This window comes from Gallinula chloropus (assembly GCF_964237585.1).
Source record: "Gallinula chloropus genome assembly, chromosome: Z".
In the NCBI taxonomy this organism is placed as follows: domain Eukaryota; kingdom Metazoa; phylum Chordata; class Aves; order Gruiformes; family Rallidae; genus Gallinula; species Gallinula chloropus.
In genome coordinates this window covers 77426650-77498738 of record NC_140089.1, presented here as the reverse complement: position 1 = coordinate 77498738, position 72089 = coordinate 77426650, and the positions used below count along the sequence as shown (strand labels likewise).

At 41.9% G+C, this 72089-nt stretch overlaps 1 protein-coding gene across 1 annotated transcript; it reads right to left on the bottom strand.

Moving 5' to 3' along the window:
* Positions 1–29406: 29406 nt before the first annotated feature.
* Positions 29407–69552, bottom strand: NPR3 (natriuretic peptide receptor 3; the record flags this gene model as incomplete). Its single annotated transcript, XM_084278687.1, has 8 exons — positions 29407–29518; positions 32829–32916; positions 34205–34340; positions 38232–38326; positions 41872–42007; positions 59008–59174; positions 63986–64108; positions 68841–69552. 8 exons carry the CDS (start codon positions 69550–69552, stop codon positions 29407–29409), a joined length of 1569 nt encoding a protein of 522 aa, XP_084134813.1.
* Positions 69553–72089: the final 2537 nt, after the last annotated feature.

The following is a 72089-nucleotide window of genomic DNA, read 5'->3' as shown; positions in this document are numbered from 1 at the left end:
AACTTATGTAATAATTCTGATATATTGTTTTGATTTTCTTCTACCCGACTCTGACCTGAGTAGTTGCAATTTCTGATCAGTGATTTGTCGAAACTACAACACAATGAAAGTATAGAAACAATGAAAGCATAACTCTATGGCTAAAAGGGGAATTAAATGTGGGAATTAAATGAAATAACTTTGCTTCACCTAGGTGTCTGTCTAAATGTCTTACAGTTTTTGTAATCAAAGATTCACTTTTATGGGGATTTGGGAGCAGATCATTTAAGTTAAAAAGTAATGTAAGCATCTTTTAAGAAATTATATATCTAAGCTTTATTTTGTTTACTTAACATACATTTTTATAATCCTTCATACTTTACATTAAACCTCACTGAGAACTTTAGAGGAAACTAGGCTGTAGACAAAGCAAATTAGTAACAGCTTGTACCATTACTATCACAACCTTTTTCACCCCCTGTATTTCCTCAATCACCCTATCTTTTCTCTAGCTTACCTTCTGTCAATATATATGAATCAGTGATTTTACTTGTGCACTGGGGAGTTAGTATATTAAGTCAAATCATGTTTAACTGGTAGTTGTGTTCATGACGCTACTGAACACAAGACTTCAACTCTGTATCGGCAGGGGAAACCTCAGAATTAGCTCTCTACTGCCATGCATACAATTTGTTTTGCAGGCACAGTGATACACTGAGGTATTGCCTTTTTCCTACTTCATGATTGAAAATGAGATGTGCCTTTCACCTATGAATTTCTCCCACCACCCTGCCCCATTGCCACCCCCTGAGCCTGCCCCTCAGCTCTCTCTACGTGATCCATTTTCTCTTCAGTGACTGCAGCTCATGAGCTGAACTCAGCTCTCCTTAGGGCATCCAGCCTTCCCACAATGACCTTTGGCAGGAACGCTGCAGTCATTTGCAGCCTCCTTTACTTTCATTCAGAGCTCTTCAAATCACTTTCCATCTCTCTTTGCCTGACATCCCTGAAGTAGCTAACCCAACGTCCTCAGCCAGCTGAATTCCTTCACCAAAATACTTGTTGCTGTCCTGTCAGTAGAGAGGCAAAATGTCTGAGACAGCTGATCTCCTTCACCAGAAACCAGAATGGAACAGGCTTCTTTTTCTTTTCTTTTCTTTTTTAATTCCAAAGATATCTTTGAATTATTTTTTTTCATGATGTTTGGAGCACACCAAAAATAATTCAGAAAAACACCCTTTGTAACACAGCAGCCAACAGCATTTGAAACGACACTGCCCATGACTGCTGACTTCAACAGCCCAAGAGCAGCAGCTAGGCCTCCAACAAACGCGAGAACAGATTAAAAATCACTGCTGATATGATGAATTGATCTAGTTATAGGGCTTTTTCAATTTCCTGCTGGTATATGAGCTTGTGGTGGATGACCTCCAAAGTGCCCACTGACTTCTATGGTTAAAATCTAACCTTGAACACCCCCACAGCACCAGAAAGGACTGCCTTCCTCCATGCTGCTCACAGGGAGAAGGGCTGCCCCCCCAGCCTTGGTGTCCCACCCTCACCCATAACTGCTTACAGCCCTCAACATTTGGCTGCCTTCTTCTCTGTTTTTCTGTGCTTAATATCTGCTTGTTCGTTTCACGTACCGTGAGGGGAAGGGGTGGCCATTTTATTGGTTTCTAAACCATAGGCAGTAAGGGCAGATGGTCGCCATTTCATGTATGAGACTATTCATGTGTTGGAAGCTTTCCCTTAGGTCTCCACAAAAGTTCTTTAAAAATTGCTGGATCCACAGAGGAACAGTAAATGCTGCTAACACTGGTTGTGTTGTGACTTTTCAAAGAATTTCTTCTGGCTGCCAGCTGAGCTAGGTAAGAGACCTGCTCACAGTGACCTGTGGCCAGCACACAGCTGCTGGACCTGTCACCCAGCCAGTCTGTCCTTGCAAAACCTGCTGAGGGTTAGGAGCAGGGATGACAGTGGAATTCCTGTGTTTATATGGGAGCTATTTAATCGAAATAAAGTTTTGCTGTCATACCTTCCTGTTTTCAGAAGTTATCCAGCCGTTAGCTTCCTAATCAAAAGAGATGTGGCAGCATGCCACACAAACTGGGCCTCCCTTCCAGCATCTAGCCCAAAGTATTTCTAAACCCCAGATTGTGCCTCAAAACACATCTTGGGTGAAAAGTTGACTTCTATGCTATGTGCATCAGAACATACATACATTTAAAAGAACTTTACACAGAAATAGCATGCACCAAGAGTGACAGACCACTTTAGAGAAAAACCCAACAAGGAGAGAAGCCAGCCAAAAAATCCCCAGGGGTCCAGGGTTTCATTTGCTGTTCCACAGATAGATACATGTACATGAGGGAAATACCTCCCAAATTTATCCAGTAGGATATTCATTTATTTAATGTCTAAATTCACTGGACAGCACACTGTAAATTCAGAGGCCTCACATTTAGTGTTATAAATGTGTTTTGCTCAATGCAATAGAAATTAACTAAAGAGGTCCTCTGAGCCCTTTGGTTGGTACCATGAGTGATCCTTGTCCTTTCATGCTTCGCCTAGGGGCAATAAGAAGCAAAATACTAAGTATATTGAAAATCTGAATCCCTGGCATTACTTCCTGGGGATTAAAAGGAAATTCTTGTTCCTATAACTTTTGTTTGGGATTATTAATAAATAATAATAAATTATAAATAGCAAAAATAAATAACAATAATCAAGACAAAGGGTCTCTGTCAGCTGTCTAGATATATTTAATGAATTTCAAGGATAGGAGTAGAATATTCCTGACTCAAAGCTGACTGGAGGCTTCTTAGTAGCAGAGACTATACTGCTTTTCTCAGCATTGTGGCTGACCACTCAGTGGTCCTTTTGTTTTAATGAATCTGAGTAATATCACAACCTGTGTTATTCAGGATGTCAAGAGTTGAGGCTCACAGCAATCCTTTCTGGCTTTAACATCTACAAAACTACAATTCAGCTCAATATTTGTAAATGTTGGAGGGGGATAGGGATTGTATTTGGCTTAATCTCAGGGGACGTTTCTAGCTATTATAGACATTTGATGTCTATGTGGGCTTCATCCCCATACATCTGATACTGCAGTTCAAGTGAGGTCATAGCCACAGTGAAGAGTCTGGCAAACACTTTAATCCCTCCTGCCTTGCACTCTGCATGAGTCTTGGATTCCTCCAGTGCACATCCCAAAGGTCAGCTCAGCGTGACTGCTTGTAAGCAAATTTCAGGCCGCAGATTTCCACCTATGTCAGCTACTTACATGTCTTGATTCAAAGCCCTTTGTGAAATGATCTGGTTTGTACAGATGCAAACTGAAACTGAAAGAAATGTTTGTATGAAAGTTTGTACCAAACCACCAATATTTATGTAATTTAAAGCAAGCATGTTCCTTTTCCCAAATGTCAGCATGTTGGTCTTTATTTCATCTCATATCTGCATTAAAAATGTTTCCCTCCCTAATGACGGACAGTACATGCTTTTTCATTTTCTTTCCTAGTGCACCTCTGGACCCTTATGTTTGCCACCCTGGGGAGTTTTGTTTTAACCAAAGGTTAACTGGTTCTTTGGGTGTTGTCTCACTTTCATTGTGTGGTAACAAATGCCCAGGACACCGGTTGTCAGATTCTTCCTGCAAGAGAAATCAGGGATGTGGAACCAGTGTATGTGATAGTGTAAATCATTTTATCTCTGTATATGTTCTTGCCCATGGCCACAGCATTATGGACATACTAATCTAAACATGAAAGAGCAGTTGCTAGAAAAATTTAGACTGCTAAGAAATTTACCTCATTGACCAGATACTAAAGCAAAAAGTACATGCATTTACTGCTTTTCACGTCTCCCCCCAGACAATTTGTGTTAGATATCAACAACAAAATACTTTTCCAAAACTAGAAGTATATTTGTAAATTTAAAAATAGAGATAAACAGAATCTTAACATGATTAACTAAACCTCTCCTCCTTTACACTGTAGATTTCATAGGTATCGTTGAACTATAAAACAACTAAAATATTTTTCTTCTTTCCATGCTAATGAGGATTTTGTATCTGTTTTGTACACTCAAGTGAAATAAAACAGAAAAGACGGCCTAGCCAACTGGAAAATCAATTATTTACATGGGGCAATATGCAAACATCTAGAATCAAATTCTTCACACCCAATTAGTAAGCTTATTTGCATTCATTTTTGACAGGCTATGAACCTGAGCTCTGGTTTGTATGATACTTATACACAGAAATTAGACAGATGGCTTCATATTTAATTCTAAGTGAAATTTTTGCTCAGTCCATGGATGTCTGACACTAATATTTGTATTTATGCCTGCATCAGACTCTTTGTTCGTGTTTACTCTTTCTGCACTACCTGGTGTGGTTTTCTTTGTAAATTTACTTGTCAGTTGATGTGACCTTTCCTGTCTGCATTGAAAAAGATTCAAGTTTCTGCTGTTTTGCTGACTCATCTTTGATGACTAATGTTTGCATGCATGTATCTGTACTTCACAGCAGCCCTCCAATGCTTTCCCATTCTCTGCTACTTTCCTGCTTATTTAACTACATGCATCCCAATGATACTTTGCCAGGCCTGTGGTGCTGTTTCCAGGATTGTGGAAGACCATGATAAAGAGCCAGGTGAGATATGTCCTTGTTATTGCTGAGGAGTCAGAAAGCCAGAATTTCTTGTTGACGCAGTCATTCTCCCAAATTTTGAGGACATCTGTGTAGGAATCTTGAACCTTCTGAACAACCAAAGGGATGTGCTGTTTTGGTGCAGAGGACGGACAGCATGGCAGAACTGTACAGCGGTGAAACACATAAGGAGGCATTTCCCACCCAGGAAGATTTTGGAGGAGTTCACCTGGTTCAGCATTGTGGTATATCTCTTCAGGCTGCGTTATCATCTGAAAATTTTCTTTTAATAACTTAAACCCCAAAGTTTAATATCCAACATTGTAAGGACCACCTGCAGACATGCAGGTGCAACCACTGAGTTGCTTCTATCTAAGGCATTCTCACCTTGCCTCAAAGTCAAGGCCTGTAGCTGCTTCATCGAGTGCTAAACAAGTACTACTGCACTCAATAAAGCCAGATGCTGTTCTCCCCTGCTCCAGACCATGACTTCACGCAACCAGTAGCTGTTCTGTGGTTTGTTGCAGCAAGATTCATAATTTGATGCTGAGAAAACCATTTGTCATGTTGTGCAAACTGAGTAAGGAAAAGTTCACCCTCAGATCTGGGGCTTTATTAAATCCATTTTCTACAACTATTATAAACAAAGTGTCAAAATATTCAAGATGAGGTTTGTTGTTATCTGCTAACTACTGGCCTAATGAGAAGGGGTAAGAAAAAAAAGGGCAGAAGGGAAGATGGTGCAGAAATCTACCAAATTCCCAGAATAAAATAAAAACATGGTATCTTGTTCAGGAGGAAAGTTAACTATCTATCTAATGGACTTGCTTTCACGTTGGGCAGCACCATTGTGATATGAGAGAGCATCTACCTGCCTCACAATAGAGGCAGCTCTGAGAGTTGAAGAGATAAATGATTTTGCACAAGTGCATGTAGCTACTGGTGGGTTCTCAGAGACCACAGTAGCCTCAGGCAATGCAACAATTCAGTAATATCCATGAGTCATGGGGAATACTGGTTGCTCAGAGAAGAGATCTATGCAGCACCTTCCTCTATGTATCTCCAGCATCCTTCATGGTAGACTGAGCTGTTGGTGATGGAAGCGAGGTTTTGATCACACTGCTCAACTCACCGTGAGAGAGTGGTAGAAATCCTGACCCTCCACAGATATTTTTTCCTTCAGTGGTTATAAAACTTACACATCAGATAATGATAAGTGGATTTTATTTGTTTATAAGAACATTTGTTAACAACTGATTTGATTCTTGTAAGGCAAAGTACTCCAAGCTGAGACCACAACGAATGGCTCATAAATGCATTGGTCTTCAGGCACATCAGCAAAATACACTGTATACAGTGGTGTCGCATGTCAAAGATGTAGTGCTGAGAGCCATGGTTTAGTAGTGGGTGGCAGGTTGGGGTGATGGTTGGACTTGATGATCTAAAGGGTCTCTTCCAACCAAGACAATTCTATAATTCTATGAAAGCAATGTAGTTCAGATAGGCCATTCTGTGAAAAATAATTCTCTTTTCCATAAAAGTGTAATTCCCATGCCTCCAAGTCTGGGTTTTTTTGCATGTTCCATGTCCTCTCTGAATTGGTTGTCCTTGCCAGTTGCCATCTGGGAAACTTCTTGTTCTTTGCCTCTGAGAAATGTTTTTCTTTGTTCTCATCAACTAGAATTAACTGAAACTAGGCAAGAAAGCACTCACAAGGGAGGCAGTATTCAAAATCATCCATTTAATCATTCTTTTCCTGCTTAGTCCCTTAAATTCATACTCCACTGCTAAACTGTAGCTTCTTGAGAAAAAATAATGCATCTTACTATGCAAGGCTCTTCCTTAAGGGCTTCAGGGGCAAGGGGAATGGCAGGTAAAACGTTAACAACAATTTAAACAATGTGAGAATCCTCTCTGCTTTTTGGAGCAATGTCCCATTTTTTTCTATGTATACATGAGTTTTTGACTGGTGTTGGAGAAGCTGACATACTCAATAATCAGGCCATCAAAAACAAGAGAAAAGTGGCTCTTTACCCACATTTCTTTAGAACATTTAATCCTGGTATAGCAGGAAAAATATGCTTCATGAGTGCCATTACATTATATTGTAATATATAATGTTACAATATTATATTATATTATATTATATTATATTATATTATATTATATTATATTACATTACATTACATTACATTACATTACATTACATTATAGAGTGTGGACATCTCAGCCTCTTTGTATGAGAGACTCCTGTGGTCATGGTGGACAGAAGAGTTGCCTCCATGCTTGCTGACAGCAACTTGAAAATGCTTTGGTACACCAGGAGGTGTAGAAATGTGTAGTTTGACCACAAGTCCTGCAATTCTGGCTGATTCCAGCTAGCTCTGCTATATCATCACAACACACTGCAAGAGAGAATCCAGAACACAGACAGCTAGCTCACCATCTGGAAAAAGCACCAGAGGATTGCTGCCCAGAATGCTATGTGCTTGCTTTTAAATAGGCCCCTGCTGTATTTGTGCCATTGTTGTAGCAATTAAGTAGGAAACAGCTGGCCATGTGGACACAGTTATTGCAGAATATAATTTCTGCAATAGGGTAGCAAAAAAGGTCACTGAAAATGTCCATGTGAAATGAGCTCTCCATATGCACATGACTTCGTCAGCTTGCAACATCTATTTTGGAGGTGGAGATCAATCGATTTTGCTGTTGTCCTTTGCCTTCCCAAGTTAAACCTCAGCAGCAATGTCAAGAAAAAAATCTTGCATTGATTACAGGGATAATAAAGGAAGATAATGATAATATATTAAGCTTTCTGATGATTGTGTATTCAAATGACATTACTGAGAACTGTTGCTCAGCACAAAATAGTTCTTCATGTCTGAGCTCCCCAAGACATAAAAATTAAAATTGGTCAGCTTGTCAAGTAAGTTATAAAAGAAAACTCTTTTTTTTTTGCCTTAGCTGACATTTTTGAGTAGTTTAGAGAAGAACTTATTTCAACTCTGTGCTTTGAAGGAAAAGTCAAAGTAGAGTGGGAAGGAGAAAACGCAGAACTCCTGAGAGTGACTTAACCACAAAGAATGCTTAAGCATGAAGAAACTGAAGCAGACAAATACATACAGATGGCTTATTTTTTGTTTGGAATTGGGTATCACTTATGCTACCAGAAGTAAAGATTAATAGATTTGGATCTTTTTCAAGGACTGTGTCTGTCTGTTTCCACTGTCCCGTGTCCCTGAAGACATGAACTGGAAGTCAGACTGCTCACAAAAGGGAACTCTGTGAAGGGTTATGCTAAGACACTGGGGAGTCTGTGGCTGCTGTACTACTCACAGTGTCTAAACTCAGGGATATAGCTCTCAGAAAAGGGTGATTAGGCACCAAAATTAGAGAAAAGAACACAATGATCATTTTACTATTCTCAGCAACCTCAGGAATGTCCAAAGGGGGTGGTTTTACCAGTTTCCTGAGGACACACACTTTGAATAAGTCCTGGTTTTAGGTAGAATCAGCCTCTTTAATTTTTTTCTTCAATATTTTTAACGAAATAGAAAGGGTGCTTGCAAATATATAAAAGTATTATCAGATTTGTATTACCTGAGGCAGTGAGTTTCTGGCTGCACACTAAGGCAATTGCTTTTGATCAATACTGGGTAAATCTCTGCCTAAGGAGAAGGAGCCAGATTTTTAAAAATAGACTTAAGTTTGGCTCTACAGCTGATTTAGATCAGTACCCCCACAAACAGACAGGCCTACCCAATTACTATAGAAAGCATTTCAAATACTCATGAATGAATACACAACAGACTTGAGAAACAGCTATATGCTGAAGCCTGTGTAGCATAAGTGGTGACTGGATGATTTGTGTGCACTCCCACTAAATATTAAAGCAACGCATAAGTACTTAGATGCAGGTATTTATATGTGGAAATACTAATAAAAAAAGGCATTTCCTTCATCAACAGATGTACGTATTTATGTTGTACAGGCAATGTGGGTATCACACTTCTAACATTATGAGTGTATAATGCTTGCATTATTCCTCCAGCCTCAGTATTTTAGTCTAGTTTCTAAAGCCTGCCTAATAGCTGTTGGTTGATTTTAAGCACATTTCATAAAGGGATGAAAATCACATTCTTCTTCATTTCCTGAAAATCAATGGATTAATGCTGCCACCACCAAGAGAAAGGTTGCAAGGCGATACCTGTTTGGATTTGAACACATTACAACAGACATTAATTTCTGCATAAGCAGGCATTAGAGAAGGTGGGAAATAAAGAAGTACTAGGAGAAATGAATGAGAGGCTTTAAGGTAAATATGAGAGACCAAAGAGTGATTTTGTGAAAGGGTCAAGGAGTCAGAGTTATTAAAAGGGTAGTATAGCATATTGTATGCATACTGCAAGTAGCATTTATTTATTAGTTCTTCTGTTCAAGAAAGATTTTTTTAATTTCTTTTTTAAAGCTGAAAACAATATAGACGTTTGGATTAACTTCTATACTTTCTGCTATCTGATAGTAAATGTCCTGTGTTGCATTTTATACAAAGCAACTAAAGCTTTTTTTCAATTAAGACAATATACCAGCTCTTTATTGGCGCTGTGGGAATATATCCAGCAGACAGGAAATAATGTCTATGAGAAATGGTTAGCACTTCAGCTTAATTAGGGTAGCACTGCCAGGGTCAACTCGCTATTCCATGGCCTGCTGTCCTGACTATCATTTTCCTTCTACTTATGCTGAAGTGAGAAGTATTTTAACACTGTAAAACTATGTAAAAAAAAATCGCCTCCAAAATTCCTCCTGGAGTGGCTAGACAGATTTCTTATGACACAAGGTGCTGGCAAAAATCAAGATACATTGCTTCATGTCCATTTATTCTTGTGAAAGCTCTAAATCTGGCTTAAAACCAAGTATTTTTATCTGAGTGAGCAAAGCATCCTTTACCAGTCAGACTTTGCATCTTTGTTTTCTGCTCTGTATCTCTCAAATATATTTTGCAGGAGGGGTTCTCATCATGGTGAGATAAAGCAGTATGAGGAAAAACAAATTGTGGGAGATTTTACAGGTCATAATGATATTCCAGCAATGCAAATCCGGTCAGCAGTAGTACTACAGTATTCCAGTCCCCACATAACTGCACAGAGCTGTGCAAAGTCACAAATGAGTTGGAGCAGTTGAAGCTGACACTAACCTGCCCTGGGACAGTGTTGCAGTTGTGGTCATTGCCAGGTTCATACTGCGGTTGTTACAGTGTTGAAGTATCTCTTGCAGGAAAGTTATGGAAGGTACATGCAATTTACAATCTTACTTTTGTTGTTCTTCATGTTAGGTGTGCAATGTACCGTGCAACATTCACCCAGACCTGTTCTACCATAGGAGAAAGTCCAGAGAGACAATTTTTTTTAACTGGGTCATGGCCCATTTTCACAGATTGACTATATAACGGGTTCTAATTTGCATTTCAAAAGTACCCAAGGCACAGGAATATGACAGAACTGTTCTGGGAACCCATCACAGAAAATGCTATTTTTTTACAGACACACAGCTGCGTGAATTCAAGGAGGAATGTGGCATTAATGCAGGCATTGTGGTTTATGTATAAATCCTGTGCTTCGGGATACAAAATAATCACTAATATAGATCAGTGCAGAACACAAGGTAAATGCTATGAACTGAAAAGATCCCATGGAAAAATCTGATTTTTTTTCCTTCCTATTGTTAATGCATACATTTCTCACTAGCAGTGATAAAAATCATAATGTCCCTCACCAAAAAGAGTCAGTGTCCCTGGGTTGTTTTTTTTACCCAGAAATAGCTCTATTAACCCTACATCTGCATCCAGCCTCCAGGATGAAACCTTACTTCAAGTCAGTTGAGTGACCTTACTGACTTTGCTGTAATTACTCTTACTACCTCATACAAGGAAAAACATGAAACTCCAGACAAATTAATGTTCCTTAGTTTTGTCTTTGAAGATGAATACCAGTGGTCAGACAGTATGGCTGGCATGTTCTCCTCACCTTTAAAAATGCTAAATATTGCCTCCTTTAAAAGTTTTCTTCCTGTACTCCCCTCCTCTCAATTTAAAGATTTCTTCAAATTCTGCAAATGGAATTTTCTTTCCATTGCAAAGAGGGAAAAAAATAAATGAGGGTCTTTCTGTCCACTTGTCAGAAAGCATTCAACAGAGGCAAGATCCAGCAACTGTCCAGGGCAGCTGCCAAAAACTGAAGAAGCAACTGAATTTTACAGGCCAGGTTACAGGTATCTATGTCAGCATATAAATCCTAAAAATTGCTTTAGCTGGTGCAATTTACTTAGCAGTTTCATGATCTCTATACCTTCCAGAAGTGCTGAGCCCTTTTAGCATGTACTCCATAGGTTAGGAAAGCCCATGAGGCAAACTCCTCTGGCTGCAGCAGTACTATTTCTGTAACTAAAGGCTGGTGATCAGAAGCTCTTGTATGTGCAGGATACTAGATGTGTCTTGAAAAGTAAATAAAAAAATGTTACTTTTAGTCCCAGTCAGCTCCATCAATTTCATGGAGGGAATGTGGATAAAAGTAGCATTCAGCACTGTGAAAAGAGTTAGCAATATGTGTCATTTTTTCTTAATTAAAGAAATTAATTTTGTTACAATATACAAAATATTTTGCAGCATTAATGTATGTATTTCAATTCAGTTTTAAAAGTCTCTGTTAGAAATATCACCTAAAGCAAGTATTTCTCACTTAGACAAGGCTCTAATTTATCTGCAACTTACTTCATTTAACTTATGTGCTCATAAGAGTAGTCTTACTGGAAAAATCATTGTTGGGCACTTTTCATCTCTTCTCTTACACCTCTGTATCAGGCCAGCTACAATGCAAATGGGGATTTTGTTTGTGAGTCAAAAGAGGTCCTTCTCCCTTTTTTTTTTTTTTTTTGTGTGAGTTTTGGACGTTTTCATCAGAACATCAGAAAATACTTCTTGTAAACAAGAAGTGGTTAAGAATTTGCCTGGAGACAGAGTTCCTATGTCTTTGGGAACAACGTTACTTGAAATGTTTGTTATCACTTCCTCTTTTAAAAAGTTAAGTAAAGAGACCTTAAACTCAAGGTTCACAGTGATATTAGCAAAAGGTTAAGATAATATTTTTAGATTTTTTTTTTTCATCAATGATTTCAAAGGGGAAAAGCAGCATAGTTTAATTTTAATTGCTGGTCCCATTTCCACAGAATGGTGTGTATTGATAAAATAGATGTAATCACGCCCTCTCTGAACACTCTTACATATCATAGTTGTGGACAGGGTAAATGAACCAGAACAGAATAGGAGGAAGCATTGGTTACATAAAAACACTATAAACTGGTGTGCAAATACTTTATCAGAAATGTGCTTTTATACAATGCTGTTTGAATCATTTGGCAGGCAGTCCTCCAGAGGCTAATTTCATAGTCATTCCTGGTCCTTCACAGTCCTTGGACTGCAGGTGTGCTGGAGCTCTGTGAGGAAATGAAGGGATCAGCTGCATCAGTGGATTACCTCCACCTTCTCTTCCCTTGGGCAGGAACGGAGTCACCCTGGAGGATCTTGCAGGGCTTCAAGGTCTAGCTAGTTGCAGCAGCCCCGCACTGGGCTATTTCTTAGGCTGGGATTGTTAGAGTAGAGCACAGCTTTGGTCATCCACCTTCTGTCCTGATGTACATCTAACCCTGTGAGTGCAGTTCCCATCTTCTACTGAAATGGTGTTTTAAATAATTTGCAATATTCTCTTGGCATTCATGAATGAGTCAAGTTTTGGAGTATCTTTCTTAATATAAAGAAAAGGTTATATAAGATGGAAAGATTAAAAGAGTAAGAGAGGTAGACTGAAAGCCACTGCTGTGAAAAAAGATAAAAAATTCATGACAAGTAATCCAGGCAGCCAAGGAAGCTATAATCCTGGATAAAATTGTAAAGCAATTTATTGACCCGCATTTTCATACTACTAGAAGTTCCTGAATAAACTCTAGTCAAAAAAAAAACCCCAAACCTGATTCTTTTCCCCCTGAAAAAATGGGAACATTTTAGATGCTTAATGAAAAAATAGGATTAAATGATATTGGAATACACAGCCCAATTCATGCATCTGCTTTATTAGTGATTGATTAAATGATATTGGAATACACAGCCCAATTCATGCATCTGCTTTATTAGTGATTGATTAAATAAGCTGAAAACTTCTGCAAGGTAAGTAACAGAATCAAAGTGAAATGAAATAAGGTACTTTTCCTAGGAAAAGATAAATAAAAAATAAAATTAAAAAACTCCAAAGTGTTCCAGATTATCTGAACTCTGCTGCTTAACACAAAATCAAATGTTTCATTTGATGATGATTTTGTTCACTTCCTTAATCTTTTCAGCTGCACGTTTTTTTGTCCAGCTGCAGACCTGATACAGGCATTTGACCTAGAGGGTAAGCAGTTGTATTTAAATAAGTCATAGAATCATAGGATCGTAGAATGGTTTGGGTTAGAAGGGACCTCAAAGTTCATCTAGTCCCAAAGCCCTGAAATCCAAATCAAAACCCAGGAACAATGTTTTCTGAAATGTTTTCTGTCCTGTCTATTTGTCTGCATCTCAGAATAAACCCAAAGCTTCACGTATTGCACCTTGGAATACAGAGAGAAAGCTGTCTGGTCCAGGGAGCTAACCTGACACCTTCTCCAATGTTTCAGATCTACAAGAGTGACAAAGAAAAGCAAGTATTTGAAAATGCCTTTTAAAAAAGCCTTATAGTTTAACTGCTCTCATATGTGAATGAATCAGGATATAGAACGGGCCTGAAAAATTCCTTATGGGTTTACAAGTTGCAGCAAGTCTCTGGGGAGTTAGATTCTGAGCTATAAACCTGCCAAAGTACACAGATCTATGCGGTGTAGACAGCGTTTGGTAGCTGAAAACTTTCCACAACAAAGACACCTCTGATACTGAAAAACAGATCTCTCTGGTTTTCTGTCTCCCGTGTTAAATCACACTCAGCATAGGCTTAAATGTAAGATGATAATGATAATGTTGGGAAGGAGGAAAATTCTGGATAATAATAGAAAACCAAAAATAAGTGTAGTTGTTCTCAATGTAACAAACTTAGGAGTGTTTCTTCCTTGTTTTCCTTGATTTGCAAACTCCTGTAGAAATGATTTAATGTTCATTAGTGTTTTAGATGTGTTTTGCAAAAATATTTATCCTTCCCTTTCCTTGTCCTTTTCCTCTGTTTATTTCAATGCCAAATGAAAAAATAATGACTACAACTTACACTACCATTCAAAACTGTTATTGTGAAATGGGCCTGGGACAGCAGACTTAACTGCCCACTCGATGCATAGACTTGTATTACCTAGCATCAGGCCAAAAGAATCATAAAAGCTGAACTCAGTTTTTATTCCTTCCATTGGTAGACTTTCAGTTGTTTCTCTCTCCTGCTCACTCTGACAGCCTCCCTCAACTTAGGCAGCCATTTGCATGGAATCTCTGAACCCAAATTATCTTTCAGAACCATCCACGCCTCAGTCAAATGTAGCTGGACTTTGCTGGCTATTTTAAAACCTGCCAACAATTGAAAAATTACTGGAGTGCATAATCCCATGCCTTCAGTAAACCAGGCAAGCACAGGGGAAGGCATGAGGCCCTTAATTAAAGAAAACCTTTAAGTTTTACCTTGCTAAGGAACTCTTGCTTGAACCTTTGAGTGTTTTTCAGTGAAGATAATATTACTTATTACATCTACCTTACCTTTAAGTAATTTCTTTGTGTTACATGCTTGGATACAGTACCGTTTAAAGGAAAAAGGAAAAGGACAGTTTCCCTTGCAGAAAATATGGATTCTTAAATTTTTTTTTTTTAAAGACTGACAGAAAAGAATTTTTTCAGTTCAGGAGGATATAAAAATCTTTCAAAGCCTTTAAAGGGCGTAATGAGCAGGACTCCATGGTCCTTCCTTTTGCACTGTGTAAATGAATAGTTTTCAATCAACTTCAGATATAAATCTTTTCACATATGATCATAAAATTGGGGGTAAGAATGGCAAGAAATAGAAAATATATCAAGAATTTTCATTATCTGCAATGGGCATTGAAAAGTCCTTCACCCTTGAATGTATTTTCATTTGATAGTATTGGATACAAGTGTATGTGAGAAATCTTGCACTCATATGTTTTAAGGGATTAAATTAGTAGTGGGACAGTGGAAATGATTCTACTAAATTTATTTCGGTAAGAGCTGTGTTTTCTTTTTCTGAATACAATAAACCCTAAAGAGGGTTTTGTGAAGCGGGATGGTCAGGGAAGATAAAAGAGCCCTTGCTTCCACTAAAATTTGTTTCTTCTCAACTATTAATTTTCTCTCCAAACATTGGAGGGTAATGTGTGTATCTACAAGGAGGCTTGATTGTTATGGCACACAAAGCATTATGCCCTGACTCTTCGAATGTAATACAGAGATACACAAACTGTTTCCACTATGTCGTTAATGCAGGATTTTAGTATTTCTAGCATATACATGATCTAGCAGAAGACAATGTGTAGAGCATGATAATGCACTGATATAATTTAGTTAGATTTATTAACTTGCAAGTAATGCAGTATTTAGGTGGTATAACATTACCTCCTTGATTTCGGAAATGTAGCCACAATAGGGAACAATTTGCTATCTTAGCAGAACAAGATGGGTAGTTGACAAAACTTCCCAGGTTCCTCTGCCTCCTACCTTACTTCTTGGGAATTGTGATTTAATCCAGTTAGCTCTGCAAGTTAAGCAACATATGAAACACAGAGCAGTGGAGCAGTGTAAATGTTATATAAATATGTGGGCATTTAAAATTAACAGAGTCTTGCCTCAGATTGCATTTTGAATGCAGGCGGTAGTCCAGTCATGACTTCAGATTTGTTCTATCTGTGGGGGCTGGTGGAGCTTCTGGAATTCCAGGAGATATTTGTGTCAATTCTCAACAGCAAAAATAGGAAAAGAATTAGGATCATTCTCAACTGAATGAAAGGCACAGGCACAGGCAAGTTTCCATCCTGGTATTTAACTTTGTTTAAAATAATTTGTTTTGTTTGGGTTTATCAAGTGTTTTATTCAGTATTTCAAACAGCAAGTTTTCTTGCATTTTTCAGTGTTTTACCCATATGCATTTGCAAAACTGCTAGTGAGAAGACAATGGTTATCAAAAGAAGGACATAGTAATCAGGTTTTTAGTGCAGCACCTAAGGACTGTGGAGCTCAAGATGATGGGGGAAGGGGTGTGGTGGTTTGGAGGGTTTTTTTCTAATGATTAGTGATTTCAGATGCATCATTTATATATGGGCTTGCCTGAGACAATCCAAAATAGATTTGATTTTCTCAGAATATGATTTTGCCACTGGAAAAGTCAAATTACATCAAAGTATCTGAAATTGGGCACTGCCAGAACTGAGAGATTTTAAACCACCAGTCCTTTTTCAGAGCCTCGACTGCTGCATCTGGAAGCATTTTAACCCAACCAGCCTGTTCTATGCTGATGCAATTAAGTTACAGTGTTTGCCCCACAGTCAGGTTCAATATCTAGCCAAATCAACAATAGAATGCAAAGACTGCATCAGACGCCTGATCTACCATGGGACATACCAACTTATGTAGAATTTCAGTCAAAGAACTTGCTCCACAGGGAAAACTGAGCTGGCATTCAGCCCGAGCATTAAAACACTGAGAGGCAGCGCTGCTCATTGTCAGTGCTGTGTGCTGTGTGTCGTTAGTATTTGCACAGGACTTTCTTACCTTTGTAAAGCCACACATAAGATGTAGTTACTATCAGAATTCAAAGACCTCCTCCTGCGATGTAGCTCTCTTTGCTACCTAAACACAGGACAGCAGGTCTAGAGATAACACAGTGACCTTCAAATTTTACATGGCTGTAGGAATAGGCAGAATCGTGCTGGCATCATGGAATACATATGGGTGTGTCTTTGCCTCCTCCCTCTACAATGGTATTATCCTGTTAACATTAGTCTGCCAAGTTAGGTACATTATGTTCTAACAGAACACAGCCTCCTAATAATAATGTTTGTTTGACATACAATAAACTTTATTTTCAACAGGTGGTCTGTACAGGATTGGAGGCTGCAATATTGCAATTGGATTTTCATCTTTCTTCAACTCTGGGAGGTTAGGGACTGAGAAATCAGATAGAAGCCCATTATCTCTACCAAAACCAACCAACCAAAAATCTTCAAAATGTCCTAAGAAAAGTTGGGCTATATTTTATGAAAAACATAATCATGACATTGTGTGGTATTCACTAATGGCCGTGTGACATAAGCAATGTCTTTTGAAGTTATTTGTCATTGTTTGTATTTCTGCTGCGAGCCACAAATAAAATCAAAGCCCCCCAGCACTAGGGAAAGGTACTTTCTCCCTCAGCAGCAGTGCCTGCAACAGTAAGGGTAAAATGCTGCTAAGAGCAGACCATTTACAAAGGAGCAGAACACAGTACTCCTCAGCACAGCCTGGTAGACCCAAAGGAAAGGCCCGTGGGCAAAAGATTTGTTCCCTCAGACTGACGGCTTGCTGAGGCTTTTTCTCCAGATGTGTACGATCCAGGTGGACTGTTTGAAACAAGACAACAACATTTTTAAAAATAACTTTAAAGAAGGAGAAAGCAAGCAGTTAGGAAAACTGGCAGGCAGATTGAAGGAAGGAGGTTAGGTATGGAGTAGAGGGACTAAAGAGAATGATGGAGGAAATAAAGGGAAAAAATGACAAAGTTGAAAACAAGTGATGAAAGGGGGAACTATAGAAAGGACTGACAATGTAAAAGGCTGAAATAAAACATGATCTCTTATGCAGACATTCACGATTAGGAAAGGTTATTTCTCCTTCATTTTTATTTCCTTGGCAAAGAAGGGGGAGCTGTAGGGAGGAGGAAATTAAGTGTTTGGTGCTGGTGCCGATGGAAACTTTTGTTTCAGCTGCAGCTCAGGCAGGGGAAGAATTTCCCCTGGTCAGATCCAGGTGAGGGCTTACAGAGCAGTACTATCTGTGTCGGAGGCAGAAGCCCTTAACACGCTTATTAATTTTTCAGGCCTTGACTAAGGAAAGCAATGTTAATGAGGCTTTAACTTGCCACCGACATGTGACACACATCTATTAATATTCAGGGAATGATGGGATCACTTAACCACTCTTTCTTTGTTTCAGACTCAGTTCCCATCCCAAACTGAACTGGAAAATTTTTTTATGCACTTTGGCTTGTCTCAGTCAAATTAACCCCCCCGCCCCTCTTTCTATACCTCCTTTCCTGTCTGCTTCTGAATCACTCAAGCGGTGTCCAGGCTGCTTTCAGCTCTGGCGTTAAATTGCAGCTTGTCACTAAAGGCATTCTGGCACATACATAAAAGGGATTTGGAGGTGGAAATGACCACCAGTTAAATCACCTCATCCTCCCTCCAGTCAGTGCAGGATTGTTCCTGCAGCACACTCCCCAGGGCTTGGGGTTTTAATGCTTTGAGCAACAGAAATTCCACCTCCACCCCCTTTGGGAGGGGTGCCTGAGGGCTAATAGATCACACTCTTATGCAATTTTTCCTGATGCATAGCCTACATTTTCCTTTGTTTGATGTCTTTACTCCGTTATTCCTATTTATAACTGGTCCTGGGTGAATCCCAGGTGGTTCTGAGGCTTATTTCTGTTCAAGAAAGCATTCAAAAAGGCAGAGACAAGTCCACATTCTTTGAACGTTTTGGTGCCTTTCTGACAGGCTCCGTTATTTCTTCCCTAAAACTGCCCAGGACCCAGTAGAAAGCCTCATTTCTTTCTATCCCAGGAGGGTAGGAGGTTGGATACTGGCCAGTCTTCTGCACTGGTAAATCTCTGAGAACAGACACTGAAGCTCTGATGTCCTCAATCTATAATACACCATTTTCTAGTCATTACCCAGTAGCCTAAATCCTCCAGTTTAATTTCCTGTACTCTTCAGGCTGTTGCCATAATTTTTATTCTCCCTGACCTAATTTAGGGGGTTTATCAATCCCTTTTCATTGGACCTGTTCCTTTGATGCCTGAGCACAAAAGTTAGTTCTTGAGTATTTTTTTCTTAAGAAAGAAAGGTATTTCTTAAGCTGATGATAACCCATGAAACACTGCAGTAATCAAATGGAGGGAGTGGGTTCCCTTCCCTTTGTCTGAATAAATCTTGCACGAAAAGATTCAGTTATGGGCTCCGAATTCTTCCTCTAGACCCTCCCTCCAGCACATGGAGACAATTACTTCAGAGGAGTCTCAGCATATTCCAGATTTAAAGCCTGCTTGAGCAATAGTCAACATAATTGTTACTGGTAATACTTTTCAGTAGGGGCATAGTATCCATGCCTGCAAGTTCAGTGACAGGCAATGCTGTCAGGACTCTCACTATCATCATGAGAGTAGCTTTCTCCCTCTTGAAATGTCAGAGATATTAGTCCAGTCCTTGACTCAGGCATCTCATTTGGCCAGTTCACACGCAGAGTGACTGTTCCTACTACAGTCTTTTTCATAAATACCAGTGCTGTAACAAGCCCCAGACACTACCTTTCTTCTATTCAGTTTGAAGAGGGATTTAAATCCACACTACTGTCAGAATGGCCCCTGTGCTCCTATATTGTAAGATCTGTCTTCTCACTCTTTCCCTTTGAAGGCTAAATAACAATAAAAAAAATTGTTCTGTTGCAGCAAGAGAAACAAGAAGTGAGAAATGCCTGCAGTAGTCTGGTTGTCTAGGCATTTAGATCACAGGAAAATTATTTTCAAATGCCTTTCCTTGAGGCATTTTCATTTTTTAAACAACAGTAAATGAGTTCAGCAAGACGCGGGTTCACAAATACCATTCATGTTTAGATTATTCTCTTAGGAGGCAGAACAACAGCAGTTCTACCAATCCAAGATACTTTCTTTTCCCCTAGTCACGCCACCACTACTGTAGCACTGGCAAGAAGTAGGATGAAAAGGCACAAGCACCACTTCTCCACTATGTTTTGTACGGGTGAAGTGTGCTATTACTCTGCTAGATCCCAAAGGGGAGACAGAAATAACTAGTTGTGAAGCTTCCTGGCTCATCGACAGCACCGTAGTAGGTTGGTCTTCAGTGGTTCTTCACATAGCTTCTACTAGGGATAGAGTAGGCTGGGGGAATTGTCTGCTTTGGTGCTGGAGAAATATAGATGAGAGAACAGAGCTTCCTGCCCTGGAAAAACACAAACACATGGTTAAAACTTGTGTCAACAGTTAGTTTTTAAAGTATATATATACATGTATCAAAAATTTGAAAGCAGGGGTTTATTGTGTAAACTAAATGGCAGTGTCAAGAAGTAATATAACAGACACTGATAATAAACCACTACACTGGAGTGTAGTGAGTACTTATAGAAAGGGAAATATGATTTTTTTTTTTTCTGAGGCAGAGGACTTAAGACCATCAAACCAACTCTAAGATGACTCAGGAAAATTTACAAAGAGTAGCATATGTACACAGGGAGACCCTTTTTGGAATTACAGACTGTAAATTATGGTTATTCCTAGGAGGAAACAAAAGAGGTTCTGTCAGATGTACAATTACTTTTTATTGGCAGTGCTCTTTCAACTCAAGAAAACATTGGCTGAGATTCAATACCAAGATTTGGCTCAAACGCCACCATAATTCCTCAAGAAATAGTTTCCTAAGAAAGCCACAAAAATGTGTCCAGCTAGGTTACAGGATATCTAGAATGATATCCAAAAGTTGCTACCACTGAAGATCAATTGCTCTCAGTAATTTCAGCAAGTGAAATTTTTACCTATCGGAGTGGCTGATACTCTCCAGCAAAAAGATGCCCAGCACATTTGCATGAACTGTTTCATAAATACAGATGTATGTACACATGTGCACAATTCATCACATGTATCTTGAGTCGTAACATGTTGGATAGCCAAAGGGTCATATTCTGAATGTAAATTCAGCCAGTCATCTCTCATACTGTATTCCCAAACCTGAGTGAAAACTTTATTTTACTGAAGCTGATGAGATTTTTCCATTGCTGTCAATGAAGGCAAGATGCCAGAAGGTTCTCCTCCTGCATTCCCTTGACAATGTATCCCTATAAGACACCAGCTAGAAAGTCATGTATCATTAGTGATCTCAGCTCTAGCACACTTAGAACATTAGTAAACACTAGTAAACTTCAGTTTATCCTGATTCAAAACTTAAATTACTAGAAGAGACTGGAGATGAGCCATGTAAAATGTGTACTTTTGGAAAGATCATCACCTTTAATGATTACTGCAGTTATCAGGAACACAAAACATTACTCATGCATTTTTTTCTACAATGCTTTATACAGAAATACTGGAAAATCGCTAGGTACTTCCAGATAATTCCTGTTTACAAGGAGATTAAGACATAGAGGGTCTTGATTAACCATCAAGCAAAAGCAGGAGAAATAGCAATTTCTATCTGTACAACATTCAGATGGTTTCAAGCGTGTCTCTGAGGAGGCAAATGTAAAATCACCTGAATTCTAACATAGATTGGGAGTATCTTCTACAATTTTGTAAAGTTAATCTCTGTGCATGTCTGATCAGCTGTACAAATTGGTACTGTTAATTTCCTTGTTTGCAGTACTGAGTTAATAAAATTTAGTGGCATATTTAGAGAAAGGTGCTGCAACTAGGAAAGTAGTCCAACCCGCTCTAACTGAAAGGGCCTTTCCAAGCCTGTGTTTTCACTCTCTTGGTTTTCTGGAGGTTTTTTTGGGTTTTTTAATCCTGGGCTGCAGAAAGACTTTAGGTCTATAGTTTACCTAGAGGATGTTTCCATCTCCTTACCAATTCTCCAATGAATTCCTGGTACTTATATTTTCGATTTGAGTGTGATCAGATACTTCTTCCTCATACTTATTTCCAAATCATTTTAATTATAAAGGCCTCAAGCACAAATCTTACATTTGGCAACATTGCTACAAAAGACATGCATACAGAAAGCAGATGGCTAGACAAAACAGGCTAATTTGAAGATTGTATTTAAGGAAAGAAACAACTAAAATAAGATTTCTGCTAAGAAATTAAGTTGTGGCTTTGTAAAATGTGTATGTTTTGCCTCTCTGCAGGAAATAGAAATTAATGCTTACTAGTCAAGGTTCCAATGTATTTAAATAACTTGGTTCCTACTTACTTGCATTTCTGGAGGATTAAGAATAAATATCCAAAGTTTATTTATACTGATTAAAAAAATTCCCAGACCTTAAAATACCACAGGAATGTTCTTCCCAAGGAAAGGTTATATTGATCCCTGATTTAATCAGTTGCTAATCATCATTACAATCAGGGATTTATACAGTGTCTCAGATGTAGAACAACTCTCCTGCTATTAACTCTGTACCATCTGACAGTACTTGCTATGAGTGAGTAAACAGATGACAAAAGACACCACAGAAACAGGAGATAACATATTCCTATGTCTTTAATGGCAACATTTTATTACAATTTAGGTTATGTGATATTCCTCCATTTTTAAAATGTGTGAAAGAAAATGCACAGAATAAAAGGTCAGAGGACACCCATGAATGTAGATATTTTAAATGATCAAGTCGTAAAAGAAGTAAAATACATTACACAAACAAAGGTTATATCCACAGTCATGAATACGCGCTCTCTACACAAAAACAACAATAAATAAAATCACATTATATGCAGATAGTTCTACTTACATCAGTACAATATACTGTGCAGCTTTCCATTTGTTTTCTCCTAGACTGGTACTAGGTTTCTCTGTTGTCCAGTATTTTTACATTAATAATGAACAGTATCACTGAAAAAAGGGGACGAATTTAACATCCACAGTGTCTATCCTGAGTCCTCTCAGTTTTGTGATGATTACACTCTATGCAAAAGAAAATTCTTCAGCAAATTCTACTGATTACCTTCATTCTGCCACTCTACTGAAGTATCACCAGCACTTTTAGACCTGCACAGTAAAGATGGCATTGCTACTAGGTTAAATACCCAACCTAATGACTTGGTACATCCTGAACAGGTCCTATGCACCACTTAAAACCTCCTTAACTTTTAGGTAATGGGCCTGTGTGAGATTTAAAAGGTAAATTAGCTTCCTGCTGAGTCTCTAAGAAAGTAGGTATCTAACAACACAGGCAGTGCAGAAACCGCTTGATCCCATCCTCTGTTGAGTCAATAGTATCATCATGGAAGTATAATCGATCACTGAGCATTTTCCCTCTTCTCTCTAACTCATGTGCACCAATATTTTCCCCATATTTTCAACAGATCTTTTCACCCCTTGTATCCTATACTGCAGAAGTCATCACAACACCTGCCACAAAGCTACATCAGGGAGATACCCAAATACGTGAGGAATCCTTTGTCATCTCACACGGCACCATGATAAATGAGCACTGATTATTAACTCATACTGGCTTTTCTGTGGTGGCTCACTCCTCTGTCACACTGCATAGGCAGTTCACAAAGTAAGAGAAGTCCAGATCCAACACAGCTGCGCTCTTTATGTCTGCTGACAGTTCAGCCTAACAGAAACATCTGCTCATACTTCGGCAGGGTCGGGGAGGGAGGGTGTGTGGAGAATTGTGTGCTACCTGTGCATACCAGTTGAGATTACAAAAGAAACCATTAAAACAAGATTATTTAAAAAAATATTCTTTTTTGGTACATTTTCTTTGCTTGCTCATGTGTCCTCTAGAAACGTTCACATGACAGAAATGCCAAGCAACAGTTCACACAGGGTGGATTTTAACCTTTCAAAGATTTAACACCTAATGAATCAACGTAAGATTTCAGAAGTACTATAGCTTAATACACAAACTTTAACAGTGTCAGGTTATTTAGAATTTTGCCTTTGATGCAGAATATTAACTTAGTGGTTAGTGAGTGATTTTGAATGAACGCTAAGCCTCTCTTTTCAAAAGCTAGTTTTATATGCTGTAAATTTGGTTTATGTCAGATACGAGTAATTTTGAAAAGTAAATTCTGGAAGAAGTAATAGCATAATAAAACAGTCTATGTAATGATACACTGGACATAATTAGACACTAGCCCAAGAAAGCCTCAAAGCCCTGGCAGCATTATCTTCTTGATCAAAACCAGCAGTAACCTCATAAAAACACCAACATTAACCTTTATCCTTTCCTTCTCTATGGGTGAGATAAAGGGAGAGCTGCATTTATGCCAGACTTAAGGTCCCACTGGGTCAACCCACAGTGCTTAGGCTTCCTGTCATTCTCAAGAAGAGAAAAGACACTATCAAAGTCTGCCACACAGCTTGCTGACCCCTGTAGACAGACAGGTCTGAGGCCTCTCACAAATAGGTATTTGTTTTATTTTCAAGAATCATTTTCCATCAGTCTCAGAGCTCAGACGTTAAAAGGTATCTGAGAATGGAAAAATCACAGGCCTCTAGCCAACTGAATTAATTTCTGCCCCTAAGCAGGGATATGGACGGTGCAAACACTTCCATTCTTCCACTTGAAAGGTTTCACATACACACACACACACACACACACACACACACACAAAGGGCTAAACCTGTCTCCTACAGAACTCTGACTTTCCTGAAATTTGTCCCTCCATAGCTTACTGTTTTGAGACAAGTTACTGGGGCACGTTGCTCACCAACAGAAATGGTAATATACCACTAGAAACTTGTATTTCTGTTCCCATATGACCTGTTTTGGGGAGGGTGGTCACTAGGTTTGATGTCATTCTGTGGCAACAACATTTAGGGTAAAGAAAAAAAAATGACTGGCTGACATCACCTGACATCTTCTCATGATGCTTACGAGTAGTGCCTTTTCTGAGAGTCCAGTGGCATTCAGCAATCATTTTAACTTTAATGAGATGGCTTCTTTAACTACAATTTATGATGCTAGCCTTCAGTCATTTAAAAAGCACAGGATGCCAGCTGCAAAATTCAGATTAAAATTGAGAAAGATTTTGGTGGATCCAATTTTCCGAATTTGCCTGGTTAAAAGGCAACATCAGACAATTCTGGGTCTAGATCTCTGATAATAGTTGGTGTGGCCATGGGCCATCATGAAGTGTGGTGGCAGTTGAGCAGCACAGTGGCAATGAACAGCTGAAATTACATAAAAGAAATTTTCCTCTCAGTGAAGGAGTATTTCTGACTGAATGATGGAAAATGGTGGTCTCTTTTCAAAGTACCTCTGAAGCTAGAGAAAAGAGCATGAAAAATAATGGGGAACTCAAGAGTGTTCACTCTACCCTGGGAGAAAATGAGGAAAAATAACCTCAGCTGCTTTATTTAAAGAAACAGAACAGCTACATGGCTACTCTAAAGCACAGAGGAGGGTAGTGAAGGATGTGGAACTGTCTTGAGCTCCGGAAAAGGTAGACTGAATTGCCAAAGAAATTTATGACCAGGACTATTAGCTTCCTGTCTTTGATGTCTATTCTTGGCTTTCCAGGAGCATTATGGCATTCATGAGGTGAAAACCATGCTGGAGCCAAGGTCAGCTAAGGCTGATGCAGCCTGTTCTACTGCAAAGCTGAGAAATTCACTCAGAACTGCTTCAAGATGCTGACTTTAAAGCCTGAAGACACTTCACTGAGGGCCTGAGTTTACTTCCACTGAACCAATATGAAGGTTTTTTTATATGCTTAATGAGAGTGTAATTGTATCTCCTAGTCCAAAAATGAATCAGAGAACAACCTCTCAGTAAACCATCTTGTCAGATAGCAATCTGTTATTTTGTCCAGCACAAATGTTTTCAGAGCATTAGCTACACCTTAATAATTCTCCATTAAAAACCAACAAAATACTTTCAATAATGCAATAAAAAATTTATAAAAGCAAACTGAAAATAGATCAACAACACAAATCTTCAGAAGTGAATGAATATAACTCTTTTAATATTTTGGCCACAATCTTGCAAGGTGGGCAGCACTCTCAATTAAATGTTTTGGCGATGACTGAACGTTCTCAGAACTTAACTGGGTTTGGTTCACAGTGAAGCACAGCACAGATAGAACTGGTAATTAGTGGTGATGGCGGAAGTCACAGGCAGCTGAGGACACAAAACATGTCCATTAACAAAACTTCCAGAACCACCAATGGCCCAGGAGAATGCATCTAGGCATCTGAGTCTAAACCTGTGGGTCTCAGCATACGAAATCACAGGTACTATTCCAAGCTTTGCTTCATCTTTGTCAACATTGAAGAGGGAGGATGTTAGGCAATCCCCAAGAAGAGGATTCTGAGGTGAATCAGCCTTTAATTAACAATGTTTGGTAATTCAATAAAATGCTAAATTAGCAGAATTTGTCAAACTTTGACCAACAAAAAGTATGAAACCACTAGTTCTATTTCCATTTAACAGGCACAATTGTAAGATTTAGCGATAAACATATGGCCTGTGGGGCCAACCCTTCTCCAGTTCAAGCATGTGGAAATATTGTTGGTTCAGCCACGGCCAGGATCATACCCTTTGGTCCCAAGTGAGCAAAGCACTTAGAAGCTGAAGTTGAGCTTATTTTAAGTGTGTTCTAAAGTGCTGAGCTGGGTCAAGGCCCTCCTTGTGCTGGTCTGCAGTACAGACGTATGTTTGTAATATGGGCAATTTGCTGAAGCCAAAAATGTAGGTTTTGAAAACTCTTTTGAGAATCAATTATTATTATTTTGATTAGACATTCCCTTACAGAGTCTGAAGCCTAAACATTGTGGCATTGAGCTAATGCAGATGAACCAGAAAGGAAAAGTGCATTAGCTGGTAAAGAATCTCTCTGCTGAACAATCTAAACTCAAGGCAGTTTTTGATCTATGGTCCACAGAAGACCTGGGAACTATTACCAAGAAGTCTGTGAAAGGCAGCTAAAATGAGAATTTTTATTCATGCTATAGAGGAATCTACTTGTGCGAAATGTCTTAAATAATCTCCACACTTCCATGAGAAAAACGCACAGGTAGGTGTGCACCAGTTTAGAAAGATTAAAGCTCATTGACCAGAAATGTTTTAATGTGAAGGAAAGGTTCACCTTTCTTAGGACATGCTAGGATTTAAGAGTATGGCTAGGCCTCCATCAGCATCCCACCAATTCATATCTCATCAAAACATTTATTGAGGTCATGATTCAAAACCCTACACGAAACAGGGGATCAGAATTATTATCTAACTAAAAGCTGATCTTCACTATACTTCTTTATATAAAATACATTTAGTTATAGCAAGATGACACAGTAAAAAGCTGTCTTAACAATTTATTGTCCCAGAACAGATCTTCTAGTCTGACTTGACTCTGGCACAGGAAAAAATGCAGATCTACACTACCATCTTGCTCCCTAACTGGTAACTGGTTGAGTACTACCTCATGTTGTAAGACAAATCACAGCAAACATAATTTCAAGAAGTTTATGCTTCAAATCTTACCCTCTTTTCTCTACATATTTAAAAATTTTCTTTCCCTTTTTCTGTGGCAAAGGAACCAAATGGATAAAACAAAATAAAATTACTGAAACAATTTGCTTTAAAAGAGGTAGATCAAAACTCCCTTGGAAATGATTTTAATAAACCCAAACTTTAAGGGTGCCCAAGGTCTAGACAAAACCAACCGCTTGAAAAAAAATTCCAAAAACTAATCAGAAAACTGTCCATTGACCACAGCGTTAGTTTAGCGAAGGCACCGTTGCAGATGTCATACAGGCCCAGACTGGGAAACAGGATGACAGAAATCTTCCATGTGAACAACAGCTGTTTCAGTGTGTCCTAAAGACACCAAACACACCTCCTCTACAGCCACTACCCATGCTGGAGCTGCCCTAACAGTCAAGAAGCCGTGTTCTCTGTTTGCCTGGCACATTGGACATTACTTCACAAGGGTAGGAGATGAAACCCACCATATACTAAGAGGCAAGTATTTCCCCATCAAAAAATAAAAGGCAGCAGAAAGAGGGCAGAGCCAGATTTTGCTCTTCATGCACTTCCAGCAATCCCAAAAAGGGTTATCTGAATCAATACCCTGGCTTCTCAGGGCCTACAAGTTTTGTAGAACACAGTTTTGAGATTAACTTTCAAGCCTGACTGCGACTGCTGAGACCAGAAAGTTCCATTTATGAAATAAGAACTGAATAAAACAAAAGATTTCACATACTGGAACCATAGTTGCATCCGGGGTTTCCCAGACAATATTTTCATAGGTCTTCTTCATCACATTTATAAATACCAGCTGTTTTCCAATTTGTCTAGTATAAAACACCTGCCAGTACCTAATTCATACAGATTTGGTTTCGCTCTTGGTAAAGTCACTGGTAGAAGTCCCAGGGATGCTGATGGCAGCAGGATTAAAAGCAGCCCTAGCATATTGTTGCACCACTCCAGTTCTTGAAGGTAGTTCCTTGCGTGTTTAATTGTACATACATGAATAGTTAGTCTCACCAACAGATGCAGAACGATTTAACACGTGAAAAGTTCATTATTTTCAGGGTCTGGGCCATCATCATATAGACAATTCAACAACTGCATTTATATTGTTTAAATAACTGTTTGAATGTTACACATGCCTGGAGAAGAAAGTGGGCAAAAAGTCTAAAGTCTGTAGCTATCCATAAAGTCACTTCTCCTGTAAATACTGGTTCTAAAATATATTTAGAGCCGATGACTTTCCCTGCATGTTACTCCTACCATAAAAAATAAGTCTGCAAAACATCCTCTCCCTTACTTTTTAATCCTACCAAAGCAAAAAATAGATACTTTAATAGAAAAATACAAGATAAAAAATATCCTAAAAATAAAATGGTAGCATGGAATGTCATTTTTACACAAAAAAAGATCCCCTTTTGAATTGCCTCAGCTATACAAACACTTTTCTATTTACAATTTTGGATGCAGTCCTGTGCTCACACTGAAGTTAATGGCCTTTTGCCGTTGACTTCACTGGGAACAGGAACAAGCTCTACATAGACTATGTTTGCCTCTACGAAAAGTCATGGTGACAGAGAGAAAAGAGCATTACAAAACACATATAAGACTGAGGAATCAGCCAGTCCTCTCCAGAGGCCTGATTGTCTTCTCTCCATTTCACACCAGTGAAACTCCTCATCCTTCACTGGAGTTTTTCCTAACTCCCAGCACCTAAGAGGGAGAATCAGTGCTTTTGATTGTAATACAACACAAGCAAGGAAAGAATCGTTTGTGTGTGTTTCCACCTGCCTGATTTTCCCAGTGGAGTTAATCACACCCACGTGGAGTTACACCCAAGTGCCAGTTCCCTCCTAGAACTAAGTTCCGTTTGCCTAATCTCGTATCCCCTGTAATCAATTACAATGATTCAGTGATGCAGGATCATACCTCAAATTAATCCCTTTTTTCCTTTTGACAGCAACCAGCAGCTATGCCTGGGAAACCACATTTGATACCCATGGGTGAGATGCAAATAAAGAAGGAGGTGGTAGGAGCTTAAAAAAAAAAAAAAGGGAACAGAATGAGGCACTCCCCATCAACTAGACCCAGATCTGCTGCCTTAAGAAATACTGTCTTTACATATTAAGTACATCCTAAAACATCAAACTGCATCATTTTCTTTTTTCATGAGATGAAAGGCCATGCGGCATAATGTGATTAGTAAATCATTCCTGAGCTTCTGAAAGAAATTAAGACAAAATTACTGCTTAAAAGAGGGAGTTCTTCAAGAGCCTCTTCTTTTTACACTGATGTCTTTGGTTGTGTCCTTTTCCCCAACTCTTTTTTTCCCCTAGAAGAATGGGATTCTTTTTCTTCTTTATGCAGCAGAAAAATGAGATCTAATGGAGTCTTCACGTAACTGCCGATGTTTCCCCATGTTACAGTCCTCCTGTCGAGTTCGTCTCTCAATAGTTATTCTGTATTTCTTTCTGCATGAAAAGAGAGGAACAGAGTGAGAAATCCTTCTCCCGCTATAGGGTAACAGGACTTCCCTTATGAAGAATGCCTGTAGGGGACAGCTGGGTGCCAGTTGAAAAATGAAATGTGGCAGAATGTGAAACCCTGGTCAAAGATTAAAGTAGTTTGCCTTGAAACATTTTACCCAGGCTCAAGAATGCCTGTTAATTTCTACACAGCGGCCTCAAAGCACCAAGACACAGACATTTGCTCCTTTGAAAATTTCTGATCTAAGTGATTAGGAAGTTTTTGTGAAGTGTCATGTGAACTGTGTCACATCACTGCTTTATATTGATCAAAGCCAAATTTCTTTCCAGTATACAGGGTGTGGGGGGTACTTTTTGCAGTTCAAACAACAGATCTGATTCCTTGTAGAGTTGTGTTTCTCACAGAAACTATGTATTAACTAACTAATTCCCCCATCTCCCTCTGAGAAAGCTATGTTCGTAATGTCAGGGGAGGTAGTATGATGAATTAAGAAAAGGAATATAGATGATAGATCAGAAATGCAGTTGCTCATGCATCAGACACAGTTGTTCCTATGTGTCTTCCCCTAAATCCCTTTGAAGAATTCAGGCAAGTTATTTTACGTGTCAAACAAGCCCTCTGACTGTCTTTAGGTTTCCCACTAAGTACCCAAATCTTCACTGAGAAAATCCTGAGAATATTCAAATTTATATTTTTGCGCTTATGCTTTCAGTCATGTTTCAGGACCAATTTTTCAGAAGGGTGTAAGTCCAGCCTCATGTGCATATGGTACTGTTTGTGCAGATGCACAACAAAAAGCTCGTATGCCAAGGAAAGAAAGCTCTGCCCTACTTGCATATGTAGCAGGCATCAGAGCTACATACGTAGCAGTGAAAGAATGATATTCAAAGCAGCAAGTCTTTAATTTGGGTAACATGGCTCAATAGAAAATGGGAACCTTAGAGCAGCCTTCCAGTACCTAAAGGGGCCTATAGAAAAGCCTATACAAGAGCATGGAGTGATAGGACAAGTAGCAATGGGTTTAAACTGAAGGAGAGTAGATTTAAATCAGATATTGGGAAGAAACTCTTTACGGTGGGGGTGGGGAGGCTCTGGCCCAGCCTGTCCAGTGAAGGTGTGGCTTCCCCCTCCCTGGCAGTTTTCAAGGCCAGGTTGGATGGGGCTTTGGGCACCCTGGTCTGGTGGAGGGTGTCCCTGCCCATGGCAGGGGGATGGAACTAGATGGCCGTAACTCAAACCATTCTAGGATTTTATGAACCTACAAATTCTGAAAAGATTGCCTAGACGTTTGTGCCTGAATCAGTAACCTCCAAAATAATTTGAAAGACCTATGTTCTTTACTCAGTTTATGTATTTTCAAGTCAGATTCTTCCATCAGTCAGAGCATGCACAGTAATAGCTCATGCACAAGGACAGGTCCACATGTAAGAAATGTGGCTCTCTAAGTTTAAATCCTTTCAAAGCTACGTATCAGAATTACTATCCAGATCTTTCTAACAGTTTGTATGCCCACTCAAAACTGTGTTTGCATGCTCATTTGTGGTAATTATGGATCCAAATGAGATGTAATCAGAAGGTACCTATACAGTTTGAAAGGTACAGAAGCTGCAGATACTCCCAGGCACACACAACTGCTAGGCCCACATTTTCTGAAAACTGACCCATACATGTTGGTATGTTTCATTTTTATTCTAATGGTGTAATTAGAGGGTTGTCCCCATTCCTGCTCTGAATGAGTGGAATCAGCTCTCCAGGGTGAAATGCACACATGTGATGCACAGATCCATCTGATCATCATCCTTCAGTTGAGAGAAGTAGGCATTTCTCAGAGTCATTCTTCTGACCCGTTTTAACTTTTAGATGAGGATGATGTGAACTGCACTGAAAAAAGTGCTCATTTCTCCTCTCTGACTATAAATGCAATGACTGGGTGTTGAGCTTAGGTGTGTACACCTTTTCACAGTTTGCATGCTCCTTTGTTTACATGGAAATTTTTGTGCCAGATGACTTAAGAGTTTAAGTCCTGTTTCTACAACATTGCTTTGCACAGTTCTATACCAGCTTGGGATGCCTTTTGCCCCATTTCTTGTTCTCATATCAAGTCTCACACCATACTCAGCCCAGTATCAGCAATGCTAAAAAACAAATCTAAAAATTATCACCTCAGATTCAGAGTGTATAAATGATGCAAGAACCTCTACTGACATCCAATATAAAGGCAGATTTGTATTTTCTTTTTCTTTTAAAGACAGGATTTAGTGAGTCTTCAGAGTGTATAAATGATGCAAGAACCTCTACTGACATCCAATATAAAGGCAGATTTGTATTTTCTTTTTCTTTTAAAGACAGGATTTAGTGAGTCCCAGGTAACTTTTCTCATCTCAAACAATACTATTATGTAAGCACCACACACACATAAGAATAAAATCACCTTGCAGAATTTCTGTCTTTAAGCACCTCATGAATAATCCTGGTTCCTCGATCTTTCAAAACCCTGAAAGTGTCCTGGTGAACTGAAACAGGTTTTTTTCTCATTTCATTTTGTTACAATTTTTTAATAAATGGATTTTTTTTTATTACACTGTAACATTGTCATTCTTATACACAGAGAAATCTATTCTCCTCTCTTCCTTCCATCTTCCATAACCTAAGAGGATAAGTTATAGTGAAAATATAAGATGCTGAGCATGTATAACTTATCTATTCTGTCAATGTTGGATCCACACTCTAAAGACTTTAGATTTGCTGACTAGCAGTGGAAGAATTATTTTACTTGAACGGGAAAAAAAATAACGTATAACCCTGCACTGACCTCAGTTTACTAAGTTAAATGCACAACTCTGAAATCCAAATGCTCTCTTATACTAAAATAGAAATTTATTTCTAGCTACCAGTAAAATTCCACTCAATACTCAAACACTAAGTATGGTACCAGGCAAGTGATACAAATCTCTTGCATGATTGTAGCCTGAACAATTGAGCTGGCAAGTACCAAATGCTTTCAAGGCCAGGGGACTTTATTAAGTAACTACAAACAACAGTAATTGACTGCAAATACTTCCACGAATAAAGTTACTCAGAGATGTAAGTGGTTACAGGACAAGGCCCTGAGTCAATAAAATTATTTGGATATACACGAAAGGACAGTCAAAGCATGTTCACGGTCTTTGATGGGAATGTTACCACAGATGATTATGATGCCACTCTGCTTCCCATCAAGGGTGTGCTGTGAGGAGCGGAGATGTTTGGATGATGAGTAAAGAATTTATAGAACTTTCAAAGGATTGTACTAACCTGAAAAAGTAAAAAGCCATTAGCAATCCTGCTCCGAGCAAGGCGCCCACAACTATCCCTGCAACCGCTGATTCTCCGAGACCACCTGCTTGAAAAGGGGAAAAACAAACTATCAGGGTTCATACTGAGAACTATTTGCATTCACATATTGGAAAATATAACTAGCAAACAATGACCAACAACAGATAATAACTAAAGACTTTCAGAGCTCAAGATTCCATGGGAACCTCTTCCTTTGTTTCAGTTTCTGCATGTTTATCTTTTGTCCCTGCTTCCCTTGGGGCTAAGCAAGCCCCGAAGATCAGTGTCAGATGAAGACACATGTCTAGATATGGGAAACACAGGAACATTGTTAAGAAACTGGTCTGGACAGCTTGGTCTGAATCATAACACCGACTGGGATTACAATGACGCACAAAATAGGAATCTACCCTGAATATTCCCTGAGACATATACCAGAAACAAATTAATTTCACCTGGTTTAGTATCACAACCCTCTATCACCCAGGTTTATTAACATGACTGTATGATTATCCAACAGGTCCTGATTTTTTTTTCTGAACCTATGCTGTTTCAAGCTGAAGTCATATTAGTTTTGCCTTGCTCCAGTTCTCATCAGAGGCAGAGCAGGGACAGAGTAGACAGAGTGCAGTCAGTGTCTACACAACATGTGCACATACAAGTTTCTCAGGGATCAAAGAATTACCAGGCTGCAGATACTTTTTCACTGCAGGACCAGTAATTTGTTTCCTGTGACAAGCTAAGACCACCTTTGCCACTGAAACACCCATTATCTTGTTATCCTTACCTCCCTGCAATGTCCTGGTCACTACAACATGGTCTGCAAAGACAGTATGCAGGAAAACAAGGGCACCTTCTCTGAGGAGGGCTAGTCCCAGACTTCTGGATTCACAGCTGCTGCCCCATTCAACTGAATCCACTTCTTCCCAGCCTATGGCCTGCTTGCAGTGCCTTCTCATAGCACTGAAAATCATTTGGCACTGGGAGAACACTTCTCCCATCAGCACTGGCCACCTCAGTTGCTAATGGTCAATATGATTATTCTCTGGGCTTTCAGTTACATTCTTCTTTCTGGCTAAAAGAGATTTTACCTTTTAGCCCGTGGAAAGTCCTAAAGCCTCGAGGGCCCTGGGCTGTGCATCATGATTACTGTCATGCCTGAGTTCAGGAAAGTGATTCAGACCACGTACTATTCAGGCTGCCAGACCTTAACTTCCCGAACGGTCAGCAGAGAGACACAGTCATGATGTCTCAGTTAAACAACTGTGTAAGCACTGTAATACGGCCGGTGATGTTGCATCACCACATGGATTCCTCTGGCAGCCTGGGCAGAAGCATTAAGTCACTAAACTTACATGATTTACATGGTGTATTGTTTGTATGCTCTGAAACTCGACCTTCATCCAGTCGCAGTCTGCCATGATTCCAAGGATATTTCACATTTGATCGAACTTCAAAACGCCCCTGCTTTCCATAGTAGTCCCCAATCACCTATGCAAAAAAGAAAGGAATGAGAAGATTTTGCTATTAATTTAGGGACATGGAATAAACAGAGAGACATCACTCACTTGGACTGCTGTGGTAGGATGCTGAATCACTGAGAACAGGGCTGAAGGGACCTGTGGGAGGTTATGTAGTGCGTGCCCTGCCCCAGGGCAGGATCCGCAGAACAAAAGCATTCCTGACAGATCTTTATCTAACATGTTCTTAAAAGCCTCTAAAGATGGAGAGTTGACAGTTCCTGTAGGCAATTATACTGGAACTCAGCCATCCTTACTGTCAGTGGTTTTCCCTAACATGTAACCTATATCTCCCTTGCTGTAATTATCCATCACTACTTACCCAACTGCCAATGGATGCAGAGACTCTTCCTTTCTGAAACATCCCTTGACATCTTCACAAGCTCTTATCTGGTCTGTCCTCAGGCTTCTCATATATAAACCCAGTTCACACAATGTTTTTAACCCTCTGAATATTCGTCCTGCTCCCAGAGCTTCCTTCAGTGCTTGATAGTGGGCTGAGTGCTCAGGACCATCACCTAGTATATTAGATACTGAGGCTCCCAACTACACAACTCCAGACTGGACTTTTCTGTTTTGCAAGGATCATGCCCAGCTAAAATTTTCAAATCTGAAGAACTATGAAGGACATATCATTCTCCATTTTGTATTTCTGCCGTGGTTGACATTTACACAGAAAGGGCCTTTCATACTTATTATTCTGGTAGCATGAACTATTACTTCAGATTAATTCATCAAGATACTTCAGAATTTCAGTCCTGTCCTCAACAGTAAACCCAGGTTTGAGTCAAGGTAACATAAGTTGGATCTATTGTAAAGTTGCAGGACTAAATTGTGGTAACAGCAGCAGGTCACTCATCTGAAAACAGTTCTGAAAAGATCTATGTGCAGTAATAAAGGCCAAATGTCCTGACACTGAAGTAGCCAGAAGCAATGGCAAAATCATATTGAAAGACATATTTGGCCTACCATAGATGAGACATCTACTAATACTCTGGATTTAGAATTCAATACATTGGTAGCCTGTTCAAATTTTTCACCTAAGCTTCCTTTTGACAGGAAATAGTTAAAAAACAGATACAATAATGTAGATTTCACACTAGTTAAAGGAGCTGATTTCTCTCTGAGTTTTGCAAACGGGAGATAAATCTTTACAGGAAATACTTTTTAAACCTTTGTTCAATAATAAAGGCAAATTCAGTAAATTCCAAAAGCAGGGGGGAAAAAAGTCAGAGATTATTTTCAGCCAGCAGATCATTCATTAAAAGATTGTTTAATTAATCCAAGAGGAGTGGGATAGTCCTACCCCTGCAGGGCTTAGTAAATAGGAAAGCATGCAGAAAGACTTAAGAAGAACAAAGAGGTATGAGCAGTGACCAGATGGATTTAGATCAGAAGTAGGACATAGACTGGTTAAACAATGGAATAAATACTTAGGGAGCAAGTGAGGCAGCCCATGTTCTTCAGTGTTTGCAGATGAAAACCTGTTACTGGGTGAGCTTCAGTCACATGCAAGGGTAAGAAACCTGCCTGACTGTAACACAGCAGAGGTCAGACTAGGTAATACAGAATCACAGAACTGTCCTGGTTGGAAGGGACCTTTCAGGTCATCAAGTCCAGCATCTAAAAGGAACTGAATGTTCTGAAGCAACACAGTCTGACATGCAGAGAATACCCAGAGCACAACTGCTAATAATTCCTTGCCAAAACTGATGTGTTCTGAGTTTGGCCTATTCTATATCTCTGTTGCCCTCCCAGAGACTGGAACAAAAGAGATGCTTCTTTCATTCACCGACTGTATGAAGCTGGGAAGGGCCATCAGGATGCCACATGCTGGAAATCAAAATGGCCATGACCAACAGGGAAAAAGGTTCTGAACAAAATTAGGATGCAATTTCACACAGGAAAATTGCACAAAAACAGAGGAAGACTGCAATCTACTGGAAAGGATTTGATAGTCAGCCCAGATCAATAAATTGGACATGAATCAGCACACTGTCAATAAAAAGGTAGATGCTACACAAATAGTAATCACTGTCTCAGCAGTGTGTTTTCTTCCAGCTTTGAACCTTGTGAATGGACCTAGGAAAACAGTTCTGCCCAAACACCCATTCAGCTGACTCAGTTCAGCTCAGAAACATTGCCATAAGGATATAGAAATGAGCACAATGAACAAAATGATACATTAAAGGAAAAAAATGTTCATACAGTGAGGCATGAGGATTGAAATCAATGTAGAAGACACAAGTGGTAAGTAATCCCATGTGAAATACGTTAATAGCACATATATTTGTATGTATCAAAGTAGAGAGAAATTAAAATCAGTGGAATGTTAAAAGGAGAAAAGTACATCAAAGAAATGAAAGTTATTTTAAAGTGCAAGTGAAGCAGCAATGGAAGGAAAATTAGGTGTGGGGCTTTAGCCCTGGACAGTAGATGAGCACCACACGCTGCTCACTCACTCCCAGAGGAGAAACAGCCAGAGCCTCCCTGGGTTGGAATAAAGACAGTTTAAGGACAAAAGCACTGTGAAAGGAGAGCAATAAACAGTAACAGCCAATTACACTCACCGGGTGATAACGCAGGGTACCTTACTGACCCGACCACTACAGAGTGCTGCAGGATGCAAGGACCCACCCAGCAGCACTTAGACTGCTCTGGGGGCAGTGAGCCCCTGCCTCTCCCCAGCCAGTCCAGGAGGTATGGAAACAGCCGGGGCTAACTCAGCTCCCCTGGGCTGCCTGCTTGGGGAGGGTAACTCTGGCCTGGCCAGAACCAGGACACTAGGAGACAGGGCTTGAACTGATAAGCAAGATAAAAAGCTAATAGACTGAACAACCAAAAGAGGGAAGAGTTGTTCAAACCACAGTTATCCCAACCACTTTCTACTCCTAGCTTCAATTAATGATGATTTCTCCTACCTGTAGGAGTGTGTGCATTTCACTGCTGGAGTTTTTCAATCCCTTTTGCACACCAAAACACATTAGATATCCCTTACTCTTTTAAGAAAGGTTTCTTGAGTCTGTCTCTGCCACACCATTGGTAAGAACAATAACATCACCAGACTCAAATCTGCACATAGAAATGTCCAGCTCAGATTACTGTTGCTGTACGTTTAAGCTTGATGAAACAGGGGAGGCCAGCAAAGTTTAGGTTGGTGCTGACTCTGTGACTAGCAGAAGCTGTATGCTACAGTTAGAGTGTGGGCAATCCATGTTTTAATAAACTCAACCCACTCATGCAGCTGATGCTGTTTCTCATAGACTGTTTTTCCGTCTGGCTGCTTCTACTTCTGCTGCTTCCAGTGGAATAACCTATGAGGTGTATATGGAGCCCCCTGACTAAACCATCTCTTCATCACTGAAAACAAGGTGCTCAGACCTTACTGCCTGATATGCAAGGTGAGACAAGGTCTTCATTCCTGCCTGTGGCTGACCACGGGGCAAAATTAAAGTACCTGTGTTAAACACCTGGGTAACTCATGCACCCCTGATTTCTTCTTACCAGTCAATGAAAGGCCATACTCATTTAAAACAATGATTTACCATATTCAAAATTTATCAGTGCTTAGCTAGCATGTGATATTTCATCCTTTACATTTTGAAGTCTCCAGCATCATGTGAAGAAACACATATACTGTTAAAGAAAATAAGTTCAGAATATTTAAAAAAAAAAATAGAACAACTACTTCAAGATCATTTTTTTACAGAAAGGATTTGGGCCTCAGATTGACAGAATTAAGCAACACCCTACTGATGTGTATATTAAATAAACAGATGTCCACCGATAAACAGACGATACGATATTACATTACTCTGGCTAGCTAATCAGTGGCCAGCCTCAATGGTGTTTGCTTCCTTACCTCCTGTGTGCCTGCCTCTGGGTCTGTCATTCCAATCACAGAGAAATCCCCGTATCTGTCTCCATTGGCATCAATGGACACCTGCCCTGCAATGCCTAGAGAATGGCATGTGAGGAATTAGAAAATTAATTAGTTAAAATACGAAGACTTTCCAAGAAAAACAAGAAAACAGTGGACAGGTTTTTACAGACTGATATGACAGGAAATCTCATCAGTCTCCCAGCATTTTTGTTGGCATTCCAAAAGAAATTGTAATTTCATCTCAGTGTCTGCATTCCTGAATTCTTAACATTTCTCCTTTTTAAATATCAAATGTGTGAGGCTGTTTGGGCAATACGTGTGAAAAATCTAATTCAAAAGCCAGCATGCAAGAATACAACACAAATATATTTAACGTGAACTACTGACAGAGACTTCAATACCCAAATACCTAATGATGCCTCCATAAAGAGAGTCCAGCTCATGTGCTGCAGAGGACAATGGGGCACAGCCTCCACCCCACAGACTGACGGGGTTGGTGAACCCACATAGTCAGTCCAGTGTTGTTTCCACCTGATGAGATACTCAAGGAGACATGGACAAGGGCCACCATGTGCACCAGATATGCATTAAGTCCTGCAGTCATTTACAAAGGATTAACTATGAGGAAAGGCTGAGAGAGCTGGGTGTGATTAGACTAGAGAAGACTGAGAGGAGTTCTGATTAATGCCTATAAATATCTAACGGGTGGATGTCTAAGTACAGGTAGAACACAGGGAATTCCAGCTGAATATGGGGAAAAACTGCTTCGGTGTGAGGGTGACAGAGCTCCAGGACAGGCTGCCCAGAGAGGCTGTGGAGTCTCCATCTCTGGAGAGAATCAAAAGCCACCTGGAAGTGATCCTGTGCAATCTGCTCTATGTGATCCTGCTTTAGTAGGAGAGGGTGGACTAGATGATCTCCAGAGGTCCCTTCCAACCCTCACCATCCTGTGAATCTGTGAATGCCATCATATGGTGCTGTTTTATATTGTTAGATCCCAGCTCACTTCCTTTCTTCACAAGTTCTAGGAAACTTTAGGGAAGCAGAATCATAGATTCACAGGATAACTCAGGTCTGAAGTGGCTTCAGGATGTCTCAAGTCCAACCTCTTGCTCAGAGCTGGGACAGCCAGGAGGTCAGAATAGAAGGATATTCAGGATTTTATCTGGTCGTCCAAACCTCCAAGGATAGAAACTGCACAGTGTCTCTGGGGAACCTTGTTCTGACTATCATGGTGAACAAATGCTTCCTTGTATCCAGTCTCTTTCTTCAATGAATGTCCTTGTGTACAAAAAGCATGGCTCAAACTTTTTGTGGTGTAAGTCAAACAGGTTCTTAAAATATATCAAGTAATACCAATTAACTATGATAAACAAATTGTAAGGCTGCTGGTATGTTTTATCACATCAGATATTCTCAAACATGATCTTCCACTGCCTGACACCAAACATGGCCATTTACACCATTGCAAGGCAAACAGGCCTCATTATATGTACATGCTACACCAACTACATGACTAGACCAGGCCCAGAGCAGTAGAGAATCAGGTTCTCAGTGACTGTAAATCAGAAATGAGAGGTCAGATATTCAGCCAGAGTATAAATTCCCCTCAACATACCTAATGATAGTAAACACTCAAGAGATTAGCGCATTTATCTTCTCTCTGTCCCCATTTAGTGATGTCAGGAATGTTTAAACTTACTGTGATTTTCAAAACATTTAGTGGTCATCAAAAGCTTATTGTCAAGCAGCTGTTGTATTTTAATAGTGCAGTAATCAAACAATGGTGGATTTGATTACTGCAGGAAAACTGAATGGGTATAACACCCACTTGGCTCTGAAAGCACTGGAAAAGGCCACTACAAAGAGCTGCAACGTCCTTGTCTAGATGGCAATTTGGATTCTGGATTTGACAGGAGGCATTGACTGGAACAGCAGTTAAATTAGTGTCATTAATGAAATTGGAGTTCTCGTCATTGAGGCCTGCAAAAGTTTAAATGCATTTTAAAGCTTCCTGCAATAGAGTCTGGTGGGTGTATGCAAGGACCATACTCTGTGGTTCTGCGTCCACTTCAAGAGAGGCTACAGGCAGAATAAAGGCATGTGATTTTCCTAAAAGGACTGGCTTCAAGACATCAATATAAAGGCCTATTTCAAAATCAGTTTTATCCTTGTAAATTATGCCCAGCAAAGTATCGCCATAGGGAGTAGACAGCAGACAATTTACATGGCATTTTGGTCTTTTTAACTGCACCCTCACAGCTCAACTTGACAGGTACATTTTCAGAATAGCTGTGACAGGACAGCCAGCCACAACAAACTGGTTTTCACAAGCTAGAGAAAGAGAACATTTTTTCCTCCTGGCTGATTTTATGAGAAAGGTGTGAGAATCAACCATGTAACCTGCATGGAGCACATGTAGGACTTACAAAGGCACAGCAGCTGCTGGCTTCCTGAAGCAAAGTAGTACAGAAAACACAGTCAGGCTGTGCTGAGGCACCTGTTCATACACAGGATAACCAAACAGTGAGGCAAATTCTTAGACACCAGATTTCCTCTGTTAAAACTGTGTTTTGGGAAGCCATGGATGTGAAAAGAGGTGGTGGAACATCAAGCACAATCTCCAGCTGGTGCCGAGCTCCTTATGGCATGACTGCAACCCGCATAATTTAAAGCAATTCCCATGTGCCTTAAGCTGCCCTGAGGACCCTTTTGCCTTGTGTTCAGGCCACAATTTGAGAATGGAAGAGAGATTTCAAGCTGCTGCCCTTCGTCCACTATTTCCAGTGTGTTCTTAGAGCACAGAACCTGTCCACCACGAGCTGGGGTTCTTTGCACAGTCAAATTAGTCATTCACTTCTAATCTGTCTAGGGGAAATGTTTCCTTCTCTCAGGCATTTCCATAGGAAATCTTGCCAATCCTAAACTAAAAGACTGGAGTATTGTAAGAGATGGATGGGAATATTCTAAGAGATGACAGATGAATCCAATAATCCAGGGTTTCTTTATTATTATCCCTACCTGGCAAAACAACTTGCATCACTTTCAGCAGCAGGGTGACATACAAGTGACAGTTGCACTTCAGAACTGCAACCTATGGGATTAGGCACAGAAAGGCACAGTGCTGTTCAGCTGCTGCCTCTGAGATGCACAGCTCCTGAAAGGAGACCAGGGAAAATCCTTTCAGGGCTCAAAGGAGCCCCATCAAGAAAGAAAGAAACAAACAAAAACCTGGCACCTGCTTGCTCCTATCCATTCCCAGGCTTTTAAGATAAAAAAGTCAAATGGAAAAAATGAGACAATCTCAGAGCTAATAGATGCACATGAGTAAAGTGAGCTGCTGTAATCTTTTCAAAAACAAAGAAGGAGCCTGAGAAAATTGCTGGTATTTCTTTACAACATCACTGAGGGTCATTAAATTGTTACGAGGTTTTAGAGCTGAATAACACCTCAAGGGCTGGTACAAAATAAGTCAGACTGGTGAGGTATGTGAGCCAGCCTTAAAGACATATATGGTTTTGTATGGTTATTTTTCTCTTAGTTAAGAGAGGAATAGGCACTCTGCATATAACAAAGTCCTGAATTATTTTGACTCTGACAATTCCTTATGAACTCTTACCTTCATATGTTCTGTTCCGTGTTTGCTGAACAATTTTTTCCCCATCTTTCTTAGTGAAACCAAACTTCAGGACTTCCTGTAAAGCTAGAGCATAAAGAAGAATAGCATCATGGAATCCTTCCACAAACATGTTCACCTAAAAAAAAAAAAAAAAGAAAAAAAGCAATGGCAATTGACACATGAAAAACTTTTATTCCCTATGGAATTAATTAAAAAGAGGGAATCTCCAAATTAACCACACTGGCTAATTTGGAGGGTTACTTTCTCAACTGCTGGAATACAAAGAAATATGTCTCAAAACAAAAAAAAGAACCACAGGGAAAATGGAAACTTTTAACCCATTTTTGAAAACAGTTAACTGCTATCTGCTACTCTGAACATTCAAATCACACTTCCATGCTGTGCCTGAATAGCTCTGCAGATAGGGGAGAAATGTGCCGATCACAGTTCCCACACCCAGACACACAAATTCTGCAGCTGACCACATGAGATTCTGTAGGGTGCTGAGCACCCTCACCCCACAGCACCACCATGTATGTCCTCCTTCCCCTGCATAGAGGACTTAGCACCTCCCAGGACTGGGAAGTATGTGCTGCCATGATTTTTTTTGGACACTGTGACTGGTGGATTTGCTTGTTTAATGATTACCAATTCCATTTCTGGCCCTTGTTCAGCTGAGCATCTCTCCACTAGCAAATGGCTACAGTACTGCATTCTCTGGAACTGCCAGGAGAACAGCTTCTTGTCCTTTACAGTTTTTTCAGTGACATAAAATCAATGAAATCTTGCTTTCAAATCTTAAAATAAAGTAAGACTGCTGCAAACCAGCTCTGTCTCCCTTGAGTCTACATAAGCAACCTACAGCTTTTGGTGTTCTTCACTGCAGAAGCATTACAGGTTTGCTCACAGGAGCGTGTTGTGCTTCAGGGATGAAGCCACAATTATTTCAGACACTGAGTTCAGATGGAGACCTATCAGCAGAAGCAGATACACTTGACTTGATCAGCACAGGCATTCCTCTTCTGTAAGCAACAACTCACATCTCAGTAGTGACTTGATACACAGTTGTTCCAAACTAATGATCTTTTCAGCTGCCAGGAAGACGTTCCCATTCAGTGACAGGTTCATTACAATGGAAAAGCTCCTGACATGCTAGCAACGATGTAATCAACAATTATGACACATTATGGAGTCTCTTATTGCCATTACCAGTGAACAACTCACCTCTACAAATATTATCCTGGCTAGAAACATTTAGCTTATCTTCCACTTCAGTGTGCCTAAACAACTCAAAATGCTGGTAAATAAAGTGCTACTCAAACTTTCAGTTTTAGCCAGGCACTAAGGATGTTAAAAGATAAAAATATGTAGACAGTTTAGTAAATAACTGCTCCATAGATAACAAGTATTACATAGTCTATTGGCTACGCTGAACTTACCAAGCCCCTGGTAATGTAATTACATGCGAGACATTCCTTTACTCTGAAACCAGCTGCTAACAGTAAGGAGACTTTCCAAATCATTTACTGATAATACCAGAGTCTACGCTGCTCTGGCATTTAAAGTTGGGAGTTCTATGTAACCCCAACCTATGTTTCATGAAGAAAATGCGCCACCAGTTTAGGGGAAGAGCCCACAGTGCCACAGACAGTGCAGAACAGCCCAGTCTGACAGCCAAGGACTAACCGGCAGCTGCAGTTATTTTGATCTAAGGAGAAAGCATGAAAGAAGAGGTGAAAGTCAGGCTTTTGGTAGAATAACAAGGGCTGGACAGAGTGCACACTAGGACAGGCTTTGCCAGCAGGGGGTTTAATTTTTCAGAATTGGGAAAAGAAAACCCAAACCAAGAAACCACAAAGCTCAACAACCGCTTTATGTGCCAGTGCTAGAGTCCAAGTGCCCTGTGGATGATCAAACATGGGCTTTCTTGATGTGACACTCATTCTCTCAGGAGAGAAATGACTCCCTCTGGTTCTTTTACCTCCTCACTGGCTGATTTACAGCTTGTGGCTGGCATTCATTTCAAGGAAAGCTATTTGTCACTTCCTTTGTCCGTGGCAAAGAGCTCTCAGTAACACAGCAACCTCCAAAATCCATTCTGCCAGCTAATTTGCTCAATCTGAAATCTACCCATGCCAGCAGCCTGAACAGCCCCCTGTAGACACTGCAGATTTACCAGATAAGACCTGTCAAAAGTCACTTGGCAGTTTGGGAGATTGCCACCACAGCCCCCTACTCTGACTCTTGGCCAAAAGCCCTGAAGTTACACACAAAAAAATCACATTAGAAAATCATCAGAAGATCATCTGTGCCACCTCTCAGATCCTCACAGACAAAATTTTATCTTATTGAGACTGCTGGTAATTTATCCCATTATCCTTCTTCTCAAAGAGTCATATTCAGTGTTAGTGGGTGAGAGGGCACCTTCATGCCCCAGTCAAACTGTGTGCTGGGCACAACTGCTACTTCTCACATTGTCCCAGGAACACATTTGAGCACCAGCTCTTGAAAGGAGATACAAGATGCCATGAGGGGCATATCATCATGCTCAGTTAGTTAGAAGCTGCCACAATCCTACAGGGAATGGGTATCACGAGATATGTAGGACTGCTCTAGCCTAGAAAGAACAAAAGGTTGGAGATGGGAAGAACGTTACAATGTGAAGTAACAGCTGCAGATAATTTAAAGGGATTTCCTTTTCTTAATTGTATTTTCCACCTGTCTGGAGCTCACTCTAGTTCGTTTTGCAGCTCTGTTGCCTGTGCTGTCTGCAATAAACCCTCTGAACAAAAAGACTGCAAACCTATGTTCCAATACCACTGCTGACCTGTAAGAACAGTGCTCTGAGCCATATACAGTCCCAGGACTTCCTCTCTGGACAATATTAACTCTGATAATGACACCTCATATACCTCACGGGTAGCAAGGATTTTCCCTCTTCTTTTGTTATATTAACATTGTTTCAGTTCTACATTCAGTCCTACAGTAAATGATGAAGCAGACAGACACTGAATTTTCCACAGTAATTTTTATACCATTTGGCATGTGTTTATTTGAATTTTAGAATACCTGACAGCAAGAATAACTAATACTTTAAAAAAAACCACCTTTCCTTTGCTTCGGGAAAGGGTTAAAAAAGGCTAGAATAAGTATATGTTCCATGAATGTGTTAAATAGGCACCAGGGTAAATGTGAAGATGTTTTCATAGGTTGCTTGAAGGTCTCCATGGTAATTAATAATGTGTGATTCAATCTTAGACTGCCCTCAGGACAAAACTAAACAGATTATAAAAGCTATTAAAGATGCACTAATCTCATAGGTAATTAACAGTTCTTTGAGTTGAGCTCTAATAAAAAGCAGGGTTTTTTTTTAATATTATAGTATTTTCCAGTTTGATTTATGCTGTTTTTTAAATTACAGGTGTGAGATGAGCTCCAAATGCTGTCATTGTGATTTGCATGTCAAATCTACTAGAACATTGCTGCTGCTTACCCATCCTGCCACCCCTCAACATACGCATTCAGCAATGTGAGCAGCAGCAGGGAAGCTGCCAGGTTTGCTGAGCATCTTTGGAGGCTGCAATACTGGAACACCCTTGCTGAGATATCTTCCATATTACTGTCATTCCCATTCAAGATACGGTGTAACTGAAAAGCAGGTAAGCTCACTGCTCAGCTGGATGAGATAAGCATACATTTGCACCTTTTATTTTCTTGCCTTTCTAGTCTAATTAGCCATCTTCCACCAGAAAAAAAAAAAAACCAAAACAAAAAACCAACAAACCACCTCTCCATGGAAATCACAGGGAGAAATTTTACACAGTTCAAAGTTATAGTTCCCCAAGCAGCTATAGTGTGACCACACTATTCATATATACCAAGGTGTTAACAGCATACACAGCAATGCAAAATACTACTGACGTGGAAGACGGCCAAGCTACAGCAACACAGGATCCATAATTTTCCGTATCCTGCCCACTGACTCTTAAGTAAGCTTATTCTCTTCCATCTGGAACTTCCCAGCTCTGAATCACAGCAATTGCAGCAATTCACACCACTGCAGTGCTAGGTGGGCAGGATCATTGTTGCTTTTTCTCAACTGCAAAAGCAAACAGCTAATATTCCCTAAACCGGGTCTCTCTCTGCATCGACTTCCCAGCACATCCACAGTCATTTTCAAGTTGTGAAACAGCAGTCCCAGCCAAGATCAGTGAGGACCCGGGGGATTGCACAGACCACGCTCAGACTTTTTGCAAAATTCCTACCAGTTTACATACTTGACAGGATGCTCAGGTGACCAAACACCCACTGAAATCCCACTGATATTTCACCCCCTCAGATTAGTCCACAGGGATGAAACATTAAGCAATCAGGTACAGAATTTTGATGCTGTAATCACACGAACCTCATCTAACCCCAAGATTACGAATATTGTAAATGAACCCTCACAAATTTCTGCAGTACTGTGTCAGACTATAAAAATATGTCATGACACTGCAAAAATATAGCAACACAGTTCAAACCCAGCAACTATATTTCAAATATATACATGCTGTGATGTACTTCAAGCCAATCTCATGCCAAGTCTGTTCAACTGCTTCATGACTATGGAACCCCGTGGCGTGGCAACACATCTTACAGTTTATGTACATGTTTTCCTACTATCATATTCTGTTTCAAGGCACCTTAATAAACCAGTCTTCTTCTAAGCAGTTGTAAATTAACTCTCAATTCTCTCTTTTTAATCCGTCTTTACCAAGTCAGTTATAATTAACAATCTTTCCTTTATGAGCTTTTCCGAGAAACCCTGACACATATCCTTGGCTGTCTTCTGGCAACTGACTCACTAACCAGCAATATACTCTTCAATTAATTATGGAGCAGGGACTTTTCTCTTTCATAGCATTTGCTGATGTCACAGACTCCCATTCAAGACATTGCTACTCCTGTTGCAGTTGCTACAATTACTCCTTCATGCTCCTGGGATGCTCAGAGGCCCTCAGATGAGTTGCTATGTTCTTGGTCTGACCAGCACAAACCCAGAATAAGGTGCTGATGATACCCATACAATAGACAATAGGCAAATACAGATTATTTAAGACTTTTCTTCTTTTTAAAAGAACTGTGATTGATATAAACTGATTGTCTGTTCAATTTTCAGTTTGCATAAATTCACTGAGTTGATAGAAGTTAAGATGTAGTTTGAGAGTTGCTGGAATAATTTCCATCGGCTCTGAATGGAAGAGATATGGATCGAGAATTGGAAGCAGATGGAAGCATCTCTCACATCTGAACATTACCTATAGATATGAAGTGCATTTCAAACCCGTAGCCCAGTTGCAGCTTTGCAGTAATTCTCTAGCTCTACTGCCACTTACGCTACCGTGTATTCTTGCGCAGCTCTTGTTAACTCACTGTCCAGCTCCTCCTATCCTCATGCGATTTCTCAATGCCACCAGGCAACAGAAACTCACAGAGTCCCTACATGTCACCTATGGGTAACAGCTACTCCCATCCACCCCAAGTGGGATTTGAAGGACTCCAAAGTAAAACAAAGACAGAATTCACCTTTAGATAGACAGCATAAACAGCATATCTTGGTGTGCCTACAGACATGGATATGTGACCCAACCTGTTCCCACAGAGGTCACATCATTGTGAAATCAACCTCGCAGCTATAAAGGAGGAAAAAGCTGTAAAACAGTTAATCAAAGTGGTATGTTTAGATGCCCAATATTAAAACACAGCCTGTTTGCTTGGGCAACCAGTTCATTTCCCTAACGGAGTTGGACCTTAGTGGTTCAAAGAAACAGGAAGGGAAAGAGAAAAATAATAGAAACATATGCCTTCTCCAGAGAAGGCCATTTCCTCGGTATTTAATTCACAACTGAAAAAGAACATATGGCATTACGCCAAATTCTGGGCAACACAGCTGTAGCCAAGGACAGCCACTCACTGTATTCACCGGTATCAACTCTCTACAAATATATAAATACATAAACTGGCACCGGCTCAAGAACACACGAGGCCAGAGCTCAGGACTTGGTTTTCTAAATAACTGTCCCAGTTCTCATTCATTATTTGGGGCTGGAATCCACAGAAAAAGAGGATGAGCAGGCTGTGTATGGAGATGTCATGTAAGAATAAAACTTTGTGTGTATTTAATAGAGATTTACTGAAATACTGTTGTATCAATTTCACTTTTCACAGCAAGACAGTGTGTACTTGGAAACTCACATGAGGCTCTTTTTATATGGGAGTATGTGATTCTGTTATGTGAATTCTGCAAACTGAGGCTTATACTCCACTTTAAAATTATAGCTTAAAAATTCAGCGCTGCAGTCGAACAGCACATTGCTTCCCTTTAACTTTGAGGCTTTTTTCCAACAAGGCTGCCTGTTTGCCTCCATCTCCTCACTAGTATTTACTGGTTCGACAGTTGTGCTGAGGGCAGAGGAGACAGAGATGTGTGCCTCCACCTAAGAGCACTCTGCACACCTGGTGATGTGACCCCAGGGTGAGGACTCTGCAGTTGTGCAAGTCACAAGATAAGGCATAGGTAGAACAAACAGGGTGATGGTTTGACTGAGGAGCAAGCAGCGATCACAGCCCATCAACTGCCCACCTCCATCACCAAAGAGCCTGCAAGCACCATGTGAGAGATGAGATGTGCAGAAAGATCCTTGCTTTCACTGCACTTTGACTTGGATGGAGAGATACTCTGCCACCGCTACGCCCTTCTCCTTCTAGGTAAGACTGTGCCTTTGCCTGCCCACAGTGCTCAGCCATGTGTCTGACCAGCTGATGTGCAGCCCAGGCATGCCATACCACTGCTACCTTTGCTCCATGTTGACAAAAGGATGCTTACTCCAACGGGACTGAAAACTCCCATCCACTTTAAAGCCAGATGTGGACCAGAAACCTGCACTTTGTTCCACAGGAGGTCTTCTGACATAAAATAAATTAACAGGAAGATAATAAGAAGAAATTAATAACCTGTGTCTGGGTTTTACTTTTCAAAAGCTGCCAATTTCAAGGAGTTAAGCAATTTTGTAAGCAAAGGTTATTTTCTTGCTCAGGAAAGAAAACTAATCACAAAGCCAGCTCCTCTGTTCTTCTACCTCCTCATTCTTCGTGCTCTCTTCCTTGTTTTCCTTAATACCCCATTCTTGAAAAACTGGTAGATTTTCTCACTGCCATCCGTCTGAAGCAGTCACAAGTTTTGTCTCAGTGGTGAACTGAAGCAGAAACCTATTTAGTCCCAGGCTGCAGGGGATCTGTGCTGTGAAACGCCAGCTAAAACATGTCAGGGCACAGCGACAACCGAGATGCACGGGCACAAAGGAACCCTTCCACTATGCTCCTTGTGAGAGCTGCCCGTTCTTTGTTTATTTACTGCTTGCAACCCTCTCCTATGATTATCTAGAAAACATCTTTAAACCCCTAGTGCCTGCTGCCAGCAGGCCAGGCAGGAAACTCTCAAGATACAGCCAAAACCTGCTCCTTCCATTAAAGACAGACACGAGAATCGCCACTTCAGCACATTTAGAGCCTTCCCCACAGTCAGCTCACGTCAAGGGGTTCTTACTGTCACTGATTTGCATGAACTTTGGACCAAACCCATACCCTGACACAACTGGGTCTTAGTCACACACCCCCACCCCCTGAAACTCCAAGGGCCTGGCCAAAGCAGGAACACCTCCAGGACTGGGTTCTTCCCTTGCAAACCTGTGTGGGATTTATTCCTGGCTATATCCAATGCACTTACTGATTCCTTCTGCAAGTTGGTATCCATTTTACCCTCTGGAGGTTTGGTTCCCCTGTTACCTGCTAATATAGGTCTCAAAGGAGTGCAATCAATGCAGCTAAGGAGCAGCACTGTTTTGAACTGGGAGAGAGCTACCTATAGAAAAATAATGCAGGAGAATTTCTTCCTTTACATCTGCTTTACACGCACACACACACACAACTATTCACCTCTGTAATTTGGCTCTGAGGAGCTCCAAGCCACCCGTCACGGAAAGGGACACAATCACAGAATGCATTAAGGTGCTCCCACCGTTGAGGTGAAACCCACCTCCCCTCATTCATAATACATCTCCAACTCCAAATAAATGGCCAGTGCAAAGATCTCCAGCACACAGCACTATACTGGCATTGTTTGAACAGTAAGGGGATCTTACCTGTAAAAGGTATAGCTGTATTTTATAGATTAGCCCTTCTACTTTATTAGGTTTTGAAGCCTTCTAACAAACTACATAGTCATCCACATGATGAGTTATAGAACTAAATTCAGAAATCACACTTCTAGCCACAGTGGTGAAATATGAGAGATATTAATGTTGTTATTCTCAGCAGCTGAACATGTACAGAAATTAAAAGACACTTATTTTAAACAGATTTTTCTAAGGACCCCATTGGTAGTCTAACCTGTTGTAAAGTTGTAACGAATACTTGTAAGTTAGGGTTATGAAACTGTTGGGACATTTTAATTGTGTGTAAGCCCCTAGGAACAAAAAACCCCTAGTCCTTTCATCAGATATTACGTTTTAAATGTGAGTGAGCAAGTTTGTTTTTCAAGCAGGAACATATTTCAGTTTTCAGGACAGAGTCACTCATCTGAAGAAATCAGTTCCACTTGCTAAAATAAGCTAACTGGTTTAAATAAATGAAGAGCTAGGACAAACAGGAAGGACATTTTTTTGTTAAATGTTTATCCTTGTACAATGTGCAATTGTTTTGGGTTCTGATTTCTAACATTATCACCAAACCACAAAAATCACGGAAATATTTTATTTTCTATACTAAATGCTCTCAAGATCACATCAGTTCTCACGCAAAACTCAAGAGAAAAATCACTGTTGAGAAAGCTCACACATTCAAACTGTATTTGTGCCACAGGAGTTGATGAAGAAACCGTATGAAGGTGAAATCTTTGAAGGGATAAAAGCCATGTGGTTGGAAAGAACCATCGTGTTTCTGCTCCACAGCAGGCTAGCAAAGGCTAGCAAAGGATATCCAGCAGAGCGTTTGCTTTAAATACAGTCTTAAGGGCTGGATAAACTCAGACCATTTAGGCAGAGCCAAAAGTGCAGCTTAGCTCAAAAGTACGCTTGGAGCTGAGATTAGTCATCTAAGCTCTTTATTCAGTACCTAACAAAAATCAGGCACACAAAACCAGGATTCATAAGCACCAGCACCCCACCTCACCCTTGCCAGCGCAGAGGAGGAGAATGAGGGACAGCCGTGACCCCCGGTACTCTCACACAGGCAGGTAACGAACTCCCTGATGCTGCGTGGAGGTACAGTCAAGTCTCTACAAAAACCCCACAGGGAGCTAGTCTGTTCAAATCCTCTGCCCCTTTCATCTAAAAGCCCTGGGGACACAACTGCTGTGTCAGCATGACAGAAATTCAGGATCAAATCCCTGCTTTGAGGGAATCGGAACTCCACCCTTCCCCTGCCCTGTCTGCAGGGCATCCTGGGGTGCCTGAAGCTTAAACACAGGTGCTGGGGGAGAGGGATGACCTGCCATCACCTGGGGTACCTCTGGGCTGGGAGTAAGTTATTTGCCAGAAAAGCCCACCTGAGGTTGAGGTTGCCATGGCAAATGATCCTTTTATTAAATACCAGGGTAAATGGGCATGTGAACTTGTAAACCTTGATGTCACAGAACTAATGCAAACCCTCAGGCTGCTATTCATCATGCTTCAATCCCAAATAGTCTAAAATGTAATGGTTTGGTCTTGTTATTTTCCTCCAGATACTGGATATCTGATGAAAAGTGTTCAGCTGGCTAATTAACACACACACACACACACACACACACACACCTGCCCCTTTGCTAGAAGACCTGAGAGGATCCCACTAGCACAGGAAAGGAGAGGTACAGAAGCTACTTCAGAATAGATTTATGGGTACCTATCAGCAGCCACTACTGGAACACATCCTCCCATCCTCCAGCAGCAGCAGCGTAGTTAACACTTCAAAAACGGGATTTACAGTCCCTCCAAAAGGCTAAAGAGCCTCACTCTTTCAGCTCCTTGCTTCCCTATTGACTGTCTGATCCCCGAGATCCTGCTCAATTTTCCTTTCTAAGGTATTTTTGTAGCCTGCAGTCTGGTAGGCTAGCTGCACGCATTGTAGAAACGCGTGTCCCATCAAATGTAAATGCCCTCCTGCCTCCTGAATGTCTCCTTGTTCCCAGCCACCAAGCAAAGGGCACACAGACCTCCTCACCTACCCTCCTCCCATTGTCCCGTGCCCCTTTCTCATGCCCCTCTTATTCATTTGCCGCAGGATATAGACAGTCCTTGTCTTTTCAATCTGCCTTGATATATTAGTTCTTCTTGGAATGGACTGAACCTTTTGATTTTTGTCTCGGGCTTCTCTTCCTAATGAAAAAAAAATACGCACTGAAGAGCGAAGGCAAGTTGGGAGTATCCTCCTGTGGGTTCCTACAGCTCCCTGCATGCACAAGAACACCGCAGCCTTTATTCATACGGCCCATCCTCACAGGCCGACTACATTAACCCCTCCACCTTAGACGAACTGCTAAATATCCACTGGAAAAAGGAAAAAAAAAGAGAGCTGGCAGAGTGTTAGGCTGATGCTCTCTCCAAACCCGGGCAGAGCATGCTTGAGCCCTGCTGCCTTTGCTCTACCCAGGCCCCTGCACCTGGGTGACTTGGCTCTCACGTACCTGGGGGTGGCATGTCCTCCCGTTAGAAGACTTGTCCCCCTGGAGAGCGGGTCTTTCCTAAAGCCACATTTGAGTTGCTTAACGTCAGCCAAAAGAAACAAATATGCTGACGTAACAAGAGATCACAGGCTCAAGGTTGCTGATAGCCACTGTTCTTCCAGGAAGACTTGTCACCTGAAAGTCAGAAAGTTAGGTCTTGCCTTGCTGTCATCTGGCATCACTGTCACCCTATTACTAGCTCAAACAAGTACAGGGTTGGTTTTATCCAGTTAAAAAGGCCATTTTTGACTGAATGTTATTTTCATAAGCTACTTGGGGAACAAGGTTCATTGAACAAAGTTCTGGCTGCTAGAAAGTCAGTTAGAGATGGTCTTCCACTTTTAAAGTGTCATTTCATGCAAAATGAGATACACAGACTTTCTTTGCCTTCACTCAAACATCTTGGAGCAAAACCTGAGGACCAGTATCAAAAATCCTATGAACTTACATAAAAGCAAGACCTCAATTGGACAAATTAGCTTTTGGATCATTAGCAATGCAAACAGCATGGAGAGGCATTAAAAACAAAAACAGGTTATGAACTTTGCGGGAAGACATACTTTTCACACTTTGTTAGTGGAAAATAAGGTGCATTTCTAGTAAGCACTTCAAAGGAACGGTGTCTTGCACATAAATTTCTGAGTGTCAGTTCAGTAAAGTAGAATGTGAGTATCTGTAAAACCCAAGTAAAAACATGGGGCTATGGAAAATACACAGCATATATATGAAGATCAGCTCTAAACTTGTACAGTCCCAAAGAGTTCAGATATTATTCTTTTCAGATTTACGTACAGTTTTGTACTATCTCCTCTGTGGTTTAGGACAGCTTAAAAAATATGCTTAGAAGGCTAGAAAAACTAAACAGAAATCCCTTGGAAAAGGCAAGAATATGACATCTATTAATGGCAAATAACATACTATTACACCATAGTTTTGCCAAAGACCCTAACGTGGAAGACACTCGTCTTTCATATCACCGAGAAAGCAGCAACTTCAGGAAAAAAAGAAAAGCATTTGCTGCATTCACAAATTGTAGCAGTCCAGAATTCAACACTGCTCTTACAGAAACTGAAGAAACTCTCATTAATTCCAAGGGGTGAGCGTCTGGTCAACTAAATCCTAAATATGTTTTACTAATAGAATTCATCTTGTTAATAAGCTGGCATGTGAACCCGTTTTTTCCGGCTGCTGAAAGCAGCTTGTGGTTTTCTTTTATTCTTTCAAACACAATTAGCAAAGCTCTCCAGCAGCTGAATAGACCTATTCATTTGAACAAATTATTCCCTGGCAGAGTTTTGTTGCTTTTTTAGTGGGGTTTTTTGTTTTGTTTTCCCCAAATCTCCCCCAAAACTCTGTCCTATCTTGGTGTAGTGAGAAGAGGCACAAAATTCTGCCTGTCATTAATCTTGCCTGCCTGCGTCTGAAAAGAGATAAGTGGGATGTGCAACACTGGATACGTTGCATTTTCAGCATCTCTCTCAGTGCCATGACTGAATTGCTTGTGTCTCCCAACCCTTATCTTAGCTGGTGTACAATCCTAATTGAAAGGCTGACGTAAGGAATTCACACAGGGAAGAGTCTGGAACGGATGTTATGGATGAGATGATAAACTTTATGAGCACAGCTACCTCCCACATAGCTTTTGTGGTTAACTGTTGGAGCTCGAACGTTTCTTATGCAGGCCATTTCTCATTTCAGAGGGCTGAAAACGTTAAATAAAACATACTTGCCCCTTCTAATAGGAGCAGCATCTCACTGACCTAATTAATCTATGTGGCTCATTCTTTCATTGAGATAAGTATTCAGGCAAATTGGTCTCCAGTTCCCTTCTCCTGCTGCTCATTTTTGGTGTGAAAAGGGCTGTAGGCAGGATAAAGCCAATGCATCCACCTCGTGAACAATACAGTCACTAGTTAACACAGCAGAAATATCTGCTTAATTAGTTACATTTTCAGCTTTTAACTGGGAAGCAAAACCAAGCCATGGGTGGTCTTGTAACCTCAGAAGGGTAAATATCCCAGGCTGTAAAATCATCCAGTTCAGAATACTGGGTCGGACACAAAAAACCACATTTATTGAATCCTAGACCTGAGTTGGGAACAGAAGGAGCATTAAGAGCTTCCAAACTGCAGCCTACCGCCAATTCATTAAGTGTTCGGCATTATTTAATAAAAATGGCTTATGCATCTACTTTCACTGAAACCTTATTTATTCATAAACATTTTTAACTGGAGTGTCTGTTGGGACTTATTCACACACCAGTTCAGAGACGGTTTCAAATTCTTCCTTCAAGGAAATGCATGCAATTCCCATTGCTGTCTGCCTCACCTAGGCCACAGGTCTGCAAGCAGAGCTTGCTGCAATTAAACCAAGGATCTCAACCAGTTTATAGAGACCAGGACACATTGCTGTTATGTCTTGGTAACGCATTAACATTACAGAAGTGAAAAAAAAAGTAATTTGTGTAGTAACATTTAAGTAGTTTTACTGTCCTTATGCCTGAAGCCCAAATTTGAATGGATTTTTTTGAGAAAAAAAAAAAAAAACAAACAACAAAACCCCTAGTTTTTTGCTATTTTATCAGAGAAGTCAGTTTTCAAGTAGGCACAAAATCAAATGCTCAGGCTTTCTGCAGAGCTACAGGATGCTTCTTGAAGAAACATGACGACACAACCAAATGCTGAAACAAAGGCTGAGCAGATCTGACGTTTTAGCCCACAGTTCTTTGGGTTGCATTAACGTGACAGGAACTGCTTTCAGACTCTGGAAGCAGTGACCAAGCAAGCTAACAATATTTGCTAACAGGCTGCACTGACCCTCAGGCAGCTGTTGCAATGAGATGTTGCAATGGGACATTGCAGGCAGGGAACATCATAATTTTTAGCTGCATCCTGTATAATTACTATGTACCCAAATACTTGTAAGACAATTTCTCAGAGCCTCTTTGCCACTCTTATTTTCAATGATGTTTAGTTAAAAGGTGCTTAAAGGAAGCTTTTTTTTCCTCCATGAGAGCAATTCCTGGAAGAGTCAGAGAAGTTTTCACACTTTCCTGCCCACTCACAAGGTGCAGGCTCTTCTACCTTCCCCCCTGCCACATCACAGCGTGCAGAAACAGCAGCAATTTCTGACCTGGGAAAGACATACCCACAACACACCTTTTGCTTTTCTGTGTGATTTCACAGTTGGAGATGAAGATGCTTAGCAGCACTCTTTGACCTACTACTCCTCCAAAGGCTGCATGGAGCTCCATGGCTCCACTCTGGCAATTGGAGCGCTGCTGCTTTAGGACTTTGGCCTTTCTGTCTTCCTTATCTTTCCTTCTGTCATCTGCTTATTTTCCATTTTTATGATACTCTTCTTTGGGTAGATAATAATGCCTTTAGGAATAGAGCCGGCAAGAAGCCAGGACAAAATGGCAGTGCTAACAGCTTCTTTTTGAGTTCGGGTCACTGCAAGATAATTTAGACCGCAGACCTGGGGCCCCATTTTCCCATGACATGAAGAATCCACACAGAGAAGCACTGAATGCTTCAAATCCAAACCTCCCTGAGTTCATCCTCTTCGGACACAGCGTATAGAAAAGGATGAGGATTGTATTTCAATACCCTTGGAACAGGACTTGAAATGGACTGTACCACTGACTCCCCTTACCCAGAGTTTTTTTTGTTTTCAGGAGCAGAATTCAGCAGAGAAAAATCTATTTCTGTTGCTTCCCACCCACTCAGCTGAAGGACCTCTCCCTTCCAAGCTTCCCTTGGAGGACACAGCCTTGCTTTGCATGTGTCCAGGCCAACAATGCTGCTGCTTTCTTCCCATGCTGCCAAAAGAAGTACTGTTAATTAGATGCCCACTACCAACACATCTTCCAGAGAGGAACGAACTGGGTCTCAGCTTGGCTTTTTATCATTACCCATTAGTTTTTAAAGAGATTTTTTGTTAAGCCTGAAGGCTGCCTCAGAATGTTTCTCCTGTGAACAGGGCAGCAGGACAACCAGTTACAGGAGTACGAAGCATCTCTTTGCCACTGTCCAAAGCGGAGAAATGTAAAATTCATTCCAAATGATGAGAAGCAAACCAAACAGCTAAAATTCACACAATGTTCATGAAAAAAAACCACAATGTTTTTGCTGTGTTCAAACCAAGGCTACCCTCTTGAAGAAGTTTCATTTTCCCACTGGGTTGTGAGGCTGTGAGAAAGCACGTAAAGGAGGCTCTAATGAGCTATACATTAAGCATCTATGTAATGCCAGGACACTGGCTGTCTGAAACCAAACCTACTTCTCTCCACAGCCAAGATCTGTACCCCCTACACCCAGAGCCCTGGGTCCCTACAGCCTCCAAGCAGGAAAGGAAGAGCAGGAAGAAGAGTAGGAGAGGCAGCAGCAGGAAGGCCCCTATGCCACTGACTAGCCCTAGGTAAGACCGAGTGTTTTTGGGTGAGGGACTAGCTGAATCAAAGTAAAAGCCTTTGGATCAGAGGTGGGAACAGGAGACAGGAAAAGGAAACCCTTAGAGCCAGGCTGAAGGTGATCAAGGACAAGGTGGGAGGGCACCAGGCAGGTGTGCAGCTGCCATGGGGCAGCCAGGAGTGCTGCCAGCACATACATCTGATGGCACAAGCCATGGAGTGAGGAAAGAGGAAAGAGGTCGCCTGGCTGCAGCTATGCAAGAAGTGTCCCCAGCAGGCACACTAGCCTGCAAAATCTCCAGTGTGCTGTCACAGAGGGATTTGCTCTCTCAAAGGTCCAATTCTGCTTGACCACAACAGGGCTGCTGTCTGCCCAGTGTCTGCCAACACCGAACTTGCATAGAGTTTGCAGTGGGTCCACACCCTAAGGAGCAGCAAAGCATCCCCCTGCCTGCCTCTAAACTGCCCTCCGTAGCACGGCCCATCGCCCAGGGGCTGGATGGACAGAGGGTGTCCTGACCTCTCAGCAGCTTAGCAGTTTTCTCATCTGGGGAAACTTCACACTAGACTAGAAAAGCCACAAAACTGGGGATGACTGGAACTTTAATATTCACAGTCATTCCTCGCCAGCCACAACCAAAAGCATATGGCAGACTTTCAAGTAACACAGCTTGCTAAGTGACACCTGTGCAGGGGAATACAGAGGGGAAAGGGAGGAACAGCACAAATTGCAGTCCCACGCACTGTTCAACATTCATTTAGCAGGTTCTTCAGAGAGCAGCACCTTGAACTCAGCAGCTGGGGTTTCTCCACTAGCCCAAGGCAAAGAACACCAACAAAAGACTGTTTCTGCCAGCCTAGACTTTGAAACTTTCATGGGAAAAATGTAAACCACTGACATGATTCAACCTTAACATTTTAAGTAAAACATTGAAACGAAAAGTAGTGGAACATATTCTGGTTCTAAGCAGCACAGGTTTGGCAAAAACAGCTGAGGGTATGCAATAAAATGAAGGAAAGGTGATTTATTAACACAACATTCAAGTTCATCAGCTTGTACTTCAAACAAAAGATGACACCTCCACCTGCGAGGGACACAGTGCTTAAAGCAAAGAGAAGAGGTAGGTGTCTAAGTGGAAGCTGGCAAATGAAGGGTTTGGGTCGCTTTCTTGTGTTTTCAGTGTAAAATCCTAGCTCTCCTTTCCTACAGCTAAAGAGCCTCTTTTCTTTATACATGGAAAGGTTACTCCCTATCATGGCAAAGGCAGACATGGGAAATACTTGTATCAGCATGCAGAAATCCCTGTAAATACGTGCTATACATTTTTGCTTTCACAGAAGGCTTCTCTATGAAAACGCTTAACAAGCCAGCTTAGCTGTAGCTCAAAAGCAACTCTCATAGGCATCCTCCTCCTAGTTTCGAAGAGATTAAAACAAGACATACTTTCCCACATCTATCTCTGGAGGACAGTGACACTCCCCTAAGCTTAAAACAACTTGGACTTTACTGATACTTTAGAGCTGTTTAAAACAAACAGCAGCAATAACCTTCATGTGCGTAGTTGAGAAGTAAGACTACTTTTCTCATTAACATCAAGAAAAACGTTGTCAGGCACAATCTAGAGTGTGTAACTTTATGATATCCAATTCTACCAAAAAATTATTGGGAAAAAAACAAAAAAGAAAAGTATAGCTATTTGCCTGTTAAAAAAAAAAAAAGACAAGTGGTTGGTAGGAGAGAGACCTGGCAAACTGCCTTTCCCAAGTTTTCCTGCTGATGAACAAGGGGACAATCACAGGACAACTGATGGTGATGTACAGAGCTAGTGTACCTAGGCTGAGTCTACTCTATTTGCATTAACCAGGAAAAAGAAAAGGTGAAAAGGTGATTCTGATAAGGTCTCACTGCTACCTGCTCCTTTTGCTTTAGTTAGGAGCATTGTTTTGAAGATACTAAGACCTGAAGTCTTTCATAAGTACTTACATAGTCATCCTCATGCAGTCCTTGTTTCTGAACAGAACTTTTCACCTCCAAGGAAAACTTCTCAAACTCAGGCTTCACAGTCCTCAGCAGAGTGATGGTTTGGAGGTATGAGTATGCCTTCTTGGCTTCAAGGTCATGTTTGTCTCCTCTTCTCCAAGAGCCATTTCCTAAGGGGAAAACAAGCACATTTCCAACTCCAAATTAGGTGCCATTACAGGACTGCCTGCCTTTTTCACACAGAACTCACTTCTCCTGCACCTTGGGGAGGTGGCGGAGTACAAGTGAGAACTGAACCTGCTCCAAGATGTGCAGGAAACCAGGCAGGGAGGAATGGCTGGTGGGAAATAAATGTGCAAACAGAAGGACAACTTCACTCCCATGCTGTGCTTGCTTATTTTTGAAGGGTGGGATGAAGCCTAATCATGAGAAGACATCCTAGAGAAAAAAAACACATACCAGATCTCAAACACAGAGATATTTAACTTAGTACAAGCAAGGGAGGATTTGACCACAAAGTTTTTGTTACACATCACTCCACCAGCAACACTCTTGGACAGTCAGAAAGGCACCAGTAATGTCAATAGTGTGATCACCACCCGGAATGGGAGGCAGATGGTGCAGCTACTTCTCCCCTAGCTCTCCCAGTGCGGTCAAGGAAAAAACCATGTGCGCAGTGGCTGCCAGACCAGCTCTGCTCTTGGTGGAAAAGAAACATTTAGAAATAAAATGGGATCATGTGCCTATGCTGTATTTACATGTGTTTTGTGTCACAGCAGGGGAACAATTTAACACAGACCACGCGTAAAGTAACCAGATTTTTAGAAGCAGGATAGCTGACTGGTTGTTAATTAGCAAAGGAACCCTTCTGCCTTACAGGGCCTGACCTTAGTAGCCCATGAGGCCTTCAACCAAAACTTCATGAGATCAGTGGAAAAGCCCACATTGCCCTGGACCAGGATTTGTGCTATTCTACATCAATAAGAAATAAAAGAGGGAACAGTGGCAGCTTTAAGCTTCTGCATGCCTTTAAATGTATATAGATAATTAAAGCTAGACAGTCGTTTTATGTTTAGAGCAAGAGCAATGCAACGTATCATGGCTAAATGAGCCAAGAAAAAGACTACACTAAGGTCTCAAAGGTGACCTAGAGGCACATGGGACCCTAACATGAGAATGTGGTGAGGACCGTGGTGCCATTCGGACTAAGAGAGGTAAGTGGTTTGGGAGCGGAGATGGTAAGAGAGAGAGTCCAGGCATCAGTCATGGTGCTCCTTGCACCACCAGCTGCAACACAGACCTACAAGAGACAATTCACTGACAGGCCACCTGGGTCTCCCAGAAAGCGACTGAACACAGAGCTGGAGTTTTGTCCTCCCAGTACACCGGCACCACTGCTGGGACATCCCCCTGCCCCTGTTTTTGTGTTGACAGTAAGCGTAATTGAAGAATTGCTCTTCTTCCTCAGGGAGCACAGGGGACGGGGCAGGACCTGCACTTTTCCAGAGGACAAGTCTTTCCTTCTGCTGGTCCCAAAAAGGACCACCTGAGCCCTTTTACCTCTCTTTTCCAGCCCAGGAAAGCCTTATTTACAACAGCTCAGCACCAGGTAGGACTGTAACATTCAAAAATACCATGAACCTTTCTGCATTTCTGATTCTTAATTTCTTTTATATTTTAAGTGATTTAATTCTCTTAGGAAGAAGCTCTAGATACATCTGCCTTGGTTTAGGGATTTCTTTCCTGATACAAAGTTTAATTGGTAAAAATTACTCAAGCCAGGACCCTCTTCATCAGACCTACTGAAAACACTGGAGGGCAACTAACATCCCACTGTCTGGTTCTGCCCTCAGAGGCAGCACTCCTCCCTTCAGTGCCTGCATGCCTTCCTCAACACCACTTCCAAAAAGTAAGGAACACACAATTGTAAACCAGCATGCCTTGCTAGCTTCCCAAAAGAAGGTACAAGCCCTGCCAGAGCCTCAAAGCAGAAAAGCCTCTGCCCCAGCTGGGTACCTGCATTTCAGAAGTGCAGTGCTGAACAGGTATGACAGAGCCTGTAGCACAGAGAGTTTTGCTATAGCTTCAGATCTGCAAGTTGAGATGGCTAAAAAGGGTGAGGTGATGGGGGGGGCGGGGGGGGGGCAGGGAGGGCAGTTATTTCTGGTAGAATGTGAATAAGTTTCTGTCCTGGACACTACACATTTATTTTTAAAATCCAGACGCTGGGAGCAGGGAAGGTACACTTGCATAACAGCCTTCCTAGAATAATTTACGTATTTAAATTCCTTCATGGATTATTTTGCAGGAGGTCAGTACTTGCCACAGTACTCGTGTGTAATTATTGCAGCCTTGGCGTTTAATATGCCTGCCCTTCTAAAAAATTAAAAATATTCAGAACAGAGGGCAACAAACTGCAACATGGTCATCTGAACCTAAAAGCAATGTCCCAATTTGGCAATCACACCCGCTCTTAGATTTTCCACCTTATAAAAGGTACAAAATATAATATCTCCAAGTCTCTAGGAATGAGGAATTTTGGGGGAATTTCTCTACATTTCTGAATTATGCTTGCTTTCCACATGTGATGACCATCTGCACAAGAGTCAACAGATGCACATTTCACTCTTCATGGGAAACACATCCCACAAAAAAAAAAAAAAGAAAAAACCCCAGAAAAATTGCTTTAAAAGAATTATTACTTAGAAATGTCAGGAAATGCCACATTCTAACCACACTACATCAGAATACAGGCAGTTTTCATTAATCCTTGGAAAAGCTGCAAGAAGACCGGACTACCTGCAATGCAAAGGATTCTGCTGAGACTCCCATACGACCACACAGGTATGGCCCCCATCACAGTGCTGCAGGGAGGTCCCATGCCACCATGGCAGAGCACAGATGAAAAATGCCATCGGCTGGGGGTGAATCACTAGGGATACCATGCCACCACCATCAGCTGTCACGCTGGGGTCCCTCCTGGGGATGGACCTTGGGGCTTGCAAGACTGTGATCTGATGCTACTTCCAAGCAAATACCATCCTGGAAAGCAAAGCTACTACAAAATGCAGCAGACCACCTCCTGTGGCTGCTGCTATTACATGAGCATCTCCAGCTCAAGGAGAACTTTGGGTACCATCTTCTTTCAGCTAGCTTGAGCACTTCTCAAGTACTTACCCTGAACTCATTTCAGCCCAGGCAAGGAAACCAGTTGTTTCACTCACGTGATCCATTGCGGACACCTAAGGATGAGGTGAATTGCTGCCCAGGGGTGCCTAGTTTTCTCCTGTGACTCCAAAGGGAGCTCAGCTCACCTACAGCCTGGTACCCACAATCAGATGAATCACTTCTGATACACTTCTACTCAGTGAGATGACATGCAGCAGTGGCACAGTGGTAACAAGCCATGGACAGCAGCCAGAGGGGTTATTTGATCAGTCATTTAAAGTCAAGCCTGCAAAGCTCCCAGGGTCTACAGAAGGGCCAAAACTTCAGGATTTGTGACCTTCAGCTTTTTGCCCTGGTCTTGATTAGAGCTGCAATGCCAACTGGTTTTGCTTACGCCACAAGGGATTAAGTCATTTCAAATTCAACTCAACAAAAAGAAAACCTTGCTTTGAATCACTGGCTTTGATCTTGTTGTGCAACTTTTATCTTTTAGTTATTCAAGTTATTTCCTTATTACCTGGCAGAACTTGGCACTTCTTTAGTTAACCTAAAATAAACATGTAGCGGTATCTATATTTCCAAATTTAAACATGTAAAAATAAGTTTCTTATAGAGCTTTTCAACAGCACAGTTTACTGTAAAAAGCACTTCAGACGTGTGACAACAAGAAGCTCATGCAAAAAAATTTAACCAATTTTTTAAAAACAAAATACATTATCTTTGTGACTTCAATTGCCCATGAGTGTCAGGGATTTTTTTGAGGATTGAAAGAAAAAAAACAAACAAACGCAGAATTCTTCCTTCTTTCTCAATTCCCACTTGGTTTTCAGTTTGAAATGAATTTGTTATTGTAGTGGATTAAAGGCAGCCTGCCAGGGGGAAATTATTTTCTCTGCACCTGCCAAAGAGTCTGCTCCTTTCAAAAGCTATGTTGACACTTCAACAAAACCTAGTTCCCAGGTAGGAACTTGCCTCAACCATCCGATGCTGTTTAAAACTTAGCAAACACGTTGCCCCAGTCCTACGGATCTAACTGCGCAGCTGCAGTGGCTGAGGGCAGGTTTAGTGCCTGCTGTGCAGTACCACCATATGAAATGTAACTGAATGCAAGCCTGTTTCAAGGAGCATTGAGTTTAATTTAGGTTTTAAAGTTGCATTTTAATTTGACAAGTTTGATCTTTTCTACTTAGGGGTGAAATCAGATGTTTTGATCCAACCTATTCTAGTACATCTGGACCCCATCCCACACAGTGTTTTCCCTTCAACACAACACCACTGAATGTATCTCTCAGCTGCAGGTCATGATTAAAAGCTACAAACTAGACAGGTGGATCCCTCAGCACTGAAGTGACTTTTGGAGACCTTGGTCCTTCTAGCCACCACAGCTCTGGCTATTCCCTCCTTCAGCCATCAGCCTGAAACACAGCCCACTGGGGAGCCAGGAATACCCCTGCCCTGAGTCCCACCGGTCGCAAGGCTGGGACTGGTGGAAACAACCCAGAGCTGTGTGTGCATGCTGCAGTGTGGGATACCCACACCTGGCTGCTATAACCAGCGTCTCTCCTTTCACTAACTACATAAAAACCACCTACAGTGAATTTGGCATCTTGTGATCCACCCAGTTACAGCTATTGCCACCAGGTCTGTTTTATTTCCTGCAATGCCACTGCCCAAGTGGAAGGCAGCTGTAACTACAGGGAGAGACAGTGGTGAATTTGGGACTCTCTGAGGAGTACTTTGAGGCTAACAAGTCTAAAAATATTACCAGGCCTACAGAAGACTTTACAATATTCTTGGGAAGTAAAAACTTTACCATATGATGAGCTGTTGAAGAGTTCAATATTGAAGAAAGCGTAGTCCCCATTGGTCATTCCTTGCCGATGAGCAGCCAGCATGATGTTCCTGATTGTGTCACCACTGGCACACATGATTACAACTGGTGGAAGAAAATGGAAAATGCGGATAAGAAGCAGTTTAAGAACATCAGGGAACAGCCTGCTAAGCATGAATGCTGCCAGAGGCAGCGACCCCAGCTGTCCTCCCAGTGTCGCAATAACCATGACAATATATGTGGCAAACAAAGACAATTTCCCAAACAACAGACAGAGGACAGGTACCAAACACACAGAGATGCTTCCTACTTTCTCCTCCAAAAAAAATTAAATAGAGCTTCTGCATGATTCAAGTTTTTTCAACAACATGAATCAACCCTTGCAACAGTTCTGGGTTCAAGTTTCTCCAATTGCATATATTTGTAGAGTCAACCAAAAACATAAGCCTCTGTTGTTAGCTCTAAGTGGACATAAAGCAATCTGAAGAATTAAGGGCAAACAATGGCATTACCATTTTCATTTCTGTTCTGTGGAACAGTTTGGTCTAGATTCATGTTGCCCACACCACAGCCGTCTAAAATGTAAGCGTCTGGTCTAGAATTTCTTACCTCTCTACAGTTAGCACAGAACAGCATCTCTGCAGCAATGTAGGGAGAGTGGCGTGAATCTCTCCAGAATGGGACCTTCTCTCCAGAGGATACACAGTAATACCAGGCACGGCCCTTTGAGAGCACACTGCATGTTCAGAAATGGTGAAAGCAAGTGCTGCTGTCTAAGGGTGAAGATTCAAGGTGATTACAAGATTAACCACCACAGAGCCTCATTCACCACAGGCCAAGAGCCAAGCAGGGGCCTGGGTGTTACAATGGGACCTACAAGGCCGTAGGTGCACTCCATGAGGGCACCATCACCTACACTGCAACAGCTGTGGTTAAGGGGTCTCCCCCCCCCCCGACCTGCTGCACAGGGGGACTACTCCCCTCATTAACCCTTCCCTTTACAAAGGCAAAGCAGAAATGTAGGCGAGGTCTTCAGCTCAGCTCAGCTCCCACAGTGAGCACGCCAGGCTGTAAACATACAAAGGTTCACAAGGGTACGAAGCTACTGACATCAGAGGGAGCAGCAATGTATTGTACCAGTGTGTGCTTTGGGGCTATATCCTACAGCAGAGTCCTAAGAGGTACTGTTGGGACAACAGTTCAAAACCAAGGGCACGCACATTCCCAAGAAGGCCGTCACGCACGGCAGGGCTCAAAAGCTACAATCATGTACGCAAATATTTTCACCCCAACAATAAAACTGAATCAAAACCACATTCAGCTTTTCTGGGTAGAAGTGTTTGCTATTATAAGAAATGAAAAGGCCAAACAGGCCAAATCTTTTCTCACACAATGAATCTTCTCCCATCGCTTTTCTGGTTGGAAGCCATCACAGACAAGCTCCAGACGCGCTGCCAGGGTGAATCACGTTCGGTACATCCCCACACTTCAGGAGAGTTATACCATGCATAGCTCTGTCCTACTGATTATAGAGAGTAATATAATAATTTCCAGAGCAACAGAGCAAAGCATATTTCATGACCATTGTGAAGTATATTAGCATAAAGCAAAAGAAGAAAAAAAAATTTCTTACAATAAAATTTGGATCAAATCTTTTCCAGATGCACATCAGGAATGAATTTGTCTCACTGTTCCTAATTTCAGTATAGGTGAGAGGTTTCCTTTGAAATGTTTCCTTGCTGCCCTCCCAATTCTCCCTTAACTTTGCATTTATGATTTGCATCTATCATAAAATCATAATCTGTGGATGGAATCAAAGAAGTTCCCACAACACCAGCAAAAAAACTTGAGCAAAAGGAAGAAAAAAAAGAAATTGGGGATAAGCCCCTACTTTAAAATACATTAAACCATATTTTCTAAGCCTCTAAAGGAATGTAAGGGAAATAATATTAACTATTTGGATATGGTGTTTAACTCAGCAGGAGAGCAAAGATTACATATTTCAAGATTTTGAAGCAAATAGACTAATGGTATGTCCTTGCAACCTTCCAAAAACATTAAATTGTGAGCATTTAATAAGCATCTGTATCTTAGTATTGTGAACATACAAACGTATACATGCAAACCCTTACAAAACATACTCCCTCCTGTATAATAAATGGGGACGACAGTAATTCTATTGCTAATATTCTAAATTTATTGACTAGGATTATTGGCTCATCCGCAAAAAAATGCTTCAGAGTTTAATTCCAGCTGAAGGAGTAAGTGTTCCCTTTGCCAGGCACACCCCCTGGACTATGTGCTTATGCAGAACGTATTTAAGCACAGTCTTAAGTTTGTGGCTGTTGTGGTAAAACTGATCCTACAGCATCAAGTCTGCAGCGTGGCTAACTGAGCCTGCATGGTAGCCTGAAATACTAATGAAACTCATTAAAGTGGTTTGCTTTTGTCATCATACTTTTGCTGTGGCCCCAGGACTCGAGCCTTTGAAGTGGCTCCAGGGACTAAAGAGGCAGCTACTGACAAAGACAGGTCACAGCAGAGTGTTTCTCCTCCCCGAGAGCTCAGTGCAAACACCCAGCCAGTGGCAATCTGACCCACGAGGACAGCCTCAGCCCCTGGTCCCCATGGGCCAGCTGATGGGGCAGCTTCTTTCTCAGACCTGGGAGAGTTGCAAGTAGGTATCCCCTGTCTGCCTGATAGCCCACTCCCATTCTGGGCAGCTCAAGGAAGCTCCACCACTCAGGTGGGACCACCACCAGCAGCAATCTCTGGTCACTGGGAAGATGCAGGGTCAGACCCACAGGTCCGTGTCACGGTAGATGCAAAACAGAAACCCTTAAAAACTGATGAGAAAACTAACCAACCAAAAAAGTTTCCAGGAAGTGCTTTGGACACTGCCATGCTGTCCACAAGCCCTGTTGCCCCCTCAATGGGGGACCTACAAGAAGTCCTTAGGAGAAAGTAAGACCTCCTCTAGTCAGCTAAGGCACACAGTGCATCCTTTATATGACACGTGACCTTTACAATACTGGGACAGCCTGAAAGATATTGTGAATGACAGGACCATCCTTGAGCCCCAGAAGAATGAAGCAGCTGAGTCCCATAGTCGGTCTTTGAAGTCTGACAGACACAGGTGGAAGCCAAGGAGCCCCACTTGCTGCATTTTGCAGCAGTGTCAGGAGCCAGAGGACATATGAAGAGGCGAGACGGAGAGAGGGGACCCCACAGGGCACAGGGAGGGCAAAGACAGAGGGCTACTTTTGTTCAGTCATTTGCAAGTTACAGAATGATGCAAGAGCAAAGGTCTCAGCTCAGCAAAGCATTTAAGCTGAGGCTGGCTGACAGAGTCAAGCCTCTGTCAGCGCGGTCTGAAGAACAGGGTTTCCCTTTAGCCATCAGTCACACTCCCTCAGCACAGCCACAGCTCCCTTCAGCAAATGCTTATCTTTTCCTGCCACAAGCATGCTGCTATGCTCCTAAGCATCAGGGAAGACAACCACAAAAGTTAGCCTGATTAAAGAAGAAAAGCATCTTTCCCCACACAGAGGCTTCTACTAGTACTCACACATCTCTCTCTCCATCCAGCAGCCTTCCCTGAGCAGTACTCACTGGGAAAGCTTGATTTTAAGCACCTGCTTCAGTGAAGAATAAACTGAAATGCCACATGCTTTTACATCTCAGTTGCCTCACACAGGCTCCTGTGCACGTTAAGGATTTCACAGCAGTGTTACCAACATCAGCAGTGCGGTGCTGCTCTGTCCCCACCCTACGGGCACCCTAACACCAGCTATGCCGGTCACGCACGGCGTGATCTTTATCAGCCCAAGCCCGATGCTGTTTTCACATTCTGCAGCCAGGGATGTAAAACTTGCACAAAGCACCTTGTTCTTCTACACTTCTTTTGGAAAACAGCTAAGGACTTTAACTTGATCCCACGGTCCATTCCTGGAACACACCTTTGCTTTTCTTTTGCAGTAACTTTCAGGGGAAGCCCACAGCTGGCAAAAGCCTCTAACAGAAAATGCCTTTTTGATAAGCCTGTGTATCCACTCACTGCTCAGCACGACCTCACTTTAAAACACATCTAACTACGAACCCCCACATACCAAAGCACTTTCAGCATTTTACTACTTCATGATGCAAAGCCATTTCATCCAGCCCGGGGGTGACTTTCCAAGATGTTTTACAAGCCATTTATCTCCATGGTGTTTTGCTAACAGTTGGTGGCAATATTACTGCACACACACGGGTTTCGCATCCACACATCCCCCGAAATGACCACTTCCCCTGAATGCATTTGTTATTTATGAAGTACTCGACAGGGGTTCCAACAGCAGGAGCAAGGGAAAGGATCCCCACTGGCAAGACACAGCAGGGTGAGAAAAAAACATCTTTGATTAGACTTTGAACTTACAGAGAGTCACTTCAAAAATCTTGGGAGAATAAGCAACCGGTTTGCTGCTACCCAGATGCAGGTGATTCGGGGTAACCCAGACCGCTGGCAGAACACTGATTTCTTGCTCTGACACAAAACCCTCCCAGTACAATCCACAGGGGTAAGCCTCCATCCCCACCACAGAGGGTAAAACCCTAACGAACTGTGAGCCAAGTTTTCGCTCAGGGCATCCAGTCCCCATCCCATCGGGGGATGCCTGCCCCGGGGATGCTGGTGAAGCACTGGAGTTTCCCCACAGGTGGGGATGCGACCAGACTCCCCGCTCTCCCACTGGGCCTTCCCTCCCTGCTGCTCCCACCACCCCAGCACCCAGCCCCTGGCCCCAACCACCACCAAACACGGTCGAGAAGCCAAACTGGGCGCCCAGCTGCCACTCACCCCTCTCGCCAGTCTGGAGGCCGCGCACGACGTCGTCGATGTCGAGGTGCCGGCTGCTCTCGTCGAAGCTGTGCACGGCCATGTGGAAGGCCTCCTCCTGGAAGACCACATGGACGCCTTCCATGGCGAAGTAGCAGCTGCGCTCGGGGTTGCTGTCGCTGTAGAGCAGCGTGGCCCGGCTCCACTGGTGGTAGCGGAAGAGGGCCAGCAGCATCTCACCCATCTTGGCGTAGGCGGGGGCGACGCGGGTGAGGTGCGAGTACTCGCCGCCCTTGGCGCCGAAGCCGGCGGCCAGCGCCCCCGCCGACAGCATGGGCACGTCCCAGTGCGCCGCCAGCCGCGCCACCGGCGCCGCCGCGTACTCGCAGACGGGCCCCAGGAGCAGGTCGGGGCGGCGGCGCTGCAGGGCCACCATGTCCACCAGGCTGAAGAGGGCGCGGTTGCCGCACGCCGAGTCCTCGTAGGTGAGCTGGAAGGCGTAGCCGGGCGGCAAGCCGCTGTCCCGCAGGCTCCGCACCGCGTACTCGATGGCCGGCCGCACCCGCCCCAGCGAGAAGAGGTAGGCGTCGTCCCGCGGCAGCAGCACCAGCACCCGGATCAGCTTCTCCTCCGCCTCCTCCGTCGCCGCCGCCTCCGCGCCCGCGGGGCCGCCGCCCAGCGCCGCCCGCGCCGCCAGCACGCAGCAGAGGCTGCCGAGCAGCCAGGGCGGCATCGCGCCCGCCCCCCCTCACCCCACCCCGAGACGCCCGAGCTCCGGCAAACTTTTCTCCCCCCTTCCCCGCCCGCCTCGAAATTGTTCGGTCGTGCTTTATTTCTCAGGTGTTTGGCGAATTCACAACCTGCCCCAGCCTGCGGGTTACGGACGGAGCATCTCGGCTCCGCTTGTCTGGTTTGCTTATAGAGAGAGGATGATTATTATTATTATAATCAATTATTATCTTTCTTCTTTTTCTTTTTTTTTTTGCCTTGGCCCCCCTCCCCCCCGCCGGATCCCCCCGCGGGGCTGCCGGGCTGCGCCCTCCCCGCTTAAGTAGCGCGGGAGCGGCGGCGGCTCTCCGCACGCCCGGCGCGGCGCGGCCGGGTTTGTGCGCAGGGAGGAGCCGGCCCGGCCGCTCCCGCCCGCCCCGCCCGCCCCCTCCGGCGGCCCCCCCGCGCCCGCACACCTCTCCCGCCGGCCGGGGCTGCGGGCGGGCTGCGAGCGTGGAGACCGCCGGCACCGCGGGGCGGGGGTGCCCGTATCACATACATAACACGTATGTACGCTTGTCCGTGTGCCTCCCTACGCCGCTGCTGCCTTCCTGCAGTCGGGGCCGGGGTGGGAAGGATCACCATCGCGCTGTCTTAAAAAAAAACCTGTTGGCTTGCTTCAGCCCGGTTAAGACGCGCTTTGTTGCGTAAGGGAACCGTTGGAGCCCCTGCGAGGGACCAGGAGTAGTGTTCGGCAGGGCTGGGGGGTTTGGGGAAGGAAGCGTTGCAGCATCAGCACTGCGGGATGCAGGCAGCACCCTGAAGGGCTCTGCAGCAGGGTACAAGCAGGGCTGCCCGGCTCCCATCTCCTCACATGGAAAGGTGCCCGTGCCCGGAGACGGCACAACCCAACAGGGAAGCAGGTCCCTGACCCCTGCCAGTATCCCTCTGAGGTCTTTCCAAACCCCCCTGCCACAGGGCCCAGGTGCAGTTTTCTGTCGCTTCTCACACACTGTCTCAGCAGCCCTGAGCAGCAGAGGTTTCCCCAGTGAAGGAGACAGGTCTTCTTATGAGATTATTTACTAGGGGGAAAAACAAAACAAAACAAAACAAAACCAACTTTTTTGATTGTCTTGACACCCCTGCCTAGTCAGAGCATGTTAAATGCATCCCTGTTCAGCTCCTCTTACTGGCAGTAAAGCTGTTATGCTTAAGGTTTTCTTAGTGTCTGTGCAAAATGTGCACTCCTGTTTGAGAATAAGGTCAATGCCAAAAATGCAAGAATACCTGATGCTTTTTTTGACAGCAAAATCATAAAGGATGGCCCCCTGTGGAGTATTCTGTGCCCCATAACAACACGTCCTCAATCCAAGAGCAGGGCTGCTCAGCTTGGTGTTTTATGGTTACTCAGAGTGCCAGGTTTGCATTTGAAAGGTGAGTGAACTGCTACTGGCTTTACAGAAGGGTTTTTTTTAGTTCAGCGCAGAGGTTGTCAGGGCAGTCTGTGCAAACTTAGTTTTGTTGCTGCCTTCACAGTTAGTTCAGCCTGTGAATGGGAAACCTGCGCTCCTGGGGTGACCCTCTGCTCACCTTTAAGATGCCTCCCTTAAGAAGAGGAGAAAGCTGGAAGCATTTGTGCAGTGACAGCAAGTGGAATGAAAACGGTGGATAACGTGATGTACAGAAATAATCATCAGCATTTTTTTTCAGGAGCATTTATCTAACGGGGACTCGGTAAAATAAAGCTCAGAAATTCAAAGATGGGTAGTTTCTCTGAGAAATGTGCCTCTCATGTAGTTTTATTTGATCCCTGAACCAAACTTCAGAGTGTTCTTGAAGATTACATAAACATCCACCCTGGTGAAGCTGGTTTTGTATGTTCCTGTGCTGCAAGTTATGTCAGGCATTTTTTGTTGTAAATGACTCCGTGTAACGTAGCGGAGATTAAGCAGAATGTTACAATATACAACATGCCAGCCATCTTCACCACAAAGCTTGCAAAAACATTTTCTTAAGACACATTTTGAAATGCTGACCTTTGTAGTCACTGCTTTATGGTGACCCTACAGATGTGTTTACAACACCGAAATCTGGACAGATCTCTCCTGATTCCCTCCTTCCCCCACCAGAATATCTTTTCATTTTATGTGTGAGCTCCATACTCTCCTAGCTGTCTTATTGGAGTGTAAGCTGTGTAAACACAACAGAAGAGATAGCGAGCCCATAAATCGCAGGGCTGCCATCCCTTCACACTGGCTGCTCCTTGTGAGGTACAGTACTGCTGGGAATGAAGGAGAGTGGGAGAAGCCAGGCCAACACGAGGGGCAACACAAACCAAAGGCAACTAGTCAGTACTGTGTAGCAGGAGTAGCATCAAGACTGATCTTTGTGCTTTCAGAAAAGAAGAGTCCCAGCCTGTAATTGATTTCTCTTTCTGAGCCAGAAAGTTACACAATAGAATTTACTTGTTAATCCCAATTCAAAATGTCACTTAATCCACATCATCATTAATTCATTTACAGCATTTTTCATACCTATAAATCCAACATTTCCCTACAGACT